The following is a 72,089-nucleotide window of genomic DNA, read 5'->3' as shown; positions in this document are numbered from 1 at the left end:
GAGATATCATATTAGGTGTCTTTGTTTTATGATTGAGATAACTGTACATAGAAGAGATGGCAGATTAGGTGTCTTTGTTTTATGATTGAGATAACTGTACATAGAAGAGATAGATGATGTAGTGTATTGGTTTTATTATTTAGGTAACTGTAGATAGCAGATTAGGTGTCTTTGTTGTATGATTGAGATAACTGTACATAGAAGAGATAGATGATGTAGTGTACTGGTTTTATTATTTAGGTAACTGTAGATAGCAGATTAGGTGTCTTTGTTTTATGATTGAGATAACTGTACATAGAAGAGATAGATGATGTAGTGTATTGGTTTTATTATTTAGGTAACTGTAGATAGCAGATTAGGTGTCTTTGTTTTATGATTGAGATAACTGTACATAGAAGAGATAGATGATGTAGTGTATTGGTTTTATTATTTAGGTAACTGTAGATAGCAGATTAGGTGTCTTTGTTGTATGATTGAGATAACTGTACATAGAAGAGATAGATGATGTAGTGTATTGGTTTTATTATTTAGGTAACTGTAGATAGCAGATTAGGTGTCTTTGTTTTATGATTGAGATAACTGTACATAGAAGAGATAGATGATGTAGTGTATTGGTTTTATTATTTAGGTAACTGTAGATAGCAGATTAGGTGTCTTTGTTGTATGATTGAGATAACTGTACATAGAAGAGATAGATGATGTAGTGTACTGGTTTTATTATTTAGGTAACTGTAGATAGCAGATTTAGGTTTGACAACTTGTGATTATATCCATCATAATTAATCTATGTAACAATAATTAGCCTCGTGTATAACGTATTAATTCATAGTTCGGCAGCAGAGAGGCTTTTTTGTTCAAACCCAAAATTTTCTGTTATAGTTTATTTAATATTCTTTATTTATGTTTGAGATATATGTAATAATATCTAGGTGGGTGTAGAGTTGTCCCACTTGAGCAATTTAAAATATTCAAGATGGCTGCTATGGGGTGTGAAAATAAGGTATTCTATATCTGTAAACAGGTATGATGGAAACATGGGTTATATGTATTGTTGTATATCTGTAAACAGGTATGATGGAAACATGGGTTATATGTATTGTTGTATATTTTAAAAGACAAAGAAATCAAATAAAAATCATTATTTAAGTAAACAATAAAAAGAGATATCCGATTCACATTTGAGATAAATATAATTAACTTGTAATAATAATTAGCCTCATGTATAATATATTTATTCATTGTTTTGTGTAGTGTATAACCATGTTGACATGCAAGATGTCGTGTAGCCGACAACTGACTTCTAGTTACGTTGTTATTTACGGTATTATCTTTTCGCTTGTAATATTACTTTTTGATTTGTAATTTGATGTAGATAAATAAATAGTAAAATAAATAAATGAACTAATTTGATAAAACTGGTGTTATTCTGAGTAGTGTATGATATGTACAATGGTGTAATAATATACTGTTCAAAATAAGCAGGGAATAAGATTTAATATTTGTCGGAATTGTAATTAGAGTCAAAACAAAACCACTCGTGTATCAGGCGAGTGAGGTATTCCCGGATGTGACGTCACCCAGATATGCTACAAGGGTCGTTACTGTGAACATGGTGTTATTCTTTCATGCTCTAACACCTGGTAAAACCTCATAGTTCATCAAACATATACGAATCCGACGTGAGATTTTTCTGATCGAATGTCCAATAGAGATTTAGTTTTTATTGTTTTAGTTTTATTGTTTGTTTCTTTTTTCGGGGTAGGGTGGGTGTGCGGAGGGGAGGATCCTACCAGATGATAATTTTCTGCAGTGGTGACTGACCTGTTGTTTGGTACGTCACTATTCTGGCTTCACCAGTAGTTAGGGCAGCACTATAGGGTATATCGATTTCACTATTGCATCATCCAAGATGGCCGCCAATCTGCGTAGTAAAGGGGATGATGCCATACTGACGTCACTAGGCCCCGCCTCCAGAAGGGTGTATACAAGTTTATTTTAAGAACTGACTGATGCAATGCTGACGTCGCTAGGCCCCGCCTCTAGAAGGGTGTGGGCACATTTATTTTAAGAATTGGTGTAATACTGACGTCACTCTTACAGTGTACATTCCAGTTTTCTTTTAAGAACCGATGTAATGCTCAATACAGTAGTTTGTCCAAATGTGTATTTGAAGACAATGGTTACTTAAAAGACGTATGTTAATTAATATCCCCCACCCCCTTTGTTATTATATAGCAGCTTATGAAAGAGACCGTTCATCGCACCCAACATTGAATACAAGTGTACGAGAGAAGAAATAAAGAAAGAATGAAGAGTTGTGAAACGTTAATAAATGATACCTTGATATTTGTATTACACATTTATGAATGAACTGAATGCTGGAACGTTCGGAAGTCTTGCCAATGTTGTACTCACCTAAATTAGAATAATATCCATAGGAAAAATCCACATACTTGTGAGAATTATTTTAGCAACTAATCTTATACGATGTAAGGCCCCACAGTCTGGGAGTCAAATTGAAATGTGATATCTGTCAGCTGTGAATCGTTTCGTTGATCCGCATCCCGGTAATCTAAACTAGGTGTGAGCCCACTTGAATTTTGTTTACTCCCCTCCCCACACACACACATCTCGATGACGATAATATATATATATATACATATATACACAGTGTTGGATGTAGGGAAGGGGGCGGATAGGGCAGGGGGAGAGCGGTGTGCCCCTAACGTACATATTTATTTATTTGAAATATGATTTTTGTTTCTTAATATAATATATACTTACTTTTGAAGATACAATACATCTTTAAGTATATCCGTGTAATGCATTTTTAATCCACTCCTCAATACACTGTTTATCACAGTACATGGCATACACTTATGCTAACAGAGAGAAAAATGCAATTGAAACATCCGATTCTGAATGGGATCATATTATTATAGTGTTAACGTTCCAAGAGGGTCGGTAATGGAGGGGGTGCTAATATACAACGTTTGTATAAGCTGAATGGGTCGTGTTTTATGATATTCATTACTGCTTGATGCTCTGGCCCTAATATCTGACCACTTAAAGAATTTGAGAACTGATTTACAGAGTGCGACTGAAACCGGATACGCACACTTGCGTTTGAACTCTAAACGTGATAAAAACCAGAAGCAATTCTGAAGGGGAGAAAACGAAACAAAACAAAGACCCTGTGTGCCACATTGTACGTCCATGTATGTTTCTGCTATTAGACAATATAAGTGTATGGGTTTTAACAGGTTATTTCGATATAAAAACCAGAAGTAATATATTGTTCACACACACACACACACACACACACACACACACACACACACACACACACACCTCTCCCATGACGCACACCCCCCCCCCCCCCCCCAAGTTGGAATTACTTGTATGAAAATTTATAATATATTCCGTCAATGAATCACGTCTTAGTACAATGTTTGGCACCAACATTTCAAATGCAATCTGACTCCATAGTTTGTAAGTTTGCGGCGGGGGCGGCGCGCGCGGCGGCGCGGCGGGACGGCTGCGGTAAGCGGCGCGCGGCAAGACCGATGGGATGTCGCGGCGGGACGGACGGGGCGGCTGCACGGAGTGGGGACGACGCAATGGCGCGGGTGGGACGGCGGGGGCGGGACGGAGGGGGCGGGTCGTGGCGGAGGCGGAGGCGGCGATCAGCAAACATACATGAGGATGAGTAAAAATAAAAAGAAAGGTAAGAGTCATATCTTGATTTTATTATTTCACAATCAGTGGACATAAGATACGCATATACAGAAGGTCACATTCAGAGGTCGTACGGCAAAATACAGTTACTGTTTATTTAGTATAATTGTCATCATCAATGTCCTCATCACCACTGGTAGCATCATCATCATCGTCGTCGGCACTGTCTGCTTCGTCCAGATATTCACTGATCCAGGAACGATATTTGTTTAATCTGGAACGAATTTGTGTTCTAACATCTGTCTTCGGATCCACCGACTGTAGAATGTTTCTCGAGTTCATGCCTTTGTCAAAGTAGTACATGTATGTCAAAACTCGAGAGTACGTTTCTTTAAACAATTTCCATTTTAGAGCCTTCAGTCGTTTTTCGATGTCATCTTGAGACATGTTCCTATTTCGAAAACGTTGTTTCTTGTCTTCAAAATAGTCACGATTTATATCGTATTCACGATCGATCATCTGACGTATGCCCTCGTTTTCGAGATCATTAGAGGTCTCTCCTTTCTCCTCGTCATTTTCACATGTATTCAAGCGCAGGTGTCGCTGCAAGTTTCTCCCGTCTTTAAAGACGACCCCACACGTATCGCAGGACTGCAGTTTCTTGACCTTTTTCAAAAATGGCTCTACATCATCGTCTTCGTCGTCAGCACTTTCGTAGGCGGGTATGCCTGGTAATTTCCTCTTAAATGCACCGTTTTGCATGATTTTGGATCCACTGTAGTAGCTGCACTCGCAGAGCTGTTTTTCCGATGCTAGTGACAAGTCGTCTGGAATGTTTGCTGTTGCGTCTACGCTTTTATATCGTTCAGGCACACAGGTTCCCGTCTCTAGGCCGTTAGGCCGAAGGCGTAACATTTCGGGCGTGGTAGGTTTGAGGTCCACCATGAGGTGTCCAAAGGGCCTACGGGTAGCTCCCTCGAAATATTTCATGAAATGACGAGTGTTTTCTGGATACATCTGTCGTGCCAATGTCAGAACGTGTTGCTTGTCGATGGGATTGTTGAACAGCGCCAGGTAATGACAATTTCTTCTCTGCGTCGGGTCTTTACTCTGATAGAGATTCTGATTGATGGCAATCACGGAGAGGTTTCTGTGATGACTCCCTTCTGTAAAAAGGTCCGTGATGCGAGAATCGTTATTGGCCGTAGACATCAGGTCATCTAACACGATGAGATTTCTAATTCTGGGATCCAAATAATGGTCGTTTTCCAAATTCGTAGGTATGCCTTGGACGAATTCCACTCGAACCGTTGCCCCAATGATGTCGTAAAGCGGTTGCCATCTTTTGTAGAGCCAGATAATCCGTTGGGGAGGTGGATTGATTCTATCATTCTTCAGTAGTTTGTACACCAAAAATGTTTTCCCACACGACGTGGGTCCCGACACGATCATCGTGAAAGGATGTAGCAATTCAAGTGGTGGTGGTGGTGGTGGTGGTGGGTGGTGGTGGTGGTGGTGGCAGTAGTGGTGGTGGTGGTGGGGGCAGTAGTGGTGGTGGTGGTGGTGGTGGTGGTGGCAGTAGTGGTGGTGGTGGTGGGGGCAGTAGTGGTGGTGGTGGTGGTGGTGACAGTGGTGGGGGCAGTGGTGGTGGTGGTGGTGGGTGGTGGTGGTGGTGGCAGTGGTGGTGGTGGATGACTGGTGTTTAGATGTCGCATCATGGCATCTCTCGTGGAAAATATCTTTTCACACTCAGGACACGAGCTCTGATACATTGTGACAGCGCCGCCGATTCAAATTGAAATGGCGATGTCCGTCTTCCGTGGCTCCTTTTATACAGTTTAAAATTGCCTCTGCCGTTTCGAGGCGTTACGCTTGTATCCCCCACCACTTTGTTGTTGTTGATTATGTTGCCTTTGGCGTTTGAGTTGAGCTTTAGCCTGTTCCACCACCTGTTGCGTGGGAGAAGTCATAAGGACCGGAGGGTTGATGTTGTGTGACTCTTCGGTCTTCATCTTCTTGTCATTCTTGTAATCTTTGTCGTACAGTTCCAAGAAACTATCCACGTCCATCCTTTCACCCGTCCGAGGAGATATCATACATTTACCTTGAGCTTGCAACTGATAATAGCGAGTCCATTTCTCTGTGTCGGGAACGTACAGTTTGTAGTTCATGATGATGATCAGAACCCGAAAGGCATAGGCTTGAGATGAAGTGTCACGACGACGGATCCGGCGATAAATGAAGAAGGGTGTCCCGTGGGGCTCTTTATATAGACGTGAATGACATCGGTGTTTTCTACTCTGACTGTTAGATAATGATAGTGTGGAAACACAAAAGAGCGCTCTTGCTTTATATGTCACGACACTCGCTTCTCTTGCTGACGTCCCAGTTTTCAAAAGCAATCTCATGTATGTTTGCTGATCGCCGCCTCCGCCTCCGCCACGACCCGCCCCCTCCGTCCCGCCCCCGCCGTCCCACCCGCGCCATTGCGTCGTCCCCACTCCGTGCAGCCGCCCCGTCCGTCCCGCCGCGACATCCCATCGGTCTTGCCGCGCGCCGCTTACCGCAGCCGTCCCGCCGCGCCGCCGCGCCGCCGCCCCCGCCGCAAACTTACAAACTATGGAGTCAGATTGCATTTGAAATGTTGGTGCCAAACATTGTACTAAGACGTGATTCATTGACGGAATATATTATAAATTTTCATACAAGTAATTCCAACTGGGGGGGGGGGGGGGGGAATCATGGGAGAGGTGTGTGTGTGTGTGTGTGTGTGTGTGTGTGTGTGTGTGTGTGTGAACAATATATTACTTCTGGTTTTTATATCGAAATAACCTGTTAAAACCCATACACTTATATTGTCTAATAGCAGAAACATACATGGACGTACAATGTGGCACACAGGGTCTTTGTTTTGTTTCGTTTTCCCCCCTTCAGAATTGCTTCTGGTTTTTATCACGTTTAGAGTTCAAACGCAAGTGTGCGTATCCGGTTTCAGTCGCACTCTGTAAATCAGTTCTCAAATTCTTTAAGTGGTCAGATATTAGGGCCAGAGCATCAAGCAGTAATGAATATCATAAAACACGACCCATTCAGCTTATACAAACGTTGTATATTAGCACCCCCTCCATTACCGACCGTCTTGGAACGTTAACACTATAATAATATGATCCCATTCAGAATCGGATGTTTCAATTGCATTTTTCTCTCTGTTAGCATAAGTGTATGCCATGTACTGTGATAAACAGTGTATTGAGGAGTGGATTAAAAATGCATTACACGGATATACTTAAAGATGTATTGTATCTTCAAAAGTAAGTATATATTATATTAAGAAACAAAAATCATATTTCAAATAAATAAATATGTACGTTAGGGGCACACCGCTCTCCCCCTGCCCTATCCGCCCCCTTCCCTACATCCAACACTGTGTATATATGTATATATATATATATTATCGTCATCGAGATGTGTGTGTGTGTGTGGGGAGGGGAGTAAACAAAATTCAAGTGGGCTCACACCTAGTTTAGATTACCGGGATGCGGATCAACGAAACGATTCACAGCTGACAGATATCACATTTCAATTTGACTCCCAGACTGTGGAGCCTTACATCGTATAAGATTAGTTGCTAAAATAATTCTCACAAGTATGTGGATTTTTCCTATGGATATTACTCTAATTTAGGTGAGTACAACATTGGCAAGACTTCTGAACGTTCCAGCATTCAGTTCATTCATAAATGTGTAATACAAATATCAAGGTATCATTTATTAACGTTTCACAACTCTTCATTCTTTCTTTATTTCTTCTCTCGCACACTTGTATTCAATGTTGGGTGCGACGAACGGTCTCTTTCATAAGCTGCTATATAATAACAAAGGGGGTGGGGGATATTAATTAACATACGTCTTTTAAGTAACCATTGTCTTCAAATACACATTTGGACAAACTACTGTATTGAGCATTACATCGGTTCTTAAAAGAAAAACTGGAATGTACACTGTAAGAGTGACGTCAGTATTACACCAATTCTTAAAATAAATGTGCCCACACCCTTCTAGAGGCGGGGCCTAGCGACGTCAGCATTGCATCAGTCAGTTCTTAAAATAAACTTGTATACACCCTTCTGGAGGCGGGGCCTATTGACGTCAGTATGGCATCATCCCCTTTACTACGCAGATTGGCGGCCATCTTGGATGATGCAATAGTGAAATCGATATACCCTATAGTGCTGCCCTAACTACTTTCACCATATGTCTTGATGGAGCAGATGACAGTTGTGGAACATGCGGTTGGGTGAGGGGGAGACTAAAAATTAACGTTTAGTCAAAATTTTCATGGGGAGGGTCTTAAAAGAAGTTGCGTTTCAAAGAGGTTCTTCAATAAAAAGTCGCGTCGCGGAGACTTTTCATTCCTTTAGTGAGAATTAATAAATTACAAAGGGCAGGGCGTGGAAAGAAATGGGAGAGGGGTCATGGAGATTTTTCATTGTAGTGAGAATTCATAAATTCATAAATTACAGAGGTAGCAGGATGTGAAGATAAATGTGTTCGGTGGGGGGGGGGGGGGGAGGGGGATTGTGTACTCTTTGTGGGCACCAAAACATGAACATGTGATAAGAGGTATTTTATCACACCTGGGAGGGGGGTCTGAACAAAACATGCTGTATATCTACAGAATAAAGACGTATGTTTTATTGTGTATTATTATACAAGGTAGGGGCGAGACGTAGCCCAGTGGTAAAGCGCTAGCTTGATGCGCGATCGGTTTGGGATCGATACCCGTCGGTGGGTCCATTGGGCTAGTTCTCCATCCAGCCAGTACACCACGACTGGTATATCAAATACCATGGCATGTGCTATCCTGTTTGTGGGATGGCGCATACAAAATATCCCTTGCTACTAATGGAAACATGCAGCGGGTTTCCTCTCTAAGACTATATGTCAAAATTATCATATTTCACATCCAATAGCTGATGATTAATACATCAATGTGCTCTAGTGGTGTGTGTGTGTGGTGATACAGTGCCAATTTGTGTCCGTACTTATGAGTGTTATTTAAAATACACCTGTGACGTCACAGTATTGTCTCAATGTAATGGGCGATGATTCCATAACTCTCCATTACTAAGTTATTACAGTTCACCCAAATATAGGAATGGGCAGGTTTTACTTAAGTAATTGGTACTTAAAATGGTTAAATAACTGAACCAACAACACAAAACCATACCCCCACCCAAGTCCTTCCTTTGGATAGTTATAGTGCAATAAACGTCCATTTACCTCACGTACCGTTAGAGTACTCGGGTTATGCACATTGGCGTTAGTCCAGTCAAATTAGCTCCAAAAAGTGGTCAACCCACAAGTAATTGCAACAGAATTGATTTGAATGTTTTTTAAATCTGAAATACCTCATCTACAACATATTAAAAATATCAAGGCGTAGTTGAGGGGGAAAATGCATACAATTATATGTATATGACCCATAGGAGAAATATTGGTGTGTGTGTTTTATTAGAGGGTAGGGATACATTTTCCACCATAACTTTCTTATTAATTGATATATTTTCTTAAATTATCTATCATCTTAAAGATAACAGACTGTGCTTTTTTGTAGAATATAATTTAGTAAAATGTGTTAATCTATGACGTCATAATCTCACCACAATTATCTCCCCTTCGGCAAATCCACAATTTCTCATATCTTTACATTAAAATGTTTGTCCTAAAACTATTATTTGGAAAAAGTATGAACTAAAAGTGATTTAAATTGTAATAATATGCATGAATAAATTATTTTAGATCTATTGATGGTATGTTGTTTGTTATTCAGGTGATTTATATATTGTTTTGTGAACTTTTAAATTTGAACATTGTAAACATACACTTTTTAAAATCATTGTCAATTGTTTTCTGTGTGTATCTGTTATTGCATTGTCCCTCTGTGTGCATTTGTGTAATCTGTAATATAATATGCAAGGCCGGTTTAACAGTTTTTGACCTTTCTGATAGCTTTTTATATTTTGATTTGTACTAATAACCGCTTTTTCGTACTTGACCGAAGTTGCACTTCGCAAGGATCTTTTTGCGCTCAGGACTAGTCTAAAACATTACACACATCATACTAAACACTGCATACACATATTAATTCAATAAATACAATGACACTGGAAGCCGCCATCTATTACACTTAATATATACCCGACGGCCGTGCACATAGACTCGGCTAATGAGGGCTGGCTATCTACACGGCGATCGTATTTAGGGGGAAATCCCAGTGTAAGGCCATCACACCCCATCGAAACTTTCCCGCTTTGTTTGGGATCACTGTCAATATATATATATTTATCAACACACCAAAACACATTCCATAGTTTGCACGTGCATCGCGCAGTTGTCCCGTACACGTGCGTGGGGTGTCATTCTCAATTTTGACAATTTCCAGAAAGGTCGATTAATCACTGTGGAACATTATTTCTGTCAATTGTTTTTATTCTGTTGATCATACAGTTGTTATTGTTTTGTTTTTAGTCATTTTTATTGTTTGAATTTGCGATTTACTGATAAAAAAACGTCAACTTTCAAATTTCACTTCTGACCCCAATCGTCCTTCAAGATCTTTGGTGGTCATAAAACCTACTGTAATACTGAACTACCGGTTGTAATGTTTGCCCAATTAATTCACTATTATCATATAACCATTCCCCACAGCTAATATACCTTACAATTGTAAATTCTTATTAGAGTTCCCCTACTTTTTTTTAAGAGTATATATATATATATATATATATATAACAAAATTACATTTTGAACAAATATAATAATAAAACTACTACCAACAGTTCAGTTATTTAATAATTAGATGTTTCGGCATATTGCCTTTTTCAAATTAACAATAAGATGACGTAACGTCATCCTGACGTCATTCTCATCCTGACGTCATTGAGACAAACAGATTATTTTTATACACTCTCATTTCCATTATTGTAATATTGTTTTATCAATTTGTACAGGATCTGTGTAGATACAACAGTAGTCTAAAAACAGCAGGTTAATGCATTGAAAAGTAGCCGTCAAAACAGACATTAGACCACTAACTGAACATATTGAAATTTTAAAGAACAATGTCACATTTTAAATAGAAAAAGTAATAATAAGTGTATAAATGCATTTTATAGCAATTGTGTTAAATTACTATAAAGACAAGATTATTTAATTAATTATGGAACATGGAAACACAAAGTAATGTCACTGTACTGCATTGGATATTTATAACGTTACTGAATGCCTAAGATGTGTTTACATGAAATATAACGTTATCATTAAGTCCATGTGGCGTTTTGGTTCTGTGTCTGTGTGTGTGTGTCTGTGTGAATTTGTCAAATCACTGAAATTTCGGTCTATTCATTGCTACTTTTAGTGTATTTAACATGTCACTGTCACTGCATTGTTAAATGTTTATTTACGGTTACTTTCAGTGTATTTAATACGTCACTGTCACTGTATTTTTAAGTTTGTTCATGGCTACTTCCAGTGTATTTGATACGTCACTGTATTATTAGGTTTATTCGCGGCTACTTTCAGTCTGTTTATTATGTCACTGTACATTTTTTAATTTATTCATGGTTACTTTTAGTCCATTTCATGTACCGTTCACCGTAGTCGACTTCACTGTCTGTTGAAATCGGAGAATTGGAACCACTCGTACAGCGTCATTCTCCGCAAATGACGGAACATTCCATATCCGTGCATCGTTTTGTGTCGCATGTTAACTTAAAACACCTACAGCAAATTATCTCAAGCAGCTTTCCAGGCAATGGTGGCATAGTTGTTTTTGGTGAATACTGTGTTTCTCCATGTCTGTGGATCTAACTCAGCATCATGGTCATCTACGCTAATCCAGTGTCGATATTGCAAAAACACCCGCTTGCTGTGACAGGCTACAGCATTTGATTTGCTTAAATCTTCTTTCAGAAAGTATGCAACTAAAGTCTTGTAATTATAGTGGACAAAAATGTTTTTGAGGACTTCTCCCTTTTCAGTACAAACAATCTTTGATGTTTTATCACAAACTGTAAACTATTGCAAGAAGTGAGCGACATATTTTTTGCCCAAGCACCATCTTCATTTTCTTGATATCCCACGCTTTGGTTTATATTGTTAGTCTAAAAGTATAGCTTAATTTAATAGCAGCATAGCAGTACAAGATGATAAGAAGGTTTGTGTCTTCACTAATAAGTGACCAGCTGCATGCATGCTCCAGCTGCTTTGTAAATCACCTACCAGCATCACCGCCATGCATTGTTGAACATTGGTTATCACGGGAGGAAAATCCAGCCCAAAAGCGATCACGTCTCCGTAGAACATGATGACCTATCTTGCACATGAAGCATACTCCTAGGTTGTCTTTTTCCAGATCTTGCATCTTGTGAGTAAGACAGAACTGACAGCCGCCTTCTTCAAAATAGTTCCTTTTCCTCATCTACCCTCACGTCTTCTACTTGGGCGTATATTTCGATATCTACGTTTGAAATGTCAACTGTGGAATCAGCTATGGTTTCATCTTCAATACTTTGAGGACTGCACTCGTCACCCAATTCAGTATAGGGCAATGTAATTTTAAACGTTCGAGAGACAAGCAAATCTTGTATGCCAATATCTAGAACAAATTGTATTTTTACTGTCTTTCCTCTTGGATTGGCAGTAATAAATGCATACACTTTCTGTATAATCTGCTGGAGACCCAAACCACTCATTATATGGCCAATGCAGCCAATAAAACTCATTTCTGTATGTAACCCTCCCAATCACAAGACAATAGAGCAGAGGGGACTTGTTGAAGGTTCATTATTGATGCTAGTGTTTGCTTCCCACTACAATGGCTGATCAAAGGTTAATACTGATGTTGATCCATATCGCCAGGAATGATCAGATACAAATACCATCGTTGAGTAAATACATGAAGGATCGCCAGCATTTATGTCGATCGTCGGTACAAAAGTCACAGATGATTTCCCTGAGTATAAACCATTCTGGTACATCTGCGTGCGTCCCGACATTCTTGGCAAGTGTAACCCGAGTGGCCAATTCATCGAAGACAAGATATGATCTACTGGTGTACGATGCTTCAGTTTATCAAAATTCATAGTTGACATGCTATTTGACGTTGGCTTACAAGTACGAAGATATTTCAGTTTTCTCCAAGTGTTATTAATTCGTTTACAGACACAAGTCTTCGTCATCCGGATCTAACACCTGTTATTATTCCAATTCTGTCAAGGTGTTCTTTCCATCAAGTGTACATGAATTCTGGTCTGCTACATACTGTACAAAGCTGCCAGACACAAAACCAAGTATACCAGTTCTTTGGGAGGCAGAAGCGCTAGTTTCAAGGCTAATGAGTATATCGATAAAACATTTGGACCCAAATTAATGGTGAAGTTGAATGACAAATCAAATCAGTAAAGGAGCTAAATGTAAAAGAGGACGAGATACCTATAGTATTGCTCGACCAACAGACAATTCTTTCAGTTGAGAATCCTTTTCACGGAATATATGCTTTTGAGAAGCACACGTAAATTTTGTGTAGATATTTATTATAATAAATAATAAATACCCGGTACTATATCCATTGTGTAAGCAAGCAAAATAAAATTTCAAGAATGTGAAGGTAAGGTTTAATAATATAATAAAATTAAATTAAATGGTGAAAAGTGTAAGTTGTGGAATCAAATAAAAATGAAAATGAAACAAGCCGAGGTAAGTAGAATTATACACAGAATAAAAATATTTCCAGAAATTAAAATGAAAAAGAAACGAGTCAAAAAAATAAGTCAATGACCCACAATTAACACTAACAAAACGTGCGTCAAAGCCACAAAACAAATTTGTCTGACAAAATATATACAAATATAAATCATCTATTTTTACACATTTGCAATATTATATTATTGATAGCTAGTATATATATTTTAAAATATATATATATTATTTATGGCAAATTTTATTGAGCAATTTATCTATTTCACATATCCATGGAAAAAAACCAATCGTAATTTTGTCTCTAGCAAATACATTGTTAGCAAATACACTCTATTTGCAATGGATCCATATGGGCTTCCATAGTTTAAAAAAATGTGAACGAGCAACTTTATATTTCTTTAAACAGCAGAACAAAATTGCGTTATCTGTAAAAAAAAAAATTAAATATTTGCTATCAGTACACAATTGTTGATGTCTGAGTTGAATATTTGGATCGATTATTCAGAATTATCATAAATCGAAAGTGTTTAGAATGTAAACAAAACGCAGTGACGACGCAAAGGAATTTGAAAGCATGGCCATGAAACTTTATTTTTTGATGTAACATAAACACATTTAGACGTAATTTATCACAATGAAGTTTTAAATTCTCAACAAAAGCTTTCAGAAGATGTAACATAGTAAAATAATCTTTTATAGTACTGAAAGTGTCAACAATTTAATGTGAAGGACAAAACGTTATTATCTCCTTTGATGTGTACGAAGCCCCACGACGTCATATTTTAAATATACTTTCGGGACAAAGTTTGGTCGCAAAATTAAGCATGTTCCCCCACCGATATTTTCCGATACTTTTTATATGTTGTTTCTAAACACGTTCTGAGTAATTTCTCGTAAAAATTGTTACTGTTGCAATTAGTTGCGGGTCAAACCTTAATTTGACTGGACTACGTAGCGACAGCGGAATGAGGGCCATGCGCCCCCCCCCCCCCCCCACACACACACACACGCAATCAAACCTTTTTTAGTTATTGTATTAAAAGGTACAAAATCATATATACATAGTGTGCCACCACACCCCCACCCCCACCCCCAATAGTCAGTTGGGTTGGACGGATAATACCGAATCCATCGATGGCGATCGATCCTGGGTGGGACGGATACTACCGAATCCATCGATGGCGATCGATCCTGGGTGGGACGGATACTACCGAATCCATCGATGGCGATCGATCCTGGGTGGGACGGATAATACCGAATCCATCGATGGCGATCGATCCTGAGTGGGACGGATAATACCGAATCCGTCGATGGCGATCGATCCTGCGACGGACGTATCACGCGTCAGTGGATATTTCTATCAGACTTACGTACACTACAGCCGGGGATGGGGCCGGGGAAGGGGAAGGGGAAGGGGAAGGGGGAAGGGAATAACTACAGTACTAGAGATGCCTTAATAGAGGCTTTTGCCTATCAGTCATTTTAACCTCTTTAGGTTTTTAACTGTAGAAATAGTTTTCTAACCAAATCATAAAACAATTATTTTCATATCTAACTTTTTGTTATGCATCTCGTATTGTTCGTTATCCTGTACAGGCTCACGGAAACCACACATACATTGTTAGACGTTGTTCTATTTGTAACATTTCTGTTAATTCACATGATGCAGTCAGTTCGGGATGAGTTCGACCCGTACCCCCCCCCCCCCCCCCCCCACCCTTTCAATGGTTAGGGTTAGTTTTAAGGTTAGGGTTAGTCATAGATCCTTTGATATAGAGGGGGTACGTGTCGAACTCTTTCCATCAGTTCGTTATCGGACGGTGTTCTGTCGTTATTCAAGATTCAAAATGCGATATTGTACAACTCCCACCATTATCATCGAAAGAAGTGTTTTATTTAACGACGCACTCAACACATTTTATTTACGGTTATATGGCGTCAGACATATGGTTCAGGACCACACAGATTTTGAGAGGAAACCCGCTGTCGCCACTACATGGGCTACTCTTCCGATTGGCAGCAAGGGAATCTTTTATTTGCGCTTCCCACAGGCAGGATAGCACAAACCATGGCCTTTGTTGAACCAGTTATGGATCACTGGTCGGTGCAAGTGGTTTACACCTACCCATTGAGCCTTGCGGGGCACTCACTCGGGGTTTGGAGTCGGTATCTGGATTAAAAATCCCATGCCTCGACTGGGATCCGAACCCAGTACCTACCAGCCTGTAGACCGATGGCCTGCCACGACGCCACCGAAGCCGGTCCCATTATCATCGAATGATATGTCTGAGCATGTCACAAATTTGCGGGAATGCGGGAAGGTTCAGGCACGCCTACCCCGGACTCAGCCTCTGACTTCGCCAGTGACCAATTCCGGGGCAGGGAGGGGGATGGGAGTAGGAGATGCAGTTGAGATGACGGGGGCAATTTCGAAATTTGAATGGTAAAACCATAGCCTAAAAGGAATTGGGGGGGGGGGGGGGGGGGAACTAAATATATTAAAACTTCTTAATGCACCATAAAAATAAATAGAATCAGGATATGCACTTTACAATAAATTTAGTTGGTGCTATTTTCAGTCGGGCTGTTCTAAATTAATTAATTAACTTTACTTTAATACATTTACATATATAAAAGTAACTATTTACCAATTAACACGCTGGTCATACGGATAAAGCCATTGTGGTTAGATAAAATATGCTGCGGTTATGGCGCCAACTTGAGGGAAACCCATAGGTAAGATACAATTGTTAATTACCTATAGATTTCTGAGCTTGTCCTTTCAGAGTGTATTGGTGATTTGAAACAAAATATAGTTAAATAAGTGTGTGAAACATGGAAGTGATTCCAGTGATATTAAGTCCGCAAACAAATAATATGTTTGCACAATGATGTATTTTCAATAAAATTTAAGTAATTTTGTTCTTCTGTTTTCTAACATTTGAAGCTACACGAAGTAATACCTGCTATACGACTAAAATTATGAATTATTTAAGAATATATACTGAACATTATAAGCTGTTGTCTGATCTGGAAATAGACACAATATTAATTCAAACCAAATCATTTGGACTCTTTTTGGATGAAACCATTTGTGGGTAGGAATAAAACATAGTGTGGTTGTATATTTTCATCGAATAAAATAATTTGCAGTTAATTTAAAAAATAATAATTTCAAAATAGCTATTATTACTAATTTGGTCTTTGACGTATTTTAAAGACGACTAAACAATATTAACGTTTAAGCGAAAAGGGCTGTGTGATATTCCAGAGTAAATTGTGATCATACTACATGACAATATTTCTTTTGAAGGGCAATGCTCAACTATAGTCATGTTTTTTGTGTGTCCTTTTTTCGCCTGATGTTTCAACAGTCCTGTAGTTGTAAGTGTTTCCACAACAACAGGTATAATGAATATGTTTGTAAGTGTTTCCACAACAACAGGTATAATGAATATGTTTGTAAATGTTTACAACAGGTATAATGAATATGTTTGTTAGTGTTTCCACAACAACAGGTATAATGAATATGTTTGTAAGTGTTTCCACAACAACAGGTATAATGAATATGTTTGTGTTCAGCATGTTTGTGGTTGACTAGTGAACCACTATTTGTGAAAATTATAAAAATGCGAATTATTAGGTAACAAGTTTGATCTACTTACAACATACCATAATATATGACATTACACTGCCTAATAACTATAGTCTTTGCATGTAAAATCTTTCTGTGGGACACTGAATGAGTTATCCCCAAAATATTGACAGCAAATTCATCACTGAAGTCTCAAAATTACCATAACTGTTGGAAATACCCCCCCCCCCCAAAAAAAAAATAAAAAAAATAATAATAATAATAAAAAAAAATAATAATAATAAATAAATAAATAAAATAAAATAAAATAAAAAAATATATATTTAATTACCGCACATTATTTTACTCTTAACTTGATTTACTCCATAAAATGTTTAACCACAAAACATTTTATTCAAATTGCTTTCACATCTTCACATGGATGGGAAAACGTCGAGTTTTGTCTTTTAATATAATCTACAGCACTGTAATTAATAGTTATCTTTGAAAATATGTTTGAATTAACTGTACTCTTAGTTATTTATCAGTGCCAATTGTAGATCACTAATTAGGAATTAGAGGGGGGGGGGGGGGGGAGGCTCGCGATCCAACAACCAGGCTGAGGTCAGAGTAGCGGGTCCAGATTTCCATGGAGCTGACGCGCCGGTTGAAGGAGGCCTCCTAACAGGTATTCCTACAACCCAAACCGCCTACGCCCTAACGCACCCATAAAGCACCCTACCACGGCGCCCTGAGTATCAGCCAGGCTATCTTTTTTATTATATGTAATAGTTAGCTGATTAAGTTAATAGCCTAGTTAAAACCTATTTCAATGGATACAAATAAAAAGTTAGCATAAATTTAAAACACTGAAAGTCTAAAATGCTAAGAGGAAGGTATATTTAAGAAATAAAAGTGATAGCTTTATAATAGAAGAAAAGTTAAAAGGGGCATATATAACATTATAAACATAAAACAAATTATACATAATAAATATACATGTGACAGGAAGAGGCAGGAGTTGTCTATACATCACCGACCTTCCTGTCTTCCAATCTACAAAAACACTCAAATACAATATAAGACACTAAACTATACAGAAATACAAACAAAAACCACACTGGAACGTCGGGCTGGAGATAAAAACACTGCCATATGTTGATACCACCAATGACCCGTCGAGCCATATCATTCACACGCACACTCTAACACCAGACCTACCCGAACCAAAAACGACGAAAGTAAAGTTTTATTTAACGACGCCACTGGAGCACATTGATTTTTTTTTTTATCTTATCATCGGCTATTGGACGTCAAACATATGGTCATTCTGGCACTGGCTTTTTTTTAGAGGAAACCCGCTAGACTACTCTTTTACAACAGGCAGCAAGGGATCTTTTATGTGCGCTTCCCACAGGCAGGATAGCACAAACCATGGCCTTTGTTGAACCAGTTACGGATCACTGGTCGGTGTAAGTGGCTTACACCTACCCATTGAGCCTAGCGGAGCACTCACTCAGGGTTTGGAGTCGGGGCTTACTCCCATTTGGTCGAATTCCCAATTGGTCGAACTGCTAAAACAACAACATATATGGTTCAATGGTCTTACTGACATGCATGTTATTACCTCAGTCATTATAATGAACTGTTCCAGATTATTTGGAAACCGACTATTATTGTATAGATGGTATAAATATCGCTTAACGCATAAAGTATGCAAATATGACAAATATCGAAATAATCCATTAGTGAATGTCTGTAATTAATTAAAATGAAAATTAATTAATGAAAATTTGTATAAACAGAGTTTTATTCACAAGAGGTCATGGAGAAACTATGAAAATATGTTTATGTACGGCAGCCCGTTTATGTACATTGGCAAATAAACCATTGTCCGTCTATAATCAAAACTTGTATAAACATGAAGAGGCCATGTTCGTTACGTACACAGGTAATCAGGTTGTGGTTATATAACAGACGAGTACTTATTTTTCCACCAAGTGGCATTTCGACCAATTGGGAATTCGACCAAATGGGACGACACCGGAGTGGCTATATGGGATTAAAAATCCCATTTGAACCCAGTACCTACCAGCCTATAGACCGATGGCCTAACCACGACGGTCAAAAACGACGAAGATAGATAGATAACTACTTTAACGTGTTCATATACCACTAGGGTTTCGAGCACGCCCATCCAGAGTTCAACCTCTGATAAGATCGGTGGCCTGACTCGGGATGGGAGGGAGAGGGGGAGTGTAGAGCTGACAATGGGCAGACATTTGAAAATAGCAATTAGTAAATTAATATAAATTTTTTTTAAATATAAATAAAAAGTTACAAGCCAAAAATAAAAATAACTGACTGCTCGGCCGAATATTTATATAATTTGGAGCATTTTAGAAGGACAGTCCAAAACTAAACAAGAGAAAGAAGAGAGGATCGGACTATTTAATAATATTTAAAACGAAAGTAATTTCGACATAAAGGTTTGAACACAGGTATGTCGACCAATTGGGAATTCCACCAAATGGGACGACACCACTGGGATACAAGTTGTTTGCAAGAGATAGTCGACTGCAATGCTTGTACTTGTGATAATTGTGTTTCTAAAGCACTTCAAATCAAAGCACTTGATTTAAGGCGCTTCCACGCCGTCAAAGCGCTCACTTCACGGACCAAGGCGTGTTGGGCCGGTACGCGTAACGGCCCAGGGGAAACCCTTGTGATGTAAAATAATTATTACTAGATGGAATTTTTAAAATAAAATGAATGAAATGTATAGACAACTTATTGAGGAACAATGCTGCAGTGACTATTGTTAATCTTACCATCTTTCTGCTTTTGTATCATTCTGTTTAAAAAGTGTAAAACATTTCTCTGTTGCCTTAGTTTTCAACTGTTAATAGAGACCACTTGTCCAAGATACATTATGGCGGCAATCGTGGATGTCCAAGATGGCCGCTATACAAAAGCTATCTAACTTTGAGTTAATTTAATGAATTACTGACGTGATGTCTATCATTCACATCGCAGGCAGTTAAATTACTGACGGGATGTCTATCATTCACATTACAAACAGTTAAATTACTGACGGGTGGTCTATCATTCTATCATTCACATTACAGGCAGTTAAATTACTGACGGGGTGTCTATCATTGACATTACAGACAGTTAAATTACTGACGGGATGTCTATCATTCACATTACAGACAGTTAAATTACTGACTGGATGTCTATCATTCACATTGCATGCAGTTAAATTACTGACGGGATGTCTATGATTCACATTACAGACAGTTAAATTACTGACTGGATGTCTATCATTCACATTACAGACAGTTAAATTACTGACATAATGTATATCATTCACCTTACAGGCAGTTAAATTAGTCATAGGATGTCTATCATTCACATTACATACAGTTAAATTACTGACATAATGTATATCATTCACATTACAGACAGTTAAATTACTCAAAGGATGTCTATCATTCACATTACAGACAGTTACATTACTGACATAATGTATATCATTCACATTACAGGCAGTTAAATTACTCATAGGATGTCTATCATTCACATTACATACAGTTAAATTACTGATGGATGTCTATCATTCACATTACAGGCAGTTAAATTACTCATAGGATGTCTATTATTCACATTACATACAGTTAAATTACTGACGGGATGTCTTATCATTCACATTACATGCAGTTAAATTACTATCGCGATGTCTATCATTCACATTACATGCAGGTAAATTACTCATAGGATGTCTATCATTCACATTACAGGCAGTTAAATTACTGACGGGATGTCTATCATTCACATTACAGGCAGTTAAATTACTCATAGGATGTCTATCATTCACATTACAGGCAGTTAAATTACTATCGCGATGTCTATCATTCACATTACATGCAGGTAAATTACTCATATGATGTCTATCATTCACATTACAGGCAGTTACATTACTGACGGGATGTCTATCATTCACATTACAGGCAGTTAAATTACTCATAGGATGTCTATCATTCACATTACAGGCAGTTAAATTACTGACGGGATGTCTATCATTCACATTACAGGCAGTTAAATTACTGACGGGATGTCTATCACTCACATTACAGGCAGTTAAATTGCTGACGGGATGTCTATCATTCACATTACAGGCAGTTAAATTACTGACGGATGTCTATCATTCACATTACAGACAGTTAAATTACTGACGGGATGTCTATCATTCACATTACAGACAGTTAAATTACTGTATAGAGGACACCGTGTTAATTAAATAAGTAACTCTCTTGTATCACTCCCTTTGTAGTGTTTCAGTGAATTGTAGGGGAAACTAGACGTCCCGAAATGTGTGACATTGCGTTACCCACCCCTAAAATACTGGAAACTAGACGTCCTGAAATGTGTCATATTGCGTTACCCACCCCCAAAATACTGGAAACTAGACGTCCAGAAATGTGTCATATTGCGTTACCCACCCCTAAAATACTGGAAACTAGACGTCCTGAAAATGTGTCATATTGCGTTACCCACCCCTAAAATATTGGAAACTAGACGTCCCGAAATGTGTGACATTGCGTTACCCACCCCTAAAATACTGGAAACTAGACGTCCAGAAATGTGTCATATTGCGTTACCCACCCCTAAAATACTGCAAACTAGACGTCCAGAAATGTGTCATATTGCGTTACCCACCCCTAAAATACTGCAAACTAGACGTCCAGAAATGTGTCATATTGCGTTACCCACCCCTAAAATACTGCAAACTAGACGTCCAGAAATGTGTCATATTGCGTTACCCACCCCTAAAATACTGGAAACTAGACGTCCCGAAATGTGTGACATTGCGTTGCCCACCCCTAAAATACTGGAAACTAGACGTCCAGAAATGTGTCATATTGCGTTACCCACCCCTAAAATACTGGAAACTAGAAAAAGAAAGAAAGAAATGTTTTATTTAACGACGCACTCAACACATTTTATTTACGGTTATATGGCGTCAGACATATGGTTAAGGACCACACAGATTTTGAGAGGAAACCCGCTGTCGCCACTACATTGGCTACTCTTTCCAATTAGTAGCAAGGGATCTTTTATTTGCGCTTCCCACAGGCAGGATAGCACAAACCATGGCCTTTGTTGAACCAGTTATGGATCACTGGTCGGTGCAAGTGGTTTACACCTACCCATTGAGCCTTGCGGAGCACTCACTCAGGGTTTTGGAGTCGGTATCTGGATTAAAAAATCCCATGCCTCGACTGGGATACGAACCCAGTACCTACCAGCCTGTAGACCGATGGCTTACCACGACGCCACCGAGGCCGGTTGGAAACTAGATGTCCTGAAATATGTCATATTGCGTTATCCACCCCTAAAATACTGGAAACTAGATGTCCTGAAATATGTCATATTGCGTTATCCACCCCTAAAATACTGGAAACTAGACGTCCAGAAATGTGTCATATTGCGTTGCCCACCCCTAAAATACTGGAAACTAGACGTCCAGAAATGTGTCATATTGCGTTACCCACCCCTAAAATACTGGAAACTAGACGTCCAGAAATGTGTCATATTGCGTTACCCACCCCTAAAATACTGGAAACTAGACGTCCAGAAATGTGTCATATTGCGTTACCCACCCCTAAAATACTGGAAACTAGAAAAAGAAAGAAAGAAATGTTTTATTTAACGACGCACTCAACACATTTTATTTACGGTTATATGGCGTCAGACATATGGTTAAGGACCACACAGATTTTGAGAGGAAACCCGCTGTCGCCACTACATTGGCTACTCTTTCCAATTAGTAGCAAGGGATCTTTTATTTGCGCTTCCCACAGGCAGGATAGCACAAACCATGGCCTTTGTTGAACCAGTTATGGATCACTGGTCGGTGCAAGTGGTTTACACCTACCCATTGAGCCTTGCGGAGCACTCACTCAGGGTTTTGGAGTCGGTATCTGGATTAAAAAATCCCATGCCTCGACTGGGATACGAACCCAGTACCTACCAGCCTGTAGACCGATGGCTTACCACGACGCCACCGAGGCCGGTTGGAAACTAGATGTCCTGAAATATGTCATATTGCGTTATCCACCCCTAAAATACTGGAAACTAGATGTCCTGAAATATGTCATATTGCGTTATCCCACAGGCAGGATAGCACAAACCATGGCCTTTGTTGAACCAGTTATGGATCACTGGTCGGTGCAAGTGGTTTACACCTACCCATTGAGCCTTGCGGAGCACTCACTCAGGGTTTTGGAGTCGGTATCTGGATTAAAAAATCCCATGCCTCGACTGGGATACGAACCCAGTACCTACCAGCCTGTAGACCGATGGCTTACCACGACGCCACCGAGGCCGGTTGGAAACTAGATGTCCTGAAATATGTCATATTGCGTTATTCACCCCTAAAATACTGGAAACTAGATGTCCTGAAATATGTCATATTGCGTTATCCACCCCTAAAATATGTCATATTGCGTTATCCACCCCTAAAATACTGGAAACTAGATGTCCCGAAATATGTCATATTGCGTTATCCACCCCTAAAATACTGGAAACTAGATGTCCTGAAATATGTCATATTGCGTTACCCACCCCTAAAATACTGGAAACTAGATGTTCTGAAATATGTCATATTGCGTTATCCACCCCTAAAATACTGGAAACTAGATGTTCCGAAATATGTCATATTGCGTTATCCACCCCTAAAATACTGGAAACTAGATGTCCCGAAATATGTCATATTGCGTTATCCACCCCTAAAATACTGGAAACTAGATGTCCTGAAATATGTCATATTGCGTTACCCACCCCTAAAATACTGGAAACTAGATGTTCTGAAATATGTCATATTGCGTTATCCACCCCTAAAATACTGGAAACTAGATGTCCCGAAATATGTCATATTGCGTTATCCACCCCTAAAATACTGGAAACTAGATGTCCTGAAATATGTCATATTGCGTTATCCACCCCTAAAATACTGGAAACTAGATGTTCTGAAATATGTCATATTGCGTTATCCACCCCTAAAATACTGGAAACTAGATGTTCTGAAATATGTCATATTGCGTTATCCACCCCTAAAATATTGAAAACTAGACGTCCTGAAATGTGTTATATTACGTTACCCACCCCTGAAATATTGAAAACTAGACATCCCGAAATGTGTTATATTACGTTAGCCAACCCCTAAAATATTGGAAACCTGATTTCACATATAATATAATAATATAATGTGATCTAGGTTTTACGTTACCCACGCCTAATGTGTTGAAAACTGGATGTCCTGAACTGTAGTTTCCCTCCACTAAGATTAATTCATCGAATCCATCGACGAGGTTCGATCCTGCGATCAGCCGAACCTCAGCCGAGCGATCTACCATTGTGAACCCCCCCCCCCCCGCAAAAAAAACAACAAACAAACAAACATAAAACAGAAATCACTGGGATAGACCGCCACCCCATACCCTTAAATAAAGAGAAATTACTGAGACAGACACCCACCCCCCACCTTTAGACAAAATGAAATCACTGAGATAGACCGCCACCCTTAGACAAACAGAAAGCACAGAGATAGACCCCCACCCTTAGACAAACAGAACTAGCTGAGATAGACCTCCACCCTTAGACAAACAGATATCACTGAGATAGACCTCCACCCTTAGACAAACAAATATCACTGAGATAGACCTCCACCCTTAGACAAACAGAAAGCACTGAGATAGACCCCCACCCTTAGACAAACAGAACTAGCTGAGATAGACCTCCACCCTTAGACAAACAGATATCATTGAGATAGACCGCCACCCTTAGACAAACAGATATCACTGAGATAGACAGCCACCCTTAGACAAACAGAAAGCACTGAGGTAGACCCCCACTCTTAGACAAACAGAATTAGATAAGATAGACCCCCATCTTTAGACAAACAGATATCACTGAGATAGACCCCACCCTTAGACAAACAGATGTCACTGAGATAGACCCCTACCTTAAACAAACAGATATCACTGAGATACACACTCGTACACACATACTCTCTCTCTCTCTCTTTCTCTCTCTCTCTCTCTCTCTCTCTCTCTCTCTCTCTCTCTCTCTCTCTCTCTCTCTCTCTCTCTCTCTCTCTCTCTCTCACACCTACCAACACACACACAAACACACACAACACATACACACACACTCACACACACACACACAAACACACACATACACACACACACACACACACAGACACACACCAACACCACGCACACACACACTACACACACACACGCACATAGACACACACACACCACAATACACACCCTTAGAAAAGCAGACACCTGCCAAGTAGGATCGATCTTACAACTAGTCGCACCTCAGATGAGCACTGTAACACTGAGCTAGATCCGTCACTAGACAAACACACACCAGCCAAGTAGGATCGATCTTACCACCAGTCGCACCTCAGACGAGCGCTCTAACACTGAGCAAGATCCGCCACTAGACAAACACACACCAGTCAAGTAGGATCGATCTTACCACTAGTCGCACCTCAGACGAGCGCTCTAACACTGAGCAAGATCCGCCACTAGACAAACACACACCAGTCAAGTAGGATCGATCTTACCACCAGTCGCACCTCAGACGAGCGGACTAACACTGAGCTAGATCCGCCACTAGACAAACACACACCAGCCAAGTAAGATCGATATTACCACCAGTCGCACCTCAGACGAGCGCTCTAACACTGAGCTAGATCCGCCACTAGACAAACACAGACCAGCCAAGTAAGATCGATCTTACCACCAGTCGCAGCTCAGACGAGCGCTCTAACACTGAGCTAGATCCGCTACTAGACAAACACACACCAGCCAAGTAAGATCGATCTTACCACCAGTCGCACCTCAGACGAGCGCTCTAACACTGAGCTAGATCCGCCACTAGACAAACACACACCAGCCAAGTAAGATCGATCTTACCACCAGTCGCACCTCAGATGAGCGCTCTAACACTGAGCTAGATCCGTCACTAGACAAACACACACCAGTCAAGTAGGATCGATCTTACCACCAGTCGCACCTCAGATGAGCGCTCTAACACTGAACTAGATCCGCCACTAGACAAACACACACCAGTCAAGTAGGATCGATCTTACCACCAGTCGCACCTCAGATGAGCGCTCTAACACTGAGCTAGATCCGCCATTAGACAAACACACACCAGCCAAGTAGGATCGATCTTACCACCAGTCGCACCTCAGATGAGCGCTCTAACACTGAGCTAGATCCGCCACTAGACAAACACACACCAACCAAGTAGGATCGATCTTACCACCAGTCGCACCTCAGACGAGCGCTCTAACACTGAGCTAGATATGCCACTAGACAAACACACACCAACCAAGTAGGATCGATCTTACCACCAGTCGCACCTCAGACGAGCGCTCTAACACTGAGCTAGATCCGCCACTAGACAAACACACACCAACCAAGTAGGATCGATATTACCATTAGTCGCACCTCAGACGAGCGCTCTAATACTGAGCTAGATCCGCCACTAGACAAACACACACCAACCAAGTAGGATCGATATTACCATTAGTCGCACCTCAGACGAGCGCTCTAACACTGAGCTAGATCCGCCACTAGACAAACACACACCAACCAAGTAGGATCGATCTGACCACCAGTCGCACCTCAGACGAGCGCTCTAACACTGAGCTAGATCCGCCACTAGACAAACACACACCAACCAAGTAGGATCGATATTACCATTAGTCGCACCTCAGACGAGCGCTCTAACACTGAGCTAGATCCGCCACTAGACAAACACACACCAACCAAGTAGGATCGATCTGACCACCAGTCGCACCTCAGACGAGCGCTCTAACACTGAGCTAGATCCGCCACTAGACAAACACACACCAGTCAAGTAGGATCGATCTGACCACCAGTCGCACCTCAGACGAGCGCTCTAACACTGAGCTAGATCCGCCACTAGACAAACACACACCAGCCAAGTAGGATCGATCTGACCACCAGTCGCACCTCAGACGAGCGCTCTAACACTGAGCTAGATCCGCCACTAGACAAACACACACCAACCAAGTAGGATCGATATTCCCATTAGTCGCACCTCAGACGAGCGCTCTAACACTGAGCTAGATCCGCCACTAGACAAACACACACCAACCAAGTAGGATCGATATTGCCATTAGTCGCACCTCAGACGAGCGCTCTAACACTGAGCTAGATCCGCCACTAGACAAACACACACCAACCAAGTAGGATCGATCTTACCACTAGTCGCACCTCAGACAAGCGCACTAACACTGAGCTAGAACCGCCACCAGACAAACACACACCATTCACGTATAACAAACCACTCAAATAGTTTGAACCTCGACCCAGGCTGATAAGAGTTGTCGTTTTCCAAGAAACTCGTCACTCACCAGGGAGCGTTTCACCAGTAGGACAGACATCTTGAAGGTGACAGACATCTTGAAGGTGAGAGACGTTGCAGGTTTTCTTTCATTTATTAGTTCGATATTTTTAATGTGTGTCACAAAACTGGCTTTCATTTTGTTGTTTAAAATAGAGAATCACCGAAATATTTACCAAACATATTATCAACCAACAACTGTAGTCATTTGAGTTTTGTTTGTTGGTTAACAGAGATAATCACGGAAACATTTACCAAACATATTCTCAGCCAACAACTGTAGTCATTTGAGTTTTGTTTGTTTTCGTTTCAGTTGTTACTTATTCAGCTTACGTTTGTGTAAAGTCCGTCGACCCTATTTTGATCACTTTATATACTGCGAGAAATAAATAAACGCTCGTATAGATTGGATGCGGCGTGTGCGTGCGGTCCGAATGGTGCGACTGTCGTTTGAGTTTTGGGTATATACACCGTATATACGATTATTTCATTGCTGCTGGCCGCGTGAGCTTTTGGGTCTATACACCGTATATACGATTATTCCATTGCTGCCGGCCGCGTGCGTTTTGGGTCTATACACCGTATATACGATTATTTCATTGCTGCTGGCCGCGTGCGTTTTGGGTCTATACACCGTATACACGATTATTTCATTGCTGCTGGCCGCGTGCGTTTTGGGTATATACACCGTATACACGATTATTTCATTGCTGCTGGCCGCGTGCGTTTTGGGTATATACACCGTATACACGATTATTCCATTGCTGCTGGACGCGTGCGTTTTGGGTATATACACCGTATATACGATTATTTCCTTACTGCTGGCCGCGTGCGTTTTGGGTCTATACACCGTATATACGATTATTTCGTTGCTGCTGGCCGCGTGCGTTTTGGGTCTATACACCGTATATACGATTATTTCATTGCTGCTGGACGCGTGCGTTTCGGGTCTATACACCGTATATACGATTATTTCATTGCTGCTGGACGCGTGCGTTTCGGGTCTATACACCGTATATACGATTATTTCATTGCTGCTGGACGCGTGCGTTTCGGGTCTATACACCGTATATACGATTATTTCATTGCTGCTGGACGCGTGCGTTTCGTATATACGATTATTTCATTGCTGCTGGACGCGTGCGTTTTGGGTCTATACACCGTATATACGATTATTTCATTGCTGCTGGACGCGTGCGTTTTGGGTCTATACACCGTATATACGATTATTTCATTGCTGCTGGACGCGTGCGTTTTGGGTATATACACCGTATATACGATTATTTCATTGCTGCTGGACGCGTGAGTTTTGGGTATATACACCGTATATACGATTATTTCATTGCTGCTGGACGCGTGCGTTTTACAGAACATCCAATCTAAGACGCTGTCATTGAAACTAATGTATTTCAATGTATTTATTTTAGGCCGGACCGCACGCACGCGCCGCGTCCAGTCTATATGAGTCTTAAAGGGACACACCCTAATTTCAACCCGTAAAAATTAACAAGAAGTTAGCCCAGTGGTAAAGCGTTAGCCTGATGCGCGGTCGGGCTGGGGTCGATCCCCGTCGGTGGGACAATTGGGCTATTTTTCGCTACAGCCAGTGCACCACGACTGGTATATCAAAGTCCGTGGTATGTGTTATACTGTCTGTGGGATAGTGCATATAAAAGATCCCTTGCTGTTAATGGAAAAGAGTAGCCCATGAAGTGGCGACAGCGGTTTTCCTCTCACAATATCATATGTCCGACGCCATATAACCGTAAATAAAATGTGTTGAGTGCGTCGTTAAATAAAACATATTCATCCTATTCACTTGTGGAACGAATACAGCTGGCTCGTGTACAGAAAATTGTGCAGGGCGGTTCATATATCTAACAGTAGGTACGAACTCGCCAAAACTGAAATCTGTCCATGACTCAGATAGTCCGCAACTTTCTTCACGGCATCCATACGTTCATGTTTCAGCATCTCCTAAGTGTTTTCCTTCTTAAGAAACAACCACAAAAGGCCAGTGTTATTTTAATTAAAATAAAATAGATAAAGAAATGGGAAATGTGTAAGTCGTATTTATGTGTAATATGCGTAATTGATGCTATAAATTCCTGAGAATTAGGTTGCATTGTACCAAAGAAGAAAGATCCGGGTTAAAGTTTTGAGGCGCACCATGAAATCTCTGATATAAATATTCACGGATTAAAGACAGCTCTGATTGGTTGTAATATGACATTGATTATTTGTACAGTTACTGTTATTGACTGCCAAAACATAAATATACATTTTTATTGGTTATACAGTTGTTATGTAACATACACAAAAGGTTGAAACCAGTGCAGGTTGTTCCTCAAAACGAAACTGCGATTTTCAGCGAAAAATAAACATTAATTCCATCATTTTTTAAAAATGGTATGTGATCCTCTCCCCCGCCCCTTGCAGGTATATTAAATGTCAGGTTCCCTATTTTAATTTGGGTTCTGCCTACGTGTGTTGATACATTGTTCATAGCAGTTTTATTAGTTACCGTTAACATTATCGGTAATACGGATTGATTTGGATCATTAGAACCTGATTTTCGCAACACACTAAAATGAAAGTTGTCTCTCTTTGATCAGTTCTCTCTTCCAAGAAACGAAACACGTCACATACCAGGAAATATGGGAATTTCCACAAAGACACGGTCAGTTCGTAGCTGGGTAAAATCGAAGGTAGGTGACATTGAAGTTCTTCTTACATACAACTACAGGGTAGTGCGCCATCGGAAAGATGAGAAAACTAAGACGTCATGCAATGTGATTTCCTGCATTCTAAAATTCACCGTGACAAATGCTGGAGAATACAATACTTCTATTTTATATTTCTCTATGTACATAGTTATATGCATTCCTGTTGCGTTATACGCTGAATAACGGTGTTAAAAACACCAGTCATGTACACCTCCCACCCCTACTTAAAATGGACTTGTCTCACTTTGATCAATTTGATAAACAGAAACTAAACACGTCACATACAAGGAAGTATTTCACGAACAGGTCAGACATTTTGTTGTGGGAGACACGAAGGTAGTTATAACTTTTATTTCACAATAACACATTATCAGTTGTCCAGTCTGTTATTTCTTTTGTTTTGCTATGTCTATGGTAAGTGTTAACTCGCTGATTATACATATTAACACTTTATGTGACAGAACAGCACGGTGTACAAAACACAAATAGATACTCGAATATTACACCTGGCGATTATTGATTGTGGACATTTGTGGTAGAAACTAGGTCGTGTTTTAACCAGGGCTTTAGCTGTGCGTGTGTGTGGTTTGTGAAAGTATACAGGCCGGTATGCATTATATGTGAAGTGGGATGGGGCACGTACATTTTCGTTGTCAAGTTGGCGGACTTGTGACCCCTCCCCGTCCCCGTCGTTTGTTACTGGTCTGGTATATACACTACATGCAATATGATAACGAACACGGGTATTGTGTGGGTCGCGACGTGATTTAGTGTACTTATTTATTCGTTCTATACTTCCAGGGCGGAATAACAGGGTCCAGGGTGGGACACACTTGTGGGGAGGCGGTAGTCACAGATAAACACTTGGTGCTCAATTTACGAAGCCTGATTTTTCTTAAACACCAATCTAATTAAAATTAGCTCCACATGTGGATCTAACACCAGCCAGTTGGAGCTCATGTCCACCAATCATGGGCGTACATGGGGGGGGGGGGTGATGGGTTCGACCGAACCCCCCCCCCCCCGAAATCTCTTTTTTTTATAATTTAATATATCTGACATTGATATCTGACATTATTATATTAACTCAACATAGAAATATATGCCCAATATCTCTGCAATCTATTTTGGAACCCCCCTTTTCAATATCCCTGACATTATTATATTTACTCAACATAGGATAATTCGGAATATTTTCAAATTATTTTTAAATCACTGGCAGGATTCTGCAAGTAAGGTTTTAATTGGTGGACATGAGCTCCAACTGGCTGGTGTTAGATCCACATGTAATAGTGGAGCTAATTTTAATTAGATTGCTTAAAATCCGAGCCTGTACAAATTATATATTAATAATTATATTAACACACACACCCCGCATCCGAGCCTGTACAAATTATATAATAATAATTATATTAACAGATTTAATGTCGCAGATCCTAGTTTGAATCCGTGGAACTGAACACCAAGTTTGGTTGATCTACAAACCTGTCACATATTATTTGGATACATTTAAAAATTACAGTAGAATGCAGCAAAGTGTCGGGAACGGGAAACGGGGAAATACCCCTACCCTTAAAAAGTAGACTAAAGTTTGTCTCCACAAATATCACAATTGCACTTCGTGGTATTAGAAACACCCCCATGACCAGAAACACTACGGATGGATAGAATGGATAATCTAAACAATCAAATATAAGCAGTGTATAATTTCACCAATCAAAAAAACCGGCCTCGTGGTTAGGCCATCGGTCTACAGGTGGTAGGTACTGGGTTCGGATCCCAGTCGAGGCATGGGATTTTTAATCCAGATACCGACTCCAAACCCTGAGTGAGTGCTCCGCAAGGCTCAATGGGTAGGTGTAAACCACTTGAACTGACCAGTGATCCATAACTGGTTCAACAAAGGCAATGGTTTGTGCTATCCTGCCTGTGGGAAGCGCAAATAAAAGATCCCTTGCTGCCTGTCGTAAAAGAGTAGCCTATGTGGCGACAGCGGATTTCCTCTAAAAAGTGTCAGAATGACCATATGTTTGACGTCCAATAGCCGATGATAAGATAAAAAAAATCAACGTGCTCTAGTGGCGTCGTTAAATAAAAAAAACTTTACTTTACTTTACCAATCAAAAAACTGCTCCAATAGGATAAAATACGCCAGTGTTTAAAAACTAGGGTCTGTCGCTTTAATTGCATGTTTACCATTTTGTGATAAACTTACTGTCATGCACAGAATACAGTCCCGATTTAATTTATGTGTGTACATACCTTTACATGTACAAAATAAAGTCGCGTGTTGTTATGCAAGGAACATTTAATGGGGATGGGGTGGGGAGTTTATACTCTGTTTGTCTATTTTTATTTGTATAGTTATGTACTGCTTTGCAAGGTACTTGTTTGTGTGTGCCTGTACTTTAAACATTACAAAATAAAGTTGTATTTGTTATCTGATTCACAGTTGTTGTACAAGGTGCACGGGGTGGTGGATAGGAGGGGTGGGGGACGGTTTGTGTATGCCAGTATTTAAAACTCTATACAGTAAAATGACGTGTATTTATATATATATATAAATGCAGGTTGCCGGGGCAGGTCGCCGTACTCCCCTAAATATATCTACTTCAAAGATCGTCCCTACGGGTCTGACGTCTACTGAGTTGCTATGGCGACATTTGAACTCTGACGTTGCAAGCTGGATCATGCACACGATAATGATAAACAGATTTTGTCAAGCAAAGAAAGGAAATAAAGAATGCTTTATTCAACGGCGCTGTCAACACATTTCAGTTACGGTTATATGGCGTCGGGTATATGGTTAAGGACGACACCGATAATGAGAGAGGAAACCTGCTGCCGCCACGCAACAGAATACTCTTTCCGATTAGCAGCAAGGAATATTTTATATGCATAATCCCCACAGACAAGATCGCACATAACATGGACTTTGATATACCAGTCGTGATGCACTGGTCGAAACGAGAAACTGCTCAGTAGCTCAGACGAGCGTCCTCCTCCCCACCCCACCCCACCCCCCACCCCACTCCGGCTATGAGCTAGTCCTCTGATCAGATTACTGTGTAATGCAATACTGTGGGAGAGACGCTTGCTAAAAGTAGTGTCCGAAATAAAATAAACCTGATTTTCGTCAATTATATGTCTATCGTTTTAAACTGACAGGTAAATATTTTATAAATATCTATTTATTGACAGTCTACCTAATTGATCATTTACTTGTTTGGGCTCTCATTGATGTACAAGGTGGTGTTTACTCTTGAAATTAAAAGAAAGATGTCCGTAAAACAGGTGATTTGTGCACTTTATTGGAACAGACTATAACACATTTTAATCGACGTGTCAATTTCATTGCAGTTGCAATATGTCAGGGGGCGCTGTCTCTGATGACAGTTTACCCCTACCCCCCAATCCCTCTCCAAAACTAAATATTTTTAGACATTTCTAAGTAACTTTTGAACAAAACTGTCAAGAACCATCCTGAGTGTGATCTATTATACCGGTATTAAAGGTGCTATGTATTAAAGGGGCCAGGTATTAAAGGGGCTAGGTATTAAAGGGGCTATCTCCAAGTTGCATAATGACAGATGTTGCAATGTTTTTGTGGTTTTTTAAATTAAATTTTGCTTTAAAATTTAAAGACTACACCTTCAACTATATGCCTATAAATGATTCTAACAAAATAATTGTATCTACTAGTAGAAAATACATTTTTATTGGAGAATCTTTATCACAAACAGATGCTCACATATAACTATGATATAGCAAGATTGTGTAAATTTCTAATGTAATATTGAATTTATATTCACTAAATATGCTTATAATTAATAATTTCTGCTGCAATTCAAAATACCCAGTTAACTTGCAGCTTTAAATTAAAAGTTTGTTTAAGGGTAAATGAAATTGACACATGTCGATCAAAATTTGTTATAGTCTGTTCCAATAAAGTACACAAATCACCTGTTTACCAACATCTTTCTTTTAATTTCAAGAGTAAACACCAATGAGAGCCCAAACAAGTAAATGCTGAATTACGTAGAGTATCATTAAACAGATATTTACAAAACATTTACTTGTCAGTTTAATATGAAAGAAATAATCGACGAAAATCAGTTTTATTCTATTTCCGACAGTACTTTAGAACATGCGCATAATATAGGAACTGATAAACTCGTTTAACATAGTTAAAGGGCGGTCCCGTTGTAGACTCGTGTGCAGGGGAGTATTGAATAACCCCACCACCCGATCGAGTTAATTTTCTACCTTTTTCAATACTTTTTCCAGTGTAGGATGACTAGACCCCCCTCCCCCTTATAAAGTTCACCCTCCAGTGTAGACCCCCCCCCCCCCCCAGGTCCGTACCCAGCTTATCGAACTAGGGGAGGGTCCAGTAAAAATACAGAGAAAGCGAGGTAGACATTTTGGACGCGGGTTTTAACTTTTATTTGACAGAAACACATACTATTATTTGGGTTGTGTCGCTATGGGACCGGCCTCGGTGGCGCAGTGGTTAAGCCGTCTGACTATATGCTGGTTCGGATCCCAATTGAGGCATGGGATTTTTAATCCAGATACCGACTCCAAACCCTGAGTGAGTGCTCCGCAAGGTTCAGTGGGTAGGTGTAAACCACTTGCACCGACCAGTGATCCATAACTGGTTCAAAAATGGCCATGGTTTGTGCTATCCTGCCTGTGGGAAGCGCAAATAAAATATCCCTTGCTGTCTATCGTAAAAGAGTGGCCTATGTGGCGACAGCGGGTTTCCTCTAAAAAAACACACAAAAAACAGTGTCAGAATGGCCATATATTTGACGTCCAACAGCCGATGATACGATAAAAAAAAATCAGTGTGCTCTAGTGGCGTCGTTAAATAAAACAAACTTTACTTTTTACTTTGTGTCGCTATGGTTACCGTAACTCGCTCCTCAGACACCCTACCTGCCCCCCCCCCCCCACACACACACACATAAACACACCACCACCACCACCATGATCCGCCGTTCTGCGCACATAACCTAACAATTTCTGGTTCACAAAACTAAACACGTGACATACAAGGAAGATAAACACGTTTCCACAACCAACTAGAAGGTCGGTTAACACAGTTGTGCCTTCCAAGAAAACTAAACACGTCACGTACAAGGAATTATTTCACGAACGGGTCGGACATTTTGTTTGTGGGAGACACGAAGGTAGTTATAACTTTTATTTGACAATAACAGTATCAGTTGTCCACTGTTATTTCTTTTGTTTTGCAAACTTTATACTGCACGAGAAACATGATACTCGTGCACATAAGGGTGTAAAAAAGGGTGCCATTGCTTAGAACATGCCTCAGTCAACAGTAAAACACCAGAGCACATGGCAAGGCTAACTGCTGAAGAAAGAGAGATAGAGAGAGAGAGCTATTGGTATGGTGCGAGAGTTATGGCCATGTGGCAAGAATCCTGAATTGCACAAAATTGACGATCACCAGGTTGATACAGCGTTACAGGGTGACTGGCAGGACTGCAGACAGACCATGAAGTGGAAGACCCCGCGTCACAACAGCCAATGAGGACCGCCATCTCCGCATCTTACACTTACGTAACAGATTCCTCACTATGACGTCATCTGCAGCGACTGGCCTTGGACATCTCATCAGTCGTCACACTGTACGTCGTCGACTATGACAGCATGGTATCAGAGCCTATCGACCATTCAGAGGGATGACATTGACGAGGCAACATCGACTTCGACGTTTACGTTGGGCACGTTAGTTTCAACGTTGGCAACATCGGAACTAGCAACGTGTACTCTTTTCTGATGAGAGCAGGTTCCAGTTATTCAGAGCTGATGGCAGGACTCGGATATACCGACGTGCAGGAGAGAGAACAGCTCCGTGCTGTGTTCAGGAGACTGGTGGTGGATCTGTGATGGTTTGGGGCGGTATCTGTGGCCAACAGCGGACAGACCTTATTGTCATTGACGGAAATCTGTCCGACGTCGGGTCCATGCTTGCATACTTGCACATGGTGGACATACACGCTATTGAAACATGTTCTTTGTGGTCAAATTTATTCACCTTCGTTATGAGTGGTCCTTTATGAAATCGCACATTTCACCCCTAGTGCTGTTGTGCACTGTGATATTATCATTTTATGTGTTTTATTGAGTATACTCGTGTTTATATATCGCCAAATTATTATACTTTCAAAATATAATATTTGCATCAACTTGTGTTTTGTGTTGTTTTTAATACTATGAAAAAATAATTGGTATACTTTCTTTTGATCGTCAGTTTATATACGATTCACATTCAACGTCCTGACAATAACAACCACAATTAAAATTAACACACGTGAGAAATAAAATGGAGATGATTTCTAAAAGTAACACATTTTATTATCTGTTATGAAGAGGATTTATTTATATGAGGAGATATGTATTATCGCACACGCAAACACACCCACACACACACACATACACATACACAAACACATACACACATACACGCACATATACACACACGCAAAAACATACCCACACACACGCGCACACATACACAAACACACACACATACACACACACACACACACACACATACATAGACACACACACATACACACAAACACTCGACATATTTGGAAGATTCTAAACAAATAAAGATGTATATTTTCAGAGACAACATGGCCACAAAGAAATCACCTCGCCAGACTAAGTCGGGTTTCGTAGATTCCTGGCAGAGAGGGAAGTCTGTCATCGAATGCCTGAAACATTCACTTCAACAAAAGATACACGTTGACGTCACTTTCAACGTGGGGCAGACACGAAAGAGCGTGCAGGCGCACAAACTCATACTGAGTCTGCGCAGTTGCGTGTTTGACTCTATGCTGAAAGGCCCAATGGCTAACCAAGATAACATCGCCATACCCGACGTGGAAGCTGAGATATTTGAAGTGTTTCTAAAGTAAGTAAAATGTTGATTTATATAACATCAATTATATTGATTGTAGAAGAAATAGTAATAAAAAAAACAACATGTCTTGACTTATGGGTGGTACGTGCACGTTCAGAGCAAGTAATTCTTCGTCCATGACAGAAAAATCTAACTGTTCAGAAATTAATGATTGGTCGTGTTACTGTGTGACGTCACTTCTCTGTCAACCACAGATTATCGATGGACGAGGTAGGAATGGTATGTGTGTGTGGGGATGGGGGGGGGGGGGGGGGTGTATGTGTGTCCAGAGAAAAACAACTACTACAATTACTACTACTACTACTAGCATCACCACCAATACTACTACCACCACCACCACTACTACTACTACAACTACCGCCACTACTACTACTACAACTACCACCACTACTAATACTACTATCACCATCACCACCACTACTACAACTACCACTACTACTATTATCACCACTGCTACCACAACAACTACAACTACTTCTACCATCACCACTACTACTACTACCACCACTACTACTACCAATATTACAACTACTACTACTATTAAGACCACCAGTACTACTACAACTACTACTACTACCTTCACCACCACTACTACTATAACTACCATTACTACTATTACCGCTACTACTACCACTATTACTACCACTACTACTACAACCACTACTACTACTACTACTACAACCACTATTACTACAACCACTACTACTACTACCAATACCACCACTACTACTACCACCACAACTACTACTACTACAACCACTACTACTACAACCACTACCACTATCACTACTACTACTAAAACCACTACTACTACAACCACTACTACTACCAATACCACCACTACTACTACCACCACAACTACTACTGCTACCTTCACTACCACCACTACTACACCTAGAACTACTACTACTACTACTACAACCACTACTACTACCACCACTACTACTACTACCACCACTACTACTACTAACACTACCTTCATCACCACCACTACTACAACTACCACTACTACTATTATCACTACTACTAATACTACTACTACTACTACTACTACAACCACTACTATTTCAACCAAAATACTACAACCACTTCTACTAGAACCAATAATACTACCACCACCACTACTTCAACCAGCACTACTACCACAACTACTACAACCATCACCACCATTACTACTACTAGTACTACTACTACCACCACTACTACTACAACTACAACCACTAGTACAACACTGCTACTACCACTACTGCTACTACTACCACCACTACTACTACCACTACTACAACCACCACCATTACTACCACAAGTACTACTACCATCACCACAATTTCTACAACTACTACTACTACTACCACCACTACTACTACTACTACCACCACTACTACTACTATTATCATCACTACTTCTTCTACTACTACTACTACATCTACTACTACCGCTATAACCACTACCACTACTTCTACCACTACTATTACTACTTCTACTATTACAATTACTACTAATACTGCTATCACCAACACCACCACTACAACTACCACTACTACTACTATCACTACTACTACCACTACCACTATTACTGCTACCACTACTACTACCACCACTGCTACTACTACTACAACTACTAGTTTTACTACTACTACTACCACAAAAGCTACTACTACTACTACTACAGTTATTACTACTAGCACTACTACTAATTCATCTACAACTACTACTACCACCACCACTACTACTACTGCTACTACCACCACTACAACTACAACCACCACTACTAATAATACTACTACTACTACTACCAACACTACAAGTACTAAAACTACTACTACTACAACCACCACCACTACTATTACTACTACCACTACCACTACTTCTACTACTACTACTACTACATCAACAATTACTACTATTACTAGCACGACTACTACTACCACTATTACCACCACCACTACTACTACCACCACTATTACTACTTCTACTATTACAATTACTACTACTACCACTACTAATAATATCACTACTATTACCACTACTCCTATTACTGCTACCACTGTCACCACTGCTACTACTACTAATACTAATACTACTAGCACCACTACTACTACTATTACTACCACCACTACAACACGTACCACCATCTCCACTACTCTAATACAACTACTACCACCACCACTACTACTACTACTACCACCACCACCACTACAACAGCTACCACCACCATTACTACTACTACTACTAGTACTACAACCACCACTACTACTACTACTACCACCCCACTACAACTACTACCACCACTACTACAATGACTTAGTCATTACTACAACCACCACTACTACAATGACTTAGTCATTACTACTACCACCACTACTACAATGACTTAGTAGTAGTAGTGGTAGCAGTAGTAATGACTATCACCACCAATACCCTTACTACTACCACTACCACTACCACTGCATCTAATACTACTACTAGAATTACTATTATTACTAGCACGGCCATTACTACCACTACTACTACTACTACTACTACTACTACTACTACTACTACTACTACTACTACCACTACGACTGTCACTACAACTACCACTACTACTTCTACTACTACTACCACATCTATTAATACTACCACTACTACTAGTACTACTTCTACTACCATCACTACTTCTACTACTACTACTGCATCTACTACTACTACGACTACTTATATCACCACTACTACTACTTACACTATTACCACTACTACTAATACCAGTAATACTACTATTAATACTACTACTACTACTACTACTCCTACTGCCACTGCCACTGCCACTATGTTTACCACCACTACTACTACTACTTCTACCACTACTTCTACCACTACTACTACTACATCTACTACCACCACATATACTACCACTACTGCTTCCACTACTTCTACTATTACTACTACTACTACCACTACCACTACTTCTTCTACTACTACTACTACTCCCACTACTACTACTCCCACTATCTCTACTAATACTACTATTTCTACTACTATATTAGTCGGTATCGTTCTAGTACTAGTATTTTAATATTTGTTTCAATGTTATATTCATTTTGTAATTTTTTGTTAAATGTAAAAAAATACAATGTATTTAATGTTACGTTATTGTTATGTAATGTCAAATGTTACGTTATTGTTATATAATGTTAAAATTACGTTGTTGTAACTTGTCAGTACTTCAATCCATTTTACTGTATAATAATATAAAACCAAAAAGACAACTGTATACTATATACATCTTTCACTCAATTCTTAATGGTTATAAATAGACACAAGTCAGTTATTGAAGGAAATTATATTATGTTTTGTTTTTTAATTCACAGCTATCTGTATACAGATGACGTCATGATCAATGGCGACAACGTAATCGGCTTGCTGTATGTATCCAAGAAGTATGACATCAGTACCCTGGAACAGTTGTGTCTGACGTATTTGTCGTCATCGATGACGTCAGACAACGCTTGCTCCGTAATGGAGCAAGCCCATATTTATGACGAAATTCAGCTGATGGAGAAAGCCTACAGTTGTATTTTATCAAATGGTGATGCCGCTTTGAAGTCAGCTGGAGTTACCTCTCTTTGCCACGAATGCTTGGTTAAGATCGTAAAACCGGACAAACTGAATGCAGATGAAAAATCTGTCTTTGAAGCTGCTGTAGTCTGGAGTGAGAGCGCATGCAGGAAACAAAACAAAGATTTAAGTCCAGAAACCAGACGAGAAGTACTTGGAGAAGTCATAACGCACGTGCGGTATCCATTACTGGAACAGAAATATTTCGTGAAAAAAGTGTCCCCCACCGAGGTACTGGATGTTTATGAAGAAAGAAAAATATTCAAGTATTTTGTGTGTCCAGATGAAAATGTTTCTCCGTTTAACGCCAACAAGCGAGAACAGACAACCACAGAGATTCACACACAACTTCTAACAATACACAGATTCCAGGACTGCGTGTGGCCCTGGCTGTGTTCAGGTGATCGTGACGACGCAATCATGTTCTGTGTAAACCAAAACGCGTCACTGCGAGGATTTCAGCTGTATGGTGTCCCTTATGATAGTAGTATTGCAAAGTATGACGCCACAGCCTTCCTAACCAACGCGATAACAGACGAACTAATCGAAGGGTCACCAATAAAAAAGACATGCTTAGATGGTGATGAAGTATATGACGTAGAGTTTGTTCGTCCCATACAGCTGACCAAAGATGAGAAATACAATCTGGTTGTTAACATTAAGGGACCTGACTCATGGTGTGGGATGTCAGGCATATTTAGAGTACAACACGGCTCCTTTGTGTGCTCGTTTTTTAACTCGCACAAATCTAACCACAGTCAGAGAGGATACCGCGGTATATATGTTGAACACGGACAGATTCCAGGTTTATTATTTCTGATATGAAAACCCGAGATTACTCTCATCATAATATTTACACCAGCTACATTTTTAAGAAATGTTTGTTTCACAAATTCTAGCATGTCACGTGACAAAGCCAGGTTTGACATATATAGCAAATTTTGCTGTTCACACTAAATGATCAGATGTTGCGTGACTGTTCAAAATATAATATTAATCAGTTTGTGACAAAGTATCTTCATTACACATCCTTTGGTTTGTTATTTTTTGATAACACATATACGTGTGATAACAATTTAAAAAGACATTCGACTGGCTGCTCCTAGGTGATAGTCTGGTCACCAGTGCCATACCATCCAATGATAAAAAAAACATGATCGAAATCGATCACTCTGCGAAGAAGACGTTGACCTGAAATTGACATTATAGGGTTATAAATAGGTTTTAGTTGGAATAGGGTTTTTATTTTATTTTAAAACTTTTTATGAGGATATGTAAGAAATATAATACTAATATTACAGTACCACTGATGTAGTATTGTATATTTAAAATATGTCTACTAATATTACTGTACCACTGATGTAGTATTGTATATATAAATTTGTCTAGTAATGTTACTGTACCACTGATGTAGTATTGTATATTTAAAATGAGTCTAGTGGTATTACTGTACCACCGATGTAGTATTCCCTGTTTAAAATCCATCTATTGAGTGCTCGGTTGAGGAGTTTGCGTCGCAAGATCTAACCATGTCAGTGGATACATTCAAACCAGTGCACCACAACTGATCAAATTACATGGTAAATGCTTTCGTGTCAGTGGGAAAGTCCATATAACAGATGTGACCCTGTCGTACACTTGAACGTTATTATAATAATAACATTATGACAAACTTGATTTTGTCGTTATTATGCTGGGTGCACACCCACTACATATATAATAATATAAACTCCATTTTTAGGCCTTTTGAGGGCCTTGTTTCTGTGGTGGTATTTTCTTGTTTTTTCTTCTGTTTCTTATTCTTCCTGGTTACAAACGTCTACCCCTGTGCTTCTTAGTGTCAGTTTGTAATAATGTAACAATTTATCTTTGAATAACACTAAGGTGATTTCTTCTTCATACTGTCGTCAGGTTACTCAACTATGTGATAGCACATTCATTAGTTGTGGCTGGCAGGGTTAGAACTAAATTATGACGTTTTCTTCGATATTCAGTGCCCTTTTTTTTTATTTTTTTTATTTAGATAACTTTACATGGAAGAGATAGCAGATTAGGTGTCTTTGTTTTATGATTGAGATAACTGTACATAGAAGAGATAGATGATGTAGTGTATTGGTTTTATTATTTAGGTAACTGTAGATAGCAGATTAGGTGTCTTTGTTTTATGATTGAGATAACTGTACATAGAAGAGATAGATGATGTAGTGTACTGGTTTTATTATTTAGGTAACTGTAGATAGCAGATTAGGTGTCTTTGTTTTATGATTGAGATAACTGTACATAGAAGAGATAGATGATGTAGTGTATTGGTTTTATTATTTAGGTAACTGTAGATAGCAGATTAGGTGTCTTTGTTGTATGATTGAGATAACTGTACATAGAAGAGATAGATGATGTAGTGTACTGGTTTTATTATTTAGGTAACTGTAGATAGCAGATTAGGTGTCTTTGTTTTATGATTGAGATAACTGTACATAGAAGAGATAGATGATGTAGTGTACTGGTTTTATTATTTAGGTAACTGTAGATAGCAGATTAGGTGTCTTTGTTTTATGATTGAGATAACTTTACATAGAAGAGATAGATGATGTAGTGTATTGGTTTTATTATTTAGGTAACTGTAGATAGCAGATTAGGTGTCTTTGTTTTATGATTGAGAGAACTGTACATAGAAGAGATAGATGATGTAGTGTACTGGTTTTATTATTTAGGTAACTGTAGATAGCAGATTAGGTGTCTTTGTTTTATGATTGAGATAACTGTACATAGAAGAGATAGATGATGTAGTGTATTGGTTTTATTATTTAGGTAACTGTAGATAGCAGATTAGGTGTCTTTGTTTTATGATTGAGATAACTGTACATAGAAGAGATAGATGATGTAGTGTACTGGTTTTATTATTTAGGTAACTGTAGATAGCAGATTAGGTGTCTTTGTTTTATGATTGAGATAACTGTACATAGAAGAGATAGATGATGTAGTGTACTGGTTTTATTATTTAGGTAACTGTAGATAGCAGATTAGGTGTCTTTGTTTTATGATTGAGATAACTGTACATAGAAGAGATAGATGATGTAGTGTACTGGTTTTATTATTTAGGTAACTGTAGATAGCAGATTAGGTGTCTTTGTTTTATGATTGAGATAACTGTACATAGAAGAGATAGATGATGTAGTGTAGTGTACTGGTTTTATTATTTAGGTAACTGTAGATAGCAGATTAGGTGTCTTTTGTTTTATGATTGAGATAACTGTACATAGAAGAGATAGATGATGTAGTGTATTGGTTTTATTATTTAGGTAACTTTAGATAGCAGATTAGGTGTCTTTGTTGTATGATTGAGATAACTGTACATAGAAGAGATAGATGATGTAGTGTACTGGTTTTATTATTTAGGTAACTGTAGATAGCAGATTAGGTGTCTTTGTTTTATGATTGAGATAACTGTACATAGAAGAGATAGATGATGTAGTGCACTGGGTTTATTATTTAGGTAACTGTAGATAGCAGATTAGGTGTCTTTGTTTTATGATTGAGATAACTGTACATAGATGAGATAGATGATGTAGTGTACTGGTTTTATTATTTAGGTAACTGTAGATAGCAGATTTAGGTTTGACAACTTGTGATTATATCCATCATAATTAACCTATGTAACAATAATATTCCTCGTGTATAACGTATTCATTCATAGTCCGGCAGCAGAGAGGCGATTTTTGGCCAAACCCAAAATTATCTGTTATAGTTTATTTTAATGTTGTTTATTTATGTTTGGGATATATGTAATAATAGGTGTAGAGTTGTCACCCTTGAGCAATTTAAAATATTCAAGATGGCTGCTATGGGGGTCTGAAAATAAGGTGTTCTATATCTGTAAACAGGTATGGTGGAAACATGGGTTATATGTATTTTTGTATTTTTTAAAAGACAAAGAATTCAATAAAATCATTATTTAAAGAAAACAATAAAAAGAGATAGCAGATTTAGATTTGACAATTTGTGTCGATGATAATTAACCTAAATATAATTAACTTGTAATAATAATTAACCTCATGTATAATACATTTATTCATTGTTTTGTGTAGTGTATAAACATGTTGACATGCAAGAGATGGTGTAGCCGACAACTTACTTCTAGTTACACTGTTATTTACGGTATTCTGTTTTCGTTTTTGTTTATTTGTAATTTGATGCAGATAAATAAATAGTAAAATAAATAAATGAACTAATTTGATAAAACTGGTGTTATTCTGTGTAGTGTCTGATCTGTACAATGGTGTAATACTATACTGTTCAAAATAAGCAGGGAATAAGTTTTAATATTTGTCGGAATTGTAATTAGAGTCAAAACAAAACCACTCGTGTATCAGGCGAGCGAGGTATTTCCGGATGTGACGTCACCCAGATATGCTACAAGGGTCGTTACTGTGAACATGGTGTTATTCCTTCATGATCTAATACCTGGTAAAACCTCATAATTCACCAAACATGTACGAATCCGACGTGAGGTTTTTCTGATCAAACGTCTAGCTTCATTTTAGGTGATCCCATCACATTCTTCCTGAAGCGTGTCTAACCAGTCGGGTGACGTTGATGGCTTCTGTGACGTCATCTACTGATGGCCTGTACGTGTTCAATGGGTGAAAGTTCTGGTCACTGAGCTGGCTTTGGTAGTGCGTTGATAGTTTGATGCTGCTGGGGTCACAATGAGGCTGTGAAGTTCTCTTTAGGGAAGGGAATTGGGGTGGTAGTAATTTGGCATTTTTGGGGATCACAACTACGGTTATCACGAGTAGAGGTCGCAACGATCAGCATAACGATCAAAAAAAAGAAAGCAATGGTTTATTTAACGATGCACTTAACACATTTCCTTTACGGTCATATGACGTCTGACATATGGTTAAGGACCACGCAGATATTGAGAGAGGAAAGCCGCTGTCACCACTTCATGGACTACTCTTTTTCGATTAGCAGCAAGAGTTCTTTTATATGCACCATCCCACAGACAGAGTAGTACAGGTGATGCGCCAGTTCCGGATCACCTGTAGTTACCGATCAGTCTGTCGGTATATTAAATGTTTTGTCATTTCTGTGTAAATTTCATTAAACAAATATTCTAACAAAGAAATAATACATGTTTCTTGAAATTGTACGTAAAATAACTGTAACAGTATATAGTCTTGGTTTTATTTTGAACGGCGATACATAACCACTATTAAAACTTTACACGAGCAGACGACATGAAAAAAAACGAAGACGTTTAAAAAGAGATGAAGTTTTTGATGTTTTTCTTTTTATATCCTTTGAAATTTTATAGTACGAGTAGGGGAAACATATATAGATTGTGCATGACTAGTTTTATGAAAAGTGATGCTGTAAACGACTTACTGTAACTCCTCAAAGGGGACACACTTGATACGCCAGTTGCCGATCACTCACAAAACGGAAGTATTTACGTTGTAACTGCCGCTAGATGGGGCGATGAACGCAGGGTTTATCTCAAGACTCAAAAACGTTGAACACGGTGGAATTTTTTTCTCCATGATAATAATAATAATAATAATAATTATTATTATTATTATTATTATTTTCTTCTTAAATCTCTCTTGATTCGTCATTTTAACCACTAGTTCATAATAATTCGACTCTGTATGTCTCGGGGCCCATGTCATAGTAGCCCTAGACTGTTCGTCCCATGGCCAGTCATCCTCTACAAAATATTATATTAATCGTTGTAGTTCCACCTATTTTTCTTGTATTATTTTTGTTTTCTACAGGTAATGACAATATGTATATAATGTAAAGACACGTATTTTATAAACTGAAACTACGATTTTAAGTGTTCGTCCACTTGTCTCTCACGATGTATTTGTAGGCCTACGTGTAATTAGCCATTCGTACAAATACCAGCCGCAGTCATTCACAAATATGGCTAATATAAATCAAATGTAGTTTTTTAAAATTCCATTTTCGTTTAATTCGGGCAAAAATTAGTGTGCCCTGCCCCCTACAAAAATAGGAGCCCGTATGACCTGTTAGATCGCCAGTCTAGAATCGCTAAAATCGCTGCACACGTGTCTTGTATTTGCCCCATAAGACTATTCAGTAATGTTGCCCGCCCCCCTCAGTGTGAGAGCCGTCCACCCCATTGCTTGACTGATTGATTGAAAAAAAAAAAAAGTTTACTGTACAAAGAAAAGAATCGGCACAAGTTTGACATGAGGACCTTTATAAAACCATGCCACCGCCAGTGGTCTGTTTCGCATGTGCCATTGCACGTGCTTTTCGCATACTCGACTACTCGACTGCTCGACTTTGGGAGAGAGGGGGAAGGGGTCCTCTATTTGGTTTTGTCAACGAAGTGAAAATCTCTTATTCGGCTTAATTATAATTCGCATTTAAACAGTCTGTACCACTATAGGGCGGATTATTTTTTTCAGTGGAATTTTTGTTTTACACAATCGCATTCTGATGCAGGAGAGTCAGTCGGCCACTGATCTGTGTATTCGCATGGTCAACCTGAGCTAGCCCTAGCCTTTAGACCGTCCTTGAAAATAATTCTGTTTTCAGGAGTAGATCCAGGAATTATTTTGCGGGGGGGGGGGGGGGGGGGGGGGAGAGACTAACCAGAAAAGGGCAAATGGAACAACACGTCAAAAATAATAATTAATAATCCACTTTTGTGACTGTTTATGTAATAATATTGACTTGTGGATATTTGGATATAATTATTGTTTTATATTAATGCATTGGTTTTATTTGTTTTCATGTAATTAATTATTTTATTTCCATAAACAGGTAATGAATTACAACAGATTGTGTACCTTTAATTATTTTATTCTTAATGACAAGTTGATTACTATTTTCAGGTATCTTGGCTTGTTACAAATTGCACAAGCATGTATGACACTTGCACAACTTAGTAACAATAGCACTGTCACCCATGCGCCGCGCCTGTCCTATTGTTTCCAGCTTGGGTACAGTGTAAGCTGATGTGGTTTAAGTGTTCTTATCTGAAATGATAGCTTATTACAGTTCACTGTTTCCTTAAATACTGGTGTACGTCTGGTATTGTGGTCCACATTATAGTTTGCTCTTCTGGAGTTAATACTTCATTTTTGGCTCAATTTATTGGAAGATATTTCTAGAGAAGTGTTTAAGATACGTCAATCCTTTTAAGTGTGACCAGTTCCATTTGCCCTGGTGTCACATACTTGGGTGATATAAGAATGGAAACTTGTCAGCCATTAAAGAGCCTTTAACCCAAAACAATGCAGTTGTCATTTGTTCCAAAACGATGATGCTACTACATTTGGAGCCGACGTAGGGACCAACAACGGGCTGACAGATGGTTTGGATGGAGTGTTGACAGTACAGGATTGACCTTCACCCCTCTACAGAATGACGTCCTAACATGAGTATCCTTGACATTTGTGATCTTGACTTTTCGTGAACATTTTAAAGGAATTCCACTTGGACATTATTGTGTGCTGCAGTGTTGACTTTTCTATGGACTTGTGTCATTTGTGAGTTTTATTTTTGTATTTTATGTGATCATGTGATTAGTATTTATTAAGCTCTCAGATAAATTATATATTTTTATTTTTGCGCAATATTCAAGTATTTTGATACATTTGGACTATATTACTTAGCACGTGCATAATTGTTTATTATATAATTTTTTGTATTTTTCATTTTCTTTTGTTCTTTTGATTATTGTCCTGGCTTTATTTTATTTTCAATAATTTTTGTTTTGTTTGTTTTGTTTTTTCTTGTGTATATTTACAATGCCGGCTATAATACCTTAACAAATGTTTAACGATGTGTTCATCCGAGCAGATGTGTTGAATGTTTACTAAGATAAAAACAGTAAAAACTATGTAAGTTTAAACTTAAACAGTTTAGGTTGTTAGATCTATAGTCAACAACAGTCAGTCAGTGGTAGGATTAGTTGTTTCAGTGGTATTAGTTGCTGGTTATTTTCTCTTTGGTCTTTCTTATTCCTTTCATTTTTCTTTCCTAAATTGTATATGCACCTGCAATACTAACCATGTAATTCATTGTTTATTTGCAGCATATTCCAGTTTACTCATTGTTTGTTTCAGTGTCATACACAGGATAAAACGGGCTGAATATATTTAGTTACTTGTATTCTGGTGTGATATATCATATTTCTGTACATAATTTTTCATTTTTAGTTTTTGTGAATTTTACGGTTTCACCATGTCTGAACCTACAAGCGAGGAAGTTAGACAACTTGTTTCAGCATTCCAAAAGTTAAAAACATGGCCCAAAGCAGATAGTGCTGAAGAGTTAGTTGAGTGGATGTCTAGCTATGTACAGTCAGCAGATACATCAGGTTCTTCAAAAGCTGATTTCCCAACATCCATTACTTTAAATCAACCTCCAAAATTGCCTTTCTTTTCAGGTGACTCCAAGTGCGAAACAACGTTCGATGTTTGGAAACATCAGTATAACTGTTTATTGAAAAATGAATCTTTGTCTCGTAGGGTGTTATTTAGAGTAGCACAGCAGTCATTGCGTGGCAAAGCTGCTACAGTTGCTATGAGTGTGGGACCTGATGGTGATGTAAATGAATTAGTTGCTAAGCTTGAAGATATGTTTGGTAGTGTTGTCCGTGGTCAAAGTCTTCTTTCAGAATTCTATAGAGCACGTCAGACAGAAGATGAAGATGTTACATCATGGGCATGTCGACTTGAGGAGATACTCAACAGAGCTTCAGCCCATGATGGTCTCACGCCTACATCCAGGGATGAACTGCTGCATAATCAGCTGTGGTCAGGACTCAGGGCAGATCTTAGAGACAAGTCAGCATACCTGTTCGACCAAGGTGGAAGCTTTGGAAATCTTCTGAGGTCGTTGAGACGTATGGAAGCTGACATGTCAGAGAGACAGCCAACAAAGAAGACTATTAGTAAAGCTGCCACATCAACTGAGACATCTGAACTACAGGAGATGAAAGGTATGATAAAACAGCTATCAGCCGATGTTGCTAAACTTAAGAACTCTCTTCTGGTAACTATGCTAAACCTACGACACAGCAGCAGCCACATCGATACTGGAGACAACAGCAGCCACAACAGCCACAATCGCGCCCGTTTGTCGAGCAAAGACAGCGTCAACCACCAAGAGGTGAACCAGTTTGTTTCCGTTGTGGACAACCAGGACACCTGAAGTATGGATGCAGGGTAAGGTTAGACCATTCCCGACATCCTTTAAACTAGAATCAATCTATGGGGATGGGCGACCTGTAGATTATATGTTTAAACGCCCCATTAGCAATCTACTACAAAATGAATCTGATTTAGTTGGATATCCAAATGAGAGTGAAATAACTGTCAATGGTATCCCAACTAAGGCATTGTTGGATACTGGTTCCACTGTATCCACCATTTCTGAAAGTTTTTATAAAAATAGTTTTCCTGATGTAGCCATGAATCCTTTGGATGTCATTTTAAAGATTGAATGTGCTGATGGTCAACAACTTCCATATCATGGCTATATCGAAGTTGAGTTACAAGCAAAGGGTGCTAATGGAATCAAGCAGCCATGTCTTCTATTAGTAGTTTCCGACAGTTCTTATAACATGAATGTTCCAATACTTCTAGGTACAAATGTCCTGTCTACATTTATGGATGAGTGCAGATTACAACATGGTAATCGTTTTTCTCCAGGAAGCAGATATTCATACTCCATGGTATCTGGCTTTCAGGTGTATGTTGATTCAGGATAAGGAATTATCCAGACAACATTTTTCTTTGGGTAAAGTGAGAAGTGCATCTTCTAAACGTATCCTGATTCCAGCCAACAGTGAAGTGGTTTTGCCAGGGTATGTAGATAAGCCTGTTGCTTATAGATCTACATGTGCTTTAATTCAACCCACAAAAGGTTCCATTATACCTGAAGATTTTGACATTGTACCAACCATTGTGAATTATAACTGTAAAGACAAAATGTATGTGGATGTTCATGTTACCAATATTACAACTAGAGCCATCAGTATACCATCTCGAGCTCTTTTGTGTGAACTCCAAGCGGTAACCGTGGAAGATATCCCAGGTAAAACATCAGTTTCAGATAGTGGATTTGATTCTATTCTTAAAAAGATGAATTTTTCTGAAGCAGATGTCACAGAAGAACAACTGGAACACGGCAAACATGTTATTCATGAATTTCAAGATATCTTTTCTACAGGTGATGATGATATTGGGCACACAACTGCTGTTAAGCATCGCATTGAGCTAGAAGATGATCAACCCTTTAAGCAGAGACATCGAAGAATTCCACCTGCCATGTATCAGGAAGTGATAGATCATCTGCAACAATTACTGGCGAATGGTATTATCCGCAGATCCTACTCTCCATGGTCATCCAACATCGTCTTGGCTCGCAAAAAGGATGGTAAACTTCGGATGTGCGTCGATTATAGACATCTCAACGAGAAGACGATCAAGGATTCGTATGCCCTTCCACGGATCGAGGAGATGTTCGATGCTCTCGCAGGTTCCAAGTATTACAGCACACTGGACATGAAGAGTGGATATCATCAAGTGGAGATTGAAGAAACACACAAGGAGAGAACAGCTTTCACTGTTGGGCCATTAGGATTTTATGAGTATAACCGCATGCCTTTTGGTCTCTGCAACAGTCCTGCAACATATCAACGGCTAATGAATGAATGTTTTGAAGGTCTCCATCTCAAATCTTGCTTGATATATCTTGATGATATTATTGTATTTTCAGACACCTATGAGGAACATCTGAACAGGCTTAGACAAGTTTTTCAGCGAATAAGGGAGACTGGGATGAAGTTAACACCAAGTAAGTGTTCGCTGTTCAAGACCAGGATCAAGTTTCTTGGGCATATTGTTTCAGAGCAAGGTATTGAGGCAGACAGTGACAAGATTAAGAAGATCAAGGACTGGCCCACACCAAAGAACCATAATGAGGTTAGACAGTTTCTTGGCTTTGCCGGGTATTACCGCAAATTTGTAAAAGATTTTGCTAAAATTGCTAAACCCTTGTATGCTTTGATACCTTCTACAAAGTCCAAGAGAAACAAGAATGTACCCGAGAGACCATGGGAATGGGGAGTTAGCCAGGAGGAATGTTTTCAAAAGTTGAAGGAAGTATTGACTTCACCTCCAGTTCTTGGGTATGCCGATTACACCAAGCCCTTTGAACTACATACTGATGCCTGCAGCCAAGGACTGGGAGCCGTTCTTTATCAAGAACAGGGTGGTGTCAAGAGAGTTATCAGTTATGCTAGTAGAGGTTTAAGTAAGTCAGAAAAGAATTATTCAGCTCACCACTTAGAATTTCTCGCTTTGAAATGGGCGGTGACTGAAAAGTTTCATGATTATTTGTATGGCAACAAATTTACTGTTTATACAGATAACAATCCATTGACTTATATACTTACCTCTGCTAAGCTTGATGCCACTGGTCATCGCTGGTTAGCTGCTCTTGCATCTTATAACTTTGATATTATTTACAGGTCTGGTTTGAATAATGCAGATGCTGACGGGTTATCAAGATTGCCAGGATTACAAGCAAAGCAGGAATCCACACAGATAGACTCAGAGTCAGTCAAAGCTGTTTGCAATTGTTTATATGTTCAACCTTTTGTACAGTCTTTGTGTTTATCAGCAGATGTTGTGGATGTTAACCTGAAAGAACCAGATTTCCATGGAATGACAGATCGGGGTTGGAGAATGGCTCAGCAGTCAGATGATGTGTTGAGGAGGTGGATAGAGTTTGTTAGAGCTCAGAAGAAGCCTAGCCGTGAAGATTATCCACATACTTCGGTTCACTCTTCATTACATCGGAGCTTTGACAAGTTAGTTCTCCAAAGAGGAATTCTTCACAGGAAGGTAACAATAGATGGTTGTGATAAACTTCAGTTAGTGCTTCCATCAGCGTATGTAAATGATGCTTTAAAAGGTTTACATACAGACATTGGGCATCCTGGTCGTGATAGAACGTTGTCACTTCTCAGAGACAGATTCTACTGGCCTGGAATGTCAGCTGATGTTGAAGACTGGATCAAGAATTGTGACAGATGTTTAAGACGGAAGACCCCAACGAATGCTCGAGCTCCTCTTGTAAGTATTACCAGTACACAACCTTTGGAATGGGTCTGTATGGACTTTCTGACTTTGGAAACGTCCAAGGGAGGTTACCAACATCTTCTCATCATAACGGATCATTTTAAAAGATATGCTCAGGCAATACCTACCCGTAACATGACTGCAAGAACAACTGCTGAGGCTTTTTATCATCATTTTGTGATGCACTATGGTTTTCCTCTTCGAATACATTGTGATCAAGGTGCCAATTTTGAAAGCAAATTGTTAAAAGAGCTTTGTTTAATTTTAGGAATGGACAAGTCGAGGACCACATCATACCATCCGATGGGGAATGGCATGTGTGAGCGTTTCAACAGAACCTTGCTCAACATGCTTGGTACTTTGAATCCTAACCAGAAGAAGGACTGGAAGACTCATGTAGCACCCCTAGTCCATGCTTATAATTGCACTAGGCATGAGTCGACTGGTTACTCGCCATTTTTCCTCATGTTTGGAAGAGAACCTCGATTGCCGATTGACCTTGCTTTTGGGATTAACACCAATCAACAACACCATTCGTTGACGTCCTATGCAACAGCTCTTCGTGAACGACTTTAGCAGTCATATGAACTTGCGACAGAAGCATCTAAGATTGCACAAGGACGACAGAAGGGAGGTTATGACATGAAGGTGAGAGGTGCAGTTGTACAGCCAGGTGACCGTGTTTTGGTGAAGATCCTTGCGTTTGATGGCAAACACAAGTTGGCTGATCGATGGGAAGATGATGTATACCTTGTTCTTTCTCAGCCTAATCAGGACATTCCTATATTTGTTGTGAGAAAGGAGAATGGTGAAGGAAGACGGCGAACTCTTCACAGGAACCATCTTCTGCCAATAGGATCTTTGCCAGGTTCAAATCAACCTAGACCTAAACCCAGAAATAGAGTAGTTGCACAACCAGTTGCAACGCCAACTCGGGATGATGATGATGATGAATCTATTGACTTAGATTCCTCACAGGTGATTGTTTTAGCAGCTCCTAATGATTTAGCAATCATTAGTGACCAGACTGCTGAGATATTTGATTCTGACTCACAGGTTTCTGGTGACGATCAGTTGTCTGCTGAGTCAGAGAGTGTTTCTTCCAGTGGTGACGACCACATACTACAACACTCAGTTCACGAGGACGATAGTACGGGAGAACGCTTGGATGAAGAGGTCGAAGATGGTCTAGACATAGAAACATCTAGAATTGCTACAGCATCTGATGATTCAGCTACGCCACCTCAGCCGGAGCCACCACCTCGTCCTACACCACGACCTAGACGATCAACAAGAGACAGAAGACGACCCGAATGGCAAACATCTGGCGAGTATGTCATGAGTCAGAATATGCAGCGTCCAGACTGGCAGAATAAATGTAAACTTTTGGAACAACTTGCTAAAGTTGGAGTTTTCGAACACATTAGTGATGCCGTGTCTAGGGCAATTGTCTCTATTGTTGATGATAATGATAAATGACGAGGACGCCATTTCTTGAAGGGGGGAAGTATGTAATAATATTGACTTGTGGATATTTGGATATAATTATTGTTTTATATTAATGCATTGGTTTTATTTGTTTTCATGTAATTAATTATTTTATTTCCATAAACAGGTAATGAATTACAACAGATTGTGTACCTTTAATTATTTTATTCTTAATGACAAGTTGATTACTATTTTCAGGTATCTTGGCTTGTTACAAATTGCACAAGCATGTATGACACTTGCACAACTTAGTAACAATAGCACTATCAGCCATGCGCCGCGCCTGTCCTATTGTTTCCAGCTTGGGTACAGTGTAAGCTGATGTGGTTTAAGTGTTCTTATCTGAAATGATAGCTTATTACAGTTCACTGTTTCCTTAAATACTGGTGTACGTCTGGTATTGTGGTCCACATTATAGTTTGCTCTTCTGGAGTTAATACTTCATTTTTGGCTCAATTTATTGGAAGATATTTCTAGAGAAGATTTAAGATACGTCAATCCTTTTAAGTGTGACCAGTTCCATTTGCCCTGGTGTCACATACTTGGGTGATATAAGAATGGAAACTTGTCAGCCATTAAAGAGCCTTTAACCCAAAACAATGCAGTTGTCATTTGTTCCAAAACGATGATGCTACTACATTTAGTGTGTGTCACTATATTAAAATGTATCATTATTAACAAGGGGTCTAACCGTCCTGCTTCAAAATTATTTGTTTAATTTTGGCTAATATGGCTATAGCCTATATCCGTCTAAAAAAACAACAACACCCCCACCACGTAGATAACCTGTAAAAATTACAATTTCAAATTATAAACATTTACATATTGTTTCGGACACCCACCTAAAGCATAATTCGCCCCTGTATTATGATAAATACTAAACAGTCCCAAAGTTGATATTTTGCTGATATGTCATTTCTTTCTATTTTCAAGCCTTTATTCCTTTCAGTTTTAAAAGTCATCAATATAATAATAATAATTGATATATACGATAATAAATGAAAACAATTATTTATTATTAGTAATAATAATATTAATTATTATTATATACTAGAATGCCAGAAATCAAATATAATTCAACTTGTTGAAACAATGAAAGTACACAAGGAAAATAATAAGGATCGCGCACCTTTACTTTTGACACACGCCCCGTATATCTGACGTCATGGGACGCCATCGTTGATTTTCAATCGATTTTAGAAATTGCTAATTAGGGGCGTAATCAGGAGGGTGGGAACCCTATGGAGTTGCAAATGATCATAAAATATGTCCGGCAGGATCCACGAACGTGCTGAAAGTGCTAACATGTTGGAAATAGTGTTATTGAAGGCGTAAGCCTCTATTTTTCGAAAGTGATCCGGAACTGGACAAAGTGATCCGCAACTGGCGTTTTGGGTGCCAAATGTTTACCTAAATTTACATTTTATATCACTGTTTATTTATATGGTTGATTATCTTTATTACCAAGAATTTCTTTTAAAGTCATACGCGCGCATGTTGACAGAATTCACAATTTTGTTTGAAGTGATCCGGAACTGGCGCATCACCTGTAGTACATACTACGGACTGGCATATACCAATCGGCGTGCACTGGCTGAAACGAGAAATAGCCCAAATGGGCCCACAGACGGGGATCGATACCAGATCGAGCGAGCGCTTTACCCCTGGGCTACGTCCCTCCCCGTATATGGATGACATATGAGGTACTGTTGGCCCGTGCGCATCATGTGATCGGTGTAAGGATGACGTCACTGTACTGCTGGCCCGTGAGCCTCGCGTGATCGGTGTAAGGATGACGTCACTGTACTGTTGGCTCGTGAGCCTCGCGTGATCGGTGTAAAGATGACGTCACGGTGCTATTAGCCGGTGAGCCTCACGTGATCGGTATTAATTTTTTGTTCATTTCAACTTATTTTCGTGCTTATATCTATTTAAGGTTCAAATAACTGGTTCAACAAAGGCCATGGTTTGTGCTATCCTGCCTGTGGGAAGCGCAAATAAAAGATCCCTTGCTGCCAATCGGAAGAGTAGCCCATGTAGTGGCGACAGCGGGTTTCCTCTCAAAATCTGTGTGGTCCTTAACCATATGTCTGACGCCATATAACCGTAAATAAAATGTGTTGAGTGCGTCGTTAAATAAAACACTTCTTTCTTTCTTTCTATTTAAGGTTCAAATGGCTGTCCTGGGTACACACCTCAGCTATCTGGGCTGTCTGTCCAGGAGAGTGGGTTAGTTGTTAGTTGGTTAGTGACAGAGAAAAGGGTGTAGTGGCCTTACACCTACCCATTGAGCCCTTAAGAATTCGCTTTGGGTTGCAGCCAGTATTGGGCTGTGAACCCTTTACATAGCAGCCTGTAGTACGATTCCTTAACCACAACGCCGCCGAGGCCGGTACTTTTGGCCCGTGAGCCTCACGTGGTCGGTGTAAGGATGACGTCACAGTACTGTTGGTCTGTGAGCCTCACGTAATCGGTATAAGGAAGACATCGGTACTGTTGACCCGTGAGCCTCACGTGATCTGGCCCGTGATCGATATAGGGATGACGTCACGGTACTGTTGGCTAGTGGGCCTCACGTGATCAGTATAAGGATGACGTCACGGTACTGTTGGCCCGTGAGCCTCACGCGATCGATATGAGGATGACGTCACGGTACTGTTGGCCCGTGAGTCTCATGTGATCGATATAGGGATGACGTCACGGTACTGTTGGCCCGTGAGTCTCATGTGATCGATATAGGGATGACGTCACGGTACTGTTGGCCCGTGAGTCTCATGTGATCGATATAGGGATGACGTCACGGTACTGTTGGCCCGTGAGTCTCATGTGATCGATATAGGGATGACGTCACGGTACTGTTGGTCCGTGAGTCTCATGTGATCGATATAGGGATGACGTCACGGTACTGTTGGTCCGTGAGTCTCATGTGATCGATATAGGGATGACGTCACGGTACTGTTGGTCCGTGAGTCTCATGTGATCGATATAGGGATGACGTCACGGTACTGTTGGTCCGTGAGTCTCATGTGATCGATATAGGGATGACGTCACGGTACTGTTGGCCCGTGAGTCTCATGTGATCGATATAGGGATGACGTCACGGTACTGTTGGTCCGTGAGTCTCATGTGATCGATATAGGGATGACGTCACGGTACTGTTGGCCCGTGAGTCTCATGTGATCGATATAGGGATGACGTCACGGTACTGTTGGTCCGTGAGTCTCATGTGATCGATATAGGGATGACGTCACGGTACTGTTGGCCCGTGAGTCTCATGTGATCGATATAGGGATGACGTCACGGTACTGTTGGTCCGTGAGTCTCATGTGATCGATATAGGGATGACGTCACGGTACTGTTGGTCCGTGAGTCTCATGTGATCGATATAGGGATGACGTCACGGTACTGTTGGCCCGTGAGTCTCATGTGATCGATATAGGGATGACGTCACGGTACTGTTGGTCCGTGAGTCTCATGTGATCGATATAGGGATGACGTCACGGTACTGTTGGTCCGTGAGTCTCATGTGATCGATATAGGGATGACGTCACGGTACTGTTGGTCCGTGAGTCTCATGTGATCGATATAGGGATGACGTCACGGTACTGTTGGCCCGTGAGTCTCATGTGATCGATATAGGGATGACGTCACGGTACTGTTGGTCCGTGAGTCTCATGTGATCGATATAGGGATGACGTCACGGTACTGTTGGCCCGTGAGTCTCATGTGATCGATATAGGGATGACGTCACGGTACTGTTGGTCCGTGAGTCTCATGTGATCGATATAGGGATGACGTCACGGTACTGTTGGCCCGTGAGTCTCATGTGATCGATATAGGGATGACGTCACGGTACTGTTGGTCCGTGAGTCTCATGTGATCGATATAGGGATGACGTCACGGTACTGTTGGTCCGTGAGTCTCATGTGATCGATATAGGGATGACGTCACGGTACTGTTGGTCCGTGAGTCTCATGTGATCGATATAGGGATGACGTCACGGTACTGTTGGCCCGTGAGTCTCATGTGATCGATATAGGGATGACGTCACGGTACTGTTGGTCCGTGAGTCTCATGTGATCGATATAGGGATGACGTCACGGTACTGTTGGCCCGTGAGTCTCATGTGATCGATATAGGGATGACGTCACGGTACTGTTGGTCCGTGAGTCTCATGTGATCGATATAGGGATGACGTCACGGTACTGTTGGTCCGTGAGTCTCATGTGATCGATATAGGGATGACGTCACGGTACTGTTGGTCCGTGAGTCTCATGTGATCGATATAGGGATGACGTCACGGTACTGTTGGCCCGTGAGTCTCATGTGATCGATATAGGGATGACGTCACGGTACTGTTGGTCCGTGAGTCTCATGTGATCGGTGTAAGGATGACATTGCGTTATTGTTGTCCCGTGAGCCTCTCGTGATCGGTATAAGGATGACGTCACGGTAGTATTGGCCCGTGAGCCTCACGTCATCGGTATAAGGATGACGTCACGGTATTGTTGGCCCAGTTGACAGTCACGGTTATGCCACCCAAATAGTTTCATCAGTCTGGTTAAATAGGTAGGTGCTGATTGGATTTTCTTCCTGTATTGGGTGTAGTAAGTATTAATATGTCACATATTTGTTATCAGCGAATTTGAAGCTGATCCCTGTAATGGTATTTAACGTCAGCCATAGCGTTATTATTTTATTGGAGCGGGAATCTTCGTCTACCTGGTGGTAGGCAGCAATTCCGTGTTTTCGCTATACATTTATCTCTGACTGAGAGAGCGACCATTACCATCCAAACGTCCGTCTAGCTTTCGAACGCAGAGTAATCGGGGTAGACGATGGTAATGATAAAGCCCCAGTCGCATATACACGCGTTTTGCTCCGAATGGCGACGAATGTCCCCGATCTTATCCTGCCACAGTTGATCCCAAATTGTAGCCAAAATCGGCATGAATCGGCTTCACTCACGACCTCTCTACGACTACTCACGACTGCTATATGTTAATACTGAGACTGCACTACGTTCTTGAAGCCGATTCATTACGAATTGCTACGACGTAGTACAATACGACTCCTCACGATTTTTCTAGTCGTGGCCATTCGGGTTAAAACTCGTGTATATGTGACTGGGGCTCTAGATGGTTTCGCCGAACGAGCCCAGGTACAAAACAGACATATGTTAGAGATCAGGACCCCGTTCCACGAAGTGATCATAGCCCTAAGTTCCCAGTAAGTGCATAACGTAGTTATACACTTAAGGTGATCTTAGCGCTAAGATCGCTTCGTGGATCGGGGCCCAGAGTTGCATACACATACGGGAAACAAATCTTGTACCCAGCACGTACGATGAGGAGTAATATTATGTGAACAAGTGTCTGAAAAACAAAACAAGAACCTTGGGAACGACCCAGAGTTAATGACATGTTTTATTCAGCAATACATTACGCATTGAACTATGTTATATACGTGTCTGTCGAGGGATGTCCGAGGCGGGTCCGAGTCTCGTGTTTGAAAAGAGAGTGGTCAGTTTTGTAACGACGTCATCGTATAGCCTCGATTCCACTGCATTCACGGGTTACGGACACAAGCATTTAGTGTTTCGTTTCATTTCAACTTATCAGCTATCTGGGCTGTCTGTCCAGGACAGTGGGTTAGTTGTTAGTTGGAAGAGGGTGTAGTAGCCTTACACCTACCCACTGAGCCCTTAAGAACTCACTCTGGGTTGGAGCCGGTACCTTCTAATAAATAGATTCAACCACTTTACTTCAGTGAAACGTGCGTGTTTGGGTGGACTCAATGGATACCTACTAATAAATAGACTAAACCGCTTTACTTTAGTGAAACGGGCGTGTTTGGGCGGTCACAGTGGGGCCGAATATTTACTAATAATAGCATTTTAGTTTGGTGAAGAAAGGAAATGTTTTATTTAACGACGCAATCAACACATTTTATTTACGGTTATATGGAGTCAGACATATGGTTAAGGACCACACAGATATTGAGAGAGGAAACCAGCTGTCGCCACTTCATGGGCTACTGTTTTCGATTAGCAGCAAGGGATCTTTTATATGCACCATCCCATAGACAGGATAGCACATACCACGGCCTTTGTTACACCAGTCGTGGTGCACTGGCTGGAGCGAGAAATAGACCAATGGGCCCAATGACGGGGATCGACCCCAAACCGACTGCGCATCAAGCGAGCGCTGTACCACTGGGCTACGCCGCGCCTCTTTAGTCCCGTGAAAGCCTTGAGATAATGAGCTGCAATTTGTAGTATAACTTTATCATATCAAAGTTTGACTTTCATAAAGTGATTTATTAATTTTTGACAGTTTCGTCATCATCATCATCATAATCATCACCGTCACCATCGTCACCACCACTATCATCATCATCATGACCATCATCATCATTATCATTATCATCATCACCACCACCATCATCATCACCACCACCACTATCATCATCACCATCATCATATTCATCATCATCATCATCACCACCACCACTATCATCATCATCATCATCATCATCACCACCACCACTATCATCATCATCATCACCACCACCACTATCATCATCATCATCACCACCACCACTATCATCATCATCATCATCATCATCACCACCACCACTATCATCATCATCATCACCATCATCATCATCATCATCACCATCATCATCACCACCACCACCATCATCATCACCATCATATATCATATACTGTTCAAAATAAGCAGGGAATAAGTTTTAATATTTGTCGGAATTGTAATTAAGAGTCAAAACAAAACCACTCGTGTATCAAGCGAGTAACGTATTCCCGGATGTGACGTCACCCAGATATGCTACAATGGCCGTTACTGTGAACATGGTGTTCTTCGTTCATGCCCTAATGACCGGTGAAACCATAGTTCGTCAAGCATGTTCGAATCCGACGTCAGATTGTTTTATGATCCAATGTCCAATAGTGATTTTTTTAATTATTATTTGGAGGGAGGGGAGGATCCTACTAGTTTTCTGCAGTAGGGTTATTGTACTGTTGTTTGGTACGTCACTATTCTGGCTGCACCATATGTCTTGAGGGAGCAGATGACATGGGGTTGGGGGTGGGGAGGCTAAAAAAGTAACGTTCTTTAGTCAAAATTGTCATGGGGTGGGGCTCAAAAGAAGTTGCGTTTCAAAGAGGTTCTTCAATAAAAGGTCGCGTCGCGGAGACTTTTCATTCCTTTAGTAAGAATTCATAAATTACAGAGGGCAGGACATGAAAAGAAATTGGGGGTGGGGTGGCGTCGTGGAGATGTTTCATTAATTTAGTGAGTCCATAAATTACAAATGGAAGCAAGTGAAAAAAAATGGGGCAGGAGGTCATGGCGAATTTTCAATAATTTAGTGAGAATTCATAAATTACATATGGCAGAACGTGAAAAGAATTGGAGGGGGGTGGGGGGTGGTGGTGGTTCATAAAGATATTAAATTTATTTAGTGAGAATTCACAAATTGCAGAGGTGGCAGGATGTGAAGATAAATGTGTTGTGGTGGGGGGGGGGGGGGGGGGGGGCGGCGAAAATTGTGTACTCTAGTGGGAACCCCAAAAATGAAGACGTACTAACAGGTGTTTTATGAAACGTTGGAGCGATTCTGGACAAAACATGCTGTATATCTACACAATAAACACGTATGTTTTATTCTGTGTATTATTATACAAGGCAGGGGTCTGGACAAAACATGCTGTATATCTACACAATAAACACGTATGTTTCATTCTGTGTATTATTATACAAGGCAGGGTTCTGGACAAAACATGCTGTATATCTACACAATAAAGACGTATGTTTCATTCTGTGTATTATTATACAAGGCAGGGTTCTGGACAAAACATGCTGTATATCTACACAATAAACACGTATGTTTCATTCTGTGTATTATTATACAAGGCAGGGATCTGGACAAAACATGCTGCATATCTACACAATAAAGACGTATGTTTCATTCTGTGTATTATTATACAAGGCAGGGTTCTGGACAAAACATGCTGTATATCTACACAATAAAGACGTATGTTTCATTCTGTGTATTATTATACAAGGCAGGGTTCTGGACAAAACATGCTGTATATCTACACAATAAAGACGTATGTTTCATTCTGTGTATTATTATACAAGGCAGGGTTCTAGACAAAACATGCTGTATATCTACACAATAAAGACGTATGTTTCATTCTGTGTATTATTATACAAGGCAGGGATCTGGACAAAACATGCTGTATATCTACACAATAAAGACGTATGTTTCATTCTGTGTATTATTATACAAGGCAGGGTTCTGGACAAAACATGCTGTATATCTACACAATAAAGACGTATGTTTCATTCTGTGTATTATTATACAAGGCAGGGGTCTGGACAAAACATGCTGTATATCTACACAATAAAGACGTATGTTTCATTCTGTGTATTATTATACAAGGCAGGGTTCTGGACAAAACATGCTGTATATCTACACAGTAAAGACGTATGTTTCATTCTGTGTATTATTATACAAGGCAGGGTTCTGGACAAAACATGCTGTATATCTACACAATAAAGACGTATGTTTCATTATGTGTATTATTATACAAGGCAGGGTTCTGGACAAAACATGCTGTATATCTACACAATAAAGACGTATGTTTCATTCTGTGTATTATTATACAAGGCAGGGATCTCTGCTGTATATCTACACAAAGACGTATGTTTCTGTATATCTACACAATAAAGACGTATGTTTCATTCTGTGTATTATTATACAAGGCAGGGGTCTGGACAAAACATGCTGCATATCTACACAGTAAAGACGTATGTTTCATTCTGTGTATTATTATACAAGGCAGGGTTCTGGACAAAACATGCTGTATATCTACACAGTAAAGACGTATGTTTCATTCTGTGTATTATTATACAAGGCAGGGTTCTGGACAAAACATGCTGTATATCTACACAATAAAGACGTATGTTTCATTATGTGTATTATTATACAAGGCAGGGTTCTGGACAAAACATGCTGTATATCTACACAATAAAGACGTATGTTTCATTCTGTGTATTATTATACAAGGCAGGGATCTGGACAAAACATGCTGTATATCTACACAGTAAAGACGTATGTTTCATTCTGTGTATTATTATACAAGGCAGGGGTCTGGACAAAACATGCTGTATATCTACACAGTAAAGACGTATGTTTCATTCTGTGTATTATTATACAAGGCAGGGGTCTGGACAAAACATGCTGCATATCTACACAATAAAGAGTAAGGGGTCTGGACAAAACATGCTGTATATCTACACAATAAAGACGTATGTTTCATTCTGTGTATTATTATACAAGGCAGGGATCTGGACAAAACATGCTGACGTATGTTTCATTCTGTGTATTATTATTATACAAGGCAGGGGTCTGGACAAAACATGCTGCATATCTACACAGTAAAGACGTATGTTTCATTCTGTGTATTATTATTATACAAGGCAGGGTTCTGGACAAAACATGCTGCATATCTACACAATAAAGACGTATGTTTCATTCTGTGTATTATTATACAAGGCAGGGTTCTGGACAAAACATGCTGCATATCTACACAGTAAAGACGTATGTTTCATTCTGTGTATTATTATACAAGGCAGGGTTCTGGACAAAACATGCTGCATATCTATTCTGTGTATTATTATACAAGGCAGGGGTCCTGGACAAAACATGCTGCATATCTACACAATAAAGACGTATGTTTCATTCTGTGTATTATTATACAAGGCAGGGATCTGGACAAAACATGCTGCATATCTACACAGTAAAGACGTATGTTTCATTCTGTGTATTATTATACAAGGCAGGGGTCTGGACAAAACATGCTGTATATCTACACAATAAAGACGTATGTTTCATTCTGTGTATTATTATACAAGGCAGGGGTCTGGACAAAACATGCTGCATATCTACACAATAAAGACGTATGTTTCATTCTGTGTATTATTATACAAGGCTGGGGTCTGGACAAAACATGCTGCATATCTACACAATAAAGACGTATGTTTCATTCTGTGTATTATTATACAAGGAAGGGGTCTGGACAAAACATGCTGCATATCTACACAATAAAGACGTATGTTTCATTCTGTGTATTATTATACAAGGAAGGGATCTGGACAAAACATGCTGCATATCTACACAATAAAGACGTATGTTTCATTCTGTGTATTATTATGCAAGGCAGGGGTCTGGACAAAACATGCTGCATATCTACACAGTAAAGACGTATGTTTCATTCTGTGTATTATTATACAAGGCAGGGGTCTGGACAAAACATGCTGCATATCTACACAATAAAGACGTATGTTTCATTCTGTGTATTATTATACAAGGCAGGGGTCTGGACAAAACATGCTGCATATCTACACAGTAAAGACGTATGTTTCATTCTGTGTATTATTATACAAGGCAGGGGTCTGGACAAAACATGCTGCATATCTACACAATAAAGACGTATGTTTCATTCTGTGTATTATTATACAAGGCAGGGGTCTGGACAAAACATGCTGTATATCTACACAATAAAGACGTATGTTTCATTCTGTGTATTATTATACAAGGCAGGGATCTGGACAAAACATGCTGTATATCTACACAATAAAGACGTATGTTTCATTCTGTGTATTATTATACAAGGCAGGGATCTGGACAAAACATGCTGTATATCTACACAGTAAAGACGTATGTTTCATTCTGTGTATTATTATACAAGGCAGGGATCTGGACAAAACATGCTGTATATCTACACAGTAAAGACGTATGTTTCATTCTGTGTATTATTATACAAGGCAGGGGTCTGGACAAAACATGCTGTATATCTACACAGTAAAGACGTATGTTTCATTCTGTGTATTATTATACAAGGCAGGGGTCTGGACAAAACATGCTGTATATCTACACAGTAAAGACGTATGTTTCATTCTGTGTATTATTATACAAGGCAGGGGTCTGGACAAAACATGCTGCATATCTACACAATAAAGACGTATGTTTCATTCTGTGTATTATTATACAAGGAAGGGGTCTGGACAAAACATGCTGCATATCTACACAATAAAGACGTATGTTTCATTCTGTGTATTATTATACAAGGCAGGGGTCTGGACAAAACATGCTGCATATCTACACAATAAAGACGTATGTTTCATTCTGTGTATTATTATTATACAAGGCAGGGGTCTGGACAAAACATGCTGCATATCTACACAGTAAAGACGTATGTTTCATTCTGTGTATTATTATTATACAAGGCAGGGTTCTGGACAAAACATGCTGCATATCTACACAGTAAAGACGTATGTTTCATTCTGTGTATTATTATACAAGGCAGGGTTCTGGACAAAACATGCTGCATATCTACACAGTAAAGACGTATGTTTCATTCTGTGTATTATTATACAAGGCAGGGTTCTGGACAAAACATGCTGTATATCTACACAATAAAGACGTATGTTTCATTCTGTGTATTATTATACAAGGCAGGGATGTGGACAAAACATGCTGTATATCTACACAGTAAAGACGTATGTTTCATTCTGTGTATTATTATACAAGGCAGGGGTCTGGACAAAACATGCTGTATATCTACACAGTAAAGACGTATGTTTCATTCTGTGTATTATTATACAAGGCAGGGGTCTGGACAAAACATGCTGTATATCTACACAATAAAGACGTATGTTTCATTCTGTGTATTATTATACAAGGCAGGGGTCTGGACAAAACATGCTGTATATCTACACAATAAAGACGTATGTTTCATTCTGTGTATTATTATACAAGGCAGGGGTCTGGACAAAACATGCTGTATATCTACACAATAAAGACGTATGTTTCATTCTGTGTATTATTATACAAGGCAGGGGTCTGGACAAAACATGCTGCATATCTACACAATAAAGACGTATGTTTCATTCTGTGTATTATTATACAAGGAAGGGGTCTGGACAAAACATGCTGCATATCTACACAGTAAAGACGTATGTTTCATTCTGTGTATTATTATACAAGGAAGGGGTCTGGACAAAACATGCTGCATATCTACACAGTAAAGACGTATGTTTCATTCTGTGTATTATTATACAAGGCAGGGGTCTGGACAAAACATGCTGCATATCTACACAGTAAAGACGTATGTTTCATTCTGTGTATTATTATTATACAAGGCAGGGTTCTGGACAAAACATGCTGCATATCTACACAGTAAAGACGTATGTTTCATTCTGTGTATTATTATACAAGGCAGGGGTCTGGACAAAACATGCTGTATATCTACACAATAAAGACGTATGTTTCATTCTGTGTATTATTATACAAGGCAGGGTTCTGGACAAAACATGCTGCATATCTACACAGTAAAGACGTATGTTTCATTCTGTGTATTATTATACAAGGCAGGGGTCTGGACAAAACATGCTGCATATCTACACAATAAAGACGTATGTTTCATTCTGTGTATTATTATACAAGGCAGGGGTCTGGACAAAACATGCTGCATATCTACACAATAAAGACGTATGTTTCATTCTGTGTATTATTATACAAGGCAGGGGTCTGGACAAAACATGCTGCATATCTACACAATAAAGACGTATGTTTTATTGTGTATTATTATACAAGGCAGGGGCGAGACGTAGCCCAGTGGTAAAGCGCTCGCTTGATGCGCGGTCGGTTTGGGATTCATCCCCGTCGGTGGGCGTATGGTTATTTCTCGTTCCAGCCAGTGCTCCACGACTGGTATATCAAAGGCCGTGGCATGTGCTATCCTGTCCATGGGATGGCGCAAATAAAAGAAGGAAGGAAGGAAATGTTTTATTTAACGACGCAATCAACACATTTTATTTACGGTTATATGGCGTCGGCGGCGCATATTAAAGATCCCTTGCTACTAATGGAAACATGTAGCGGGTTTCCTAAGACTATATGTCAAAATCACCAAATGTTTGATATCCAATAGCCGATGACTAATAAATCAATGTGCTCTAGTGGTGTGCGTGTGTGTGTGTGTATGTGTGTATGTGGGGGGGGGAGGGTCAGTGTTTACGTGAGTCTGTATTTATGAGTGTTATTTAATGTACAGTTATGCAATGTACTCAGTCTGTGTGTGTGTCTGGTGTATGTGTGTGTGGGTGGACACAGTGTTTATGTGTGTGTGGGTGGGTGGTACAGTGTGTGCGTGCGTGTTTGTGAGTTTGTGTGGCGGGTGATACAGTGTTTATGTGTGTCCCTACTCATTGTTATTTAAAATACACCTGTGACGTCACAGTATTGTCTCAATGTAATGGGGCGATGATTCCATAACTCTCCATTACTAAGTTATTACAGGTCACTCAAATATAGGAATGGGCAGGTTTTACTTAAGTAATCGATATTTAAAATGGTTAAATAAGTGAACCAACAACACGAAACCATAACCAAAGAAAGGTTTACTCCAACAATATCCGTACAAGCTGTGAGGAGGTTAGTCCGAACCTCACACAGAAACCTCGATATCGTAGTTTAGTCCAACAATATCCGTACAAGCTGTGAGGAGGTCAGTCCGAACCTCACACAGAAACCTCGATATCGTAGTTTACTCCAACAATATCCGTACAAGCTGTGAGGAGGTCAGTCCGAACCTCACACAGAAACCTCGATATCGTAGTTTACTCCATCAATATCCGTACAAGCTGTGAGGAGGTTAGTCCGAACCTCACACAGAAACCTCGATATCGTAGTTTACTCCATCAATATCCGTACAAGCTGTGAGGAGGTTAGTCCGAACCTCACACAGAAACCTCGATATCGTAGTTTACTCCAACAATATCCGTACAAGCTGTGAGGAGGTTAGTCCGAACCTCACACAGAAACCTCGATATCGTAGTTTACTCCAACAATATCCGTACAAGCTGTGAGGAGGTTAGTCCGAACCTCACACAGAAACCTCGATATCGTAGTTTAGTCCAACAATATCCGTACAAGCTGTGAGGAGGTTAGTCCGAACCTCACACAGAAACATCGATATCGTAGTTTAGTCCAACAATATCCGTACAAGCTGTGAGGAGGTTAGTCCGAACCTCACACAGAAACCTCGATATCGTAGTTGAGTCTAACAATATCCGTACAAGCTGTGAAGAGGTTAGTCCGAACCTCACACAGAAACCTCGATATCGTAGTTTAGTCCAACAATATCCGTACAAGCTGTGAGGAGGTCAGTCCGAACCTCACACAGAAACCTCGATATCGTAGTTTAGTCCAACAATATCCGTACAAGCTGTGAGGAGGTTAGTCCGAACCTCACACAGAAACCTCGATATCGTAGTTGAGTCTAACAATATCCGTACAAGCTGTGAGGAGGTTAGTCCGAACCTCACACAGAAACCTCGATATCGTAGTTGAGTCTAACAATATCCGTACAAGCTGTGAGGAGGTTAGTCCGAACCTCACACAGAAACCTCGATATCGTAGTTTACTCCAACAATATCCGTACAAGCTGTGAGGAGGTTAGTCCGAACCTCACACAGAAACCTCGATATCGTAGTTTACTCCAACAATATCCGTACAAGCTGTGAGGAGGTTAGTCCGAACCCTCACACAGAAACCTCGATATCGTAGTTTACTCCAACAATATCCGTACAAGCTGTGAGGAGGTTAGTCCGAACCTCACACAGAAACCTCGATATCGTAGTTTACTCCAACAATATCCGTACAAGCTGTGAGGAGGTTAATCCGAACCTCACACAGAAACCTCGATATCGTAGTTTAGTCCAGTTCAACGTCGATAGAGATTAAAATGTGAGAGGTATCCAATGCTATTTTGTTCGTGTTTGTCAAACCTTGAATACAGTTTTGGTCCACGATTTTCACTATAGTGTATCTGTAAAATAAAACATGCAGTGGATATACTAGTAATTCCGACTGTCAAAAATTAAAGGAAAACTAAACCAATCAATTCTTATCAATTATTGACCGTCATTGAGGGCAATATCAATTTCTTCGGTCCATAAAACATGATATTGCCCAAAATGCGGTCAATAATTGTTTTATTACGTAATCCTATGACGTTGTATGACACGCTTATTAGCAGTGGACTTTTTAGCACGGTTGTTAGCGCGGGTGTGTGGGACATGTTCATTCATTTCAACTTATTCTCGTGCTTATATCCAATTAAGGTTCAAGCACGCAGTCCTGGGCACACATCAGCTATTTGGGCTGTCTGTCCAGGACAGTCACGAGTGGGTTAGTTGTTAGTTGTTAGTGAGAGATAAGAGATATCTGGGCTGTTTGTCCAGGACAGTCACGAGTGGGTTAGTTGTTAGTGGTTAGTGAGAGAGAAGAGCTATCTGGGCTGTCTGTCCAGGACAGTCACGAGTGGGTTAGTTGTTAGTTGTTAGTGAGAGAGAACAGCTATCTGGGCTGTCTGTTCAGGACAGTCACGAGTGGGTTAGTTGTTAGTTGTTAGTGAGAGAGAACAGCTATCTGGGCTGTCTGTCCAGGACAGTCACGAGTGGGTTAGTTGTTAGTGGTTAGTGAGAGAGAAGAGCTATCTGGGCTGTCTGTCCAGGACAGTCACGAGTGGGTTAGTTGTTAGTTGTTAGTGAGAGAGAAGAGCTATCTGGGCTGTCTGTCCAGGACAGTCACGAGTGGGTTAGTTGTTAGTGGTTAGTGAGAGAGAAGAGCTATCTGGGCTGTCTGTCCAGGACAGTCACGAGTGGGTTAGTTGTTAGTGTTTAGTGAGAGAGAAGAGCTATCTGGGCTGTCTGTCCAGGACAGTCACGAGTGGGTTAGTTGGTTAGTGGTTAGTGAGAGAGAAGAGCTATCTGGGCTGTCTGTCCAGGACAGTCACGAGTGGGTTAGTTGTTAGTGGTTAGTGAGAGAGAAGAGCTATCTGGGCTGTCTGTCCAGGACAGTCACGAGTGGGTTAGTTGTTAGTGGTTAGTGAGAGAGAAGAGCTATCTGGGCTGTCTGTCCAGGACAGTCACGAGTGGGTTAGTTGTTAGTGGTTAGTGAGAGAGAAGAGCTATCTGGGCTGTCTGTCCAGGACAGTCACGAGTGGGTTAGTTGTTAGTGGTTAGTGAGAGAGAAGAGGCTGTAGTGGCCTTACACCTACACATTGAGCCCTTAAGAATTTGCTCTGGGTTGGAGCCGGTACCGGGCTGCGAACCCTGTACGTTCCAGCCTGTAGTCCGATGGCTTAACCACTGCATTGTTGGTCACGATGTGAGTTTGTGTATTTATTAGTCCCCTACCGTTCCAATCGGAGGGGATTATAGGTTTCATCTCCGTCCACCTGTCCGTCTGTCCGTCTGTCTGAGATATATTTTTAGGATTTTTTTTTTTTTTTTTTTTTTTTTCTCGGAAGCCTTTTTGTGTGTATAGCTTCATCATGTAGTGTTACAAATCAAGTTTGACTTGGCCCTTGAACTTTTTTCCAATCTTTTGCAATTCCTGGAGATGAAATTTTGTATATAGCTATTATCATTTGTATAGAGCTTTACATATCAAGTTTGACTTACATGGTGATTTACCCACTTTGCAGAGTTATGGCACTTGAATTTAGAAGATACAAAACATTGTTGGGGACAAGTATAGCTTTAGCAGTACTCTCAAAATGCTTGTTTATTCGTGGAGCTATACTTCTAGGACGGAATAACGGGGGGGGGGGGGGGGGCACTTGTGATGAGGGCGGTAATCCTAGGTAAACAGTTGGGGCCGAATTTACCGTATTTTACTGTGTACAAGCTGGCATATATAAAATATTTGTCGTGGACGCTAATTTTGTCCAGCACAGGCGAAATGTAAACCACTCAACGAGTCCGTAAACTGATTTTTTTGTTTAGCAAATTTTCAAAGATTAATTTTAAATGGTTTTCAGTATTTCAATTTTAAATCTAGCTTGCGGGAAGGAAATGAACTATGTGGAATATTTCCTATATACATGTAGATATCATATGATGGAGAAATTTATTCAGGCAGTTTAGTATATTGTCCGTTAGATTGGAGATCTCAAAACCAAAATGAAACAACTGTGATTTAAATAATGATTTAATTTGTATATATAAGATCCACATTCAACGTCCTGACAACAACAACCACAAACAATTAAAATTAAAACACGTGAGAAATAAAATAGAGATGTTTTCCAAAAGTACACATTTTATTATCTGTTATGAAGACTATTTACTTCCAGGATTTATTTATACGAGGAGATAATGTATTATTGCACACACAAACACACATACACACACGCACGCACACACACACACACACACACACACACAAACACAACACACACACACACAAACATAAACACACACACAAACACACACACACACACACACACAAGCACAGGCATACACATATACAAACACTCACACACAGACACACACACATACACTCATAGACACAGAGAGAGAGACAGAGAGAGACAGAGAGAGAGATAGACACACAGACACTCGACATATTTGGAAGATTCTAAACAAATATAATGTATATTTTCAGAGACAACATGGCCACAAAGAAATCACCTCGCCAGACTAAGTCGGGTTTCGTAGACAGCTGGCAGAGAGGGAAGTCTGTCATCGAATGCCTGAAACATTCACTTCAACAAAAGGTTCACGTTGACGTCACTTTCAACGTGGGGCAGACACGAAAGAGCGTGCAGGCGCA

The 72,089-nt window shown here is 39.9% G+C and overlaps 2 protein-coding genes across 2 annotated transcripts; both read left to right on the top strand.

Moving 5' to 3' along the window:
* The first annotated feature begins 30,496 nt into the window (after positions 1-30,496).
* Positions 30,497-42,787, top strand: LOC121389965 (BTB/POZ domain-containing protein 3-like). The gene is made up of 3 exons (XM_041521643.1): positions 30,497-30,533; positions 36,862-37,149; positions 40,509-42,787. The coding sequence occupies exons 2-3, from the start codon at positions 36,869-36,871 to the stop codon at positions 41,578-41,580; spliced, it is 1,353 nt and encodes a 450-aa protein (XP_041377577.1). The 5' UTR covers positions 30,497-30,533; positions 36,862-36,868; the 3' UTR covers positions 41,581-42,787.
* A 6,191-nt stretch (positions 42,788-48,978) lies between these two features.
* Positions 48,979-49,950, top strand: LOC121390258. Its single transcript, XM_041522040.1, has one exon. The coding sequence runs from the start codon at positions 48,979-48,981 to the stop codon at positions 49,948-49,950; it is 972 nt and encodes a 323-aa protein (XP_041377974.1).
* Positions 49,951-72,089: the final 22,139 nt, after the last annotated feature.

This window comes from Gigantopelta aegis, chromosome 15 (assembly GCF_016097555.1).
Source record: "Gigantopelta aegis isolate Gae_Host chromosome 15, Gae_host_genome, whole genome shotgun sequence".
Classification (NCBI taxonomy): Eukaryota; Metazoa; Mollusca; class Gastropoda; order Neomphalida; family Peltospiridae; genus Gigantopelta; species Gigantopelta aegis.
The sequence above is the reverse complement of the archived record's forward strand: the minus strand, read 5'-3'. Positions and strand labels throughout refer to the sequence as shown.

Bases quoted from the DNA above. Each gene is read 5' to 3' on its own strand.
- LOC121389965 (XM_041521643.1), top strand. From the start codon at position 36,869: ATGGCCACAAAGAAATCACCTCGCCAGACTAAGTCGGGTTTCGTAGAT. The intron at 37,150-40,508 runs GTAAGTAAAATG...TTTAATTCACAG, and splicing joins ATATTTGAAGTGTTTCTAAA to CTATCTGTATACAGATGACG.
- LOC121390258 (XM_041522040.1), top strand. From the start codon at position 48,979: ATGTCTGAACCTACAAGCGAGGAAGTTAGACAACTTGTTTCAGCATTC.